We start from the raw sequence: 72,089 nt of genomic DNA on the forward strand, positions 1-72,089 counted from the left end.
CAAAAATGCACTATGTGCCAGACTGGGCTTCATCCACCTGCTGCTGTTTATTTTGTCCATTAGGACAACAAGTGGAAAGAATTTAAATGATGTGCAGAGTTTTGTATATAAAAAACTACACCACTTCACTCACCTTCTATTGTTATCATGACAGTTTCCTCAGTAAATATGTAAAGCTGCATGTATTTAAAGTACATTAAATATTCTTTAACAATTTTCATTTTCTTTCACAATATGCAGCTGAAAAAACTCTAACTTTGTTTAAACTTTCTGTTTCCTCTACTGGCGCCCTTCTTTGCTATTTGTTAAATTTTAATGAATAAGTGTGATATATGAAGCCACCAGAAAAAGATGAGAATGCAATAATATAGCAATATGATTGAGGCCTATCTAAATATTGAAAATATAGACTGTTTATCCCAGTTTTCAGGGTGTTTTTATTACTCAAAGCCTTATGATATTCTGAAAATATGAAACACCTTTAGATTGAGTCAGAAATATATAGTGTTTATAAAACACATACTGTATAGTTCTGTATCATGGATGTGATGAAAATGGATTTGAGTCGATGCATTTGAAAACTTGACTCACACACACACATTTTTGAGATTATTTTTTTGTCACATATTCAAAGTGCTAATAGATCTTATGATTTTAAACCATAAATCAACTTTTTATGACACAGTTAGTCATAAAACTGCAGAATTGACAACATACACTGGAATTGAAATAAACTTTGTTTAATGTAATTTAATTTTGTAATAATCAACACCAACCTTTGTTTTCTGGCCCTCCTCCCTCTCTGTCTGTTCCTGTGGGATTATTTGCTCAAAAACAAGGAGCCACACTCCTCCCCTCTATATCTAAGTATTAATCAAATTGGTGTGCAAATAAAACCATGTGACAACAATGAAATAACAAATTAATAATTACTCTATCAATAAATTATTACAGTATTAAAGGCCAACTACCTATACATACTTCACACACGAAACATTATGTTTATCTCTAATACTAGAGTGAATAAGAGAAGTAAGAAGAGTTTATTTGATTCAAGAATGTATCAGCACCTGTGGTGCTGTTGTCCATTAGGATGAGCACTGCATAAAATGATGCGCAGACAATTTTCTGTGTGTATCCAAATTGAACAGCAGCGTCATTGCAAGTTTATGTGTGCTGTTCTGTTATTAAAATCTCACCTGTGACTGCAGTTCAGGAATGATGTGTATAAAAATATTTGATAAGCATGGTAAACAAATGTGAAGTTATATTAATAACCTTTTTAAAAAGCTTCAAACAATAAGTTTTAATTAATCTGAAGAAGAGGTTTTCTCCTGGCAGCCCTTACAAATAAGCTATACTTAGTCAACCCTGTGCCCTTAACTGTAACTTTTAAACTAACATTTAACACTAACTGAGGCATCAAGTCTGAAATGTTGTTCTTGCTTGTTTTTTGCATTTCCTCTGAGCACTTCATACTTGGTGAATTTGGCAGGAAGTCCACTCCTGGGAAGATTGTGGCATTGTGTTAACACACCTGAATGCTTCAGACCAGCAAACTGCTAAAACTTCTGCTTTACTAAAGGTGGCCACATGTGCTGGTGATCAGTTAATGATGTGCATTTGATTGACTTTATCAGCAAATGTAACCTTTTAATTCCTGTAGAAGCAGTAAGTATATATTTAGTTTTTCTGCACATAGTCCTGTGGAAACTTTCTTCTTTTTAATTTCACTTTATTTTCTTTGCATGACTATATTCCACTTCTAAATTGTGGACACAGCATGCATAATACACAGCAATGCAACTTCCCATTAAAGAAATGTACAAGAATTTAATGCTACAGTATGGCTTCCTATGCATATACATATATTTGGGAAAAGAAGAAGTTTTAACTTTGCTTTTCAATCTGGAAATAGCTGTGATGGATCTCCCGTCAGCAGCATTACAGTAACTAAAGACACCTGGTTTAAGCTTAAGACCTTCAAGCCTGATAACTGAGAGACCCCGCAGAATGTCTGAGATTGCTGATGAGGTAAAATAGAAAGCAACTTTAAGAATATAAAAAAATACACGTAAAATATTAACATTATCAGTTCTTTTTTGTACTGAGAACCAGTCAAGGGACATCAGTGCTGGAGTAATATGTTTTTTTATTTGTTTTTTGTTTTTCTTTTTAACCTGTCCGTTTGGTTCTTTTGCCATTTGAATATTGTCTAAAGGCGAAGAAAGATGCCAACGGCTGGAGTAATATGTTAAGAAAAACTGTATGAGTAAAGCACTGACTGCTGTGCAGTGTTGGGTGTAATGCGTTACTAGGCATACCTTCTCTTATTGTTTTATGGTAGGATAAACGTATGTCTGTTTTAGGCTAAGTGGCTTTTGATGAACTGCTGGACTTCCAGACCAGCAGGTTTAGGGAAGTCTTTATGGGGTCACACTCTGACCCCCCCCCCCCACACACACACACACATACTTACAAAACACACAGGCAAGGTACTCTTTGTGTGTATGTAGACGTCATATGTTAATGAACCTATGTATATTCATGTAACCTCAATAAAAGAGCTACGGGGGAGCGGACGAGAGTGACTGGGGTCAAGCGAAGGAACGGCGTTTGTCCAGTTCTCTCCCGTGCACGAGAAACATAAAGAACTTTGCCTACTTCGTGTCTTGCTTTGCTGTGTAATTAAAATGTCTTCAACGTTCCAGCGAATAGGTTTAAGCCACAAACCTATCATTTAATTTCAATAATTCATCTTCTAAACGTAGATGTAAACTCTGCCGCTTTAACATCGCTGTAGTGCAGCTGCACGTCATTTCGCGCCAGTTTGCTGCATAGTCATATTCTAAAGCAGAAGATGTCGGACTCGGCGGAAGCGAGTGGCTGTTTTATGAAATGGAAATATTCCCGTCACTTCACTTTTCTAAAGCAAGCAGAGAAGAACATTACAGTAATATGTAAGCTATGTCCTGGGGACTTCTTATGGTTTTCTGTTAACAATGGCTTTCTTCTTGCCACTCTTCCATAAAGGCCAACTTTGTGCAGTGCACGACTAATAGTTGTCCTATGGACAGATTCCCCCACCTGAGCTGTAGATCTCTGCAGCTCGTCCAGAGTCACCATGGGCCTCTTGGCTGCTGTTAAGGGAAAATCCCAAATGGCAAACTGCAAATATAAACAGAAACACAATGAGACAGCGTAATGGATCACATGTACACGGGTGAAGTCTCAAATGACAGTCACACAGTGTACTTCTTTATTCGTGCATTTATAGTCACTGGTGCCCACACAACAGGGCGGCGTATTTTCGCTCTTCTCAGAAAAATGACTATACAACAGTATGTGGCTATCTTACTGGAACATTCCGTTCCGGAATGTTAGTGCGTAGGGAGTGAAGATTTAGTGGTTGAGGTGTATGTGTGTGTTGTGAGATTCAGAAGGACGCGGCCCCTCTTCTTGTTAGGGAGCGCAGATAAAAGTATCCAGCTGTCCTCTTCCTGCTTGTTCAGCTATTATCGCTGTGAGAAAGAATTTATAAAACAGTCTTGTAGTGGACAACAGTCTAAGTCATCAAAGGTCAACATACAGTATTCTATCATATGCAAACTTATATCATTAAAAGCTTATACTGACTACTAAGTACAATTTTCCATTGACAGCTGCATTTCTGATCAGCGCTCTCCTTGTTCGGCCTGTGAGTTTAGGTGGACGGCCTTGTCTTGGTAGGTTTACAGTTGTGCCATACTCCTTCCGTTTCTGAATGATGGCTTGAACAGTGCTCCGTGGGATGTTCAAGGCTTGGGAAATCTTTTTGTAGCCTAAGCCTGCTTTAAATTTCTCAATAACTTTATCCCTGACCTGTCTGCTGTGTTCTTTGGACTTCATGGTGTTGTTGCTCCCAATATTCTCTTAGACAACCTCTGAGGCCGTCAAGTATTTCAAGTATTTCAAGTATTGAAGTCTATTGCACCGTTGGTTTTTAACAAAAAGTATTGCACAGTGAAAAGGCAGTAGTAGTCTTTTTAGCAGTCACTTGTATTATTTACATAGTCCTGAGTTTGGGCCTGCTGGATCTGTCTCAAGGCGTTCAGGGCATCAGTCATGTTTGATGAGTGTACATTGTCTGATGTGTGTGTGTGTCATTTCTCACTCAATCAACAAGTGCACGTCTGTTCAGGTGTGTGTTTCTCTTCATTTTGAGTCAGTGTGTGTAGATGTGTATGTTTGTGTATGTTGGCGTGTTTATCACTTTCCTGTTCTGGTGTTTTGAGTAAACCACGGCCTGAAGCGTGCCCTGGGGTCCTGCCCTCCTCCTTTTCAGTCCGGTTGCGACCATTGCTGCTGCTGCTCATAGTTCAGTCTGTCCTCGTCCTGGCCCCAATTGGGGCAGTCCTTTCTCCAGTGTCCATGCTCACCGCAGGTGAAACCTGCATCTTCTTCTGTGTTTTGTCCATTCTGAGGTGCCTTTTGACCTCAATTGCTCCTCCTCTCTGGCACGCCCTTTCTTCTGCTGCCCGATCATCCGTGTTGGTCCATCACTGTCCTGCACAGTGTTAATGCAGAGTTATCAAGGTCAGCATTCTTTTGCTCGGCCTTACTTTTCATTCGGGCTTAATGGGCGTCTCGTCACAGCTCTGTCAGCTGAAGCTGTCTGGAAATCTCCCCCGTGTAGTGAAACGGGCCTTGGATTTAACGCTCTCCATCTCTGCTGCATGAGATCGCTTTCCTGTAGCACTGTTGACATTTTTAGATTGTTGTTATGGGTCCAGCTGCTGCAGTATTTGGTCAGGGTCAGGGTCAGAGATGGTAGAGGGGAGAGCAGGAGTCCAGGTCAGCCTCGGCTTTCCGGGCTGGCAAAGCAGCCTGTAATTAAACATAAAGAGAAAAAACAAAAACAAAACAAAAACAGACGAACGGGAAAATGATGTTGTTTTGGCTGTGTTATTCAGAGAGGGGAGAAACACCGGGCCAGGCCCTGTGTCAGCCTTCTCTCCCCCTTTTTTTGTGTTTTTCTCACCATATAATCAACTCATAACCCACCAAGTTGACAGGACAACACAGGTACATGGTAAAATTCGTAAGATCATGTTTAAAAGCACAAAAAAGGAATTTTCCTTCCTTCAGTAATCACTTGTATGATTCAATCAGCAGAAAACATCTCACAATTTGACTCTTAACCACTAAATTTGTTGTTTCATCACTAGTTGGTCATACCAGTCTTTCTTTTTGAAGTTGTTGTCCTGCAACCCAGAGAGTTTATTTGTTAGTAGTGGATAAACTTCAGCATTTGATAACAAAACTATTAAGTTTTCCCTGTTTTAACACTAATGAGGGATATAGGCGCATGTATAGTGTGTGCTGTAGTGTAAGCTGTTCTTCATTGCATGTATGTGTATTAGTAGCTTGCATGCAAGGCCTCTGGGACTGTCTCACCCAAAAGAGCATTTTCTCAACAGTTGCCTTTCTTTCGCGTGTGTTCAGAAAGGCAAATGTGCTTGTAGCAGTTGTGAGATTATTATGCTGTTATATATTACATTATACCTATAATCAAAATGAGTGAATCATGATACTGCTGTAGGCCACATCACACTTCTGAGTTAAAAGAATGTGAAAATCATTAGATTTATTAGATAGGTTTGTATTATCCTATACTGCTGATTTACTGTGAGTGAGTTACACTGTTTCATGACATTTCATACTGCCGAGTTATGAAGAGAATATTGTATTCAGAGAGTAGGGGTCTCTCTCTCTTTTTTTTCTTTGTGATAGTAAAAAGAACAGAGCACATGCCACGGGAGCGTCACCCCCACCTTTGGTGGAAGCAGAAAAACAGGGAGCCAAGGTCATAACTCAGGCTCACAAAGAGTCAGAAAGAATATGAATGCTTAGTTTGTGGGTGTGGCGCATTTTGTATAGCTTCTTTTCTTTGTTTAGTAGCTTTCTGCCTTCACCTGAGGGTGTGCCCTAAGCATGTGACTTCAGGTCTCCATAATTGGAGTTTATTTAAAGATAAATAAGATGATTTCATTTATTGCTCGCAGATCATGCACTAAATGGTATTTTGCAGTATTAGCTGTCTTCACCACTTAAACAAAACATCACTCTTTGTTTATTATTATTATTACTATTATTTAAATTCTCCTTTCTCAAAAACATAAAATGAAATTGTAGTTGTTCTTTGCTGAGAAACACAAAACCTCCCTTTTTCCCCTTTTTTTCAAAACAAGAGACTAAGTTTTAATTTTTCAGCCTTGTCACCTAAAACAAAACAGACAACCCAGCTCTCAGCTGGCTCTGGACTTATCATCATCAAGGTCGCATGGTGAGAGCTACTTCAGAAGTTACAGTACTCATCACTCAAGCAACATTTCAAAAAACAAAAGAAACAAAAACAAAACTTAGCACACTACACAGAGAACAACAACAAGACACAACTGAAGATGTTGTTCTTGTTTGTTCTCCTTGAATTTTAGAATAAAGTTATTACATCTGCATTAGTAAATCATATGCCTAATCATTATGTGTCACTGTGATCCAGAAGTATGATCACAGATTTATTCATTTTTCAACCCAACAAAACAAAAAACAAAACAAAACAAAAACAAGTTACTGATGGCTTAAACGCTTTACACACATAAGTCAGGATGCAAAAAGGCTGCTGCCAAAAACAAATCAGAAGCGTGAGGGAAAAAAAACTGAGCCCACAGACAGCTTCATGTTTGAGCTTTAATAGCTGTTTCCCTCCCTCTGATGTGTTCCTATGCAGCTCCTGCTCTAAAAAATGTGTAACCTGCTCATCAGCTTAGTAGTGACCATATATTTAATTCAGCTTCTCAATTGTGTAGCTTTAGCTGTTGTATACAGGGTTTTTAGTTGTTAGTATAGGTGTGCTCTATATTTCAGCAATGTCTCATCTAGGATGACAGGTTTTCAAGCAAGTCAAGTGCCTCTATGCACTTAATTAGTTTAGATATTTTCTTTATTTTCTTCATCTCATATGTCATTATACTGAATTTGAGCAAACCTTAAGCTTGATGCAGATTACTTCTAACAATTATCCACCTCACATCACAACTGACTGAGGTGCCTCTTCATATTAATATTATTTCATTATTAATGTTATTATCTTTTTATATAACAGCAATAGTATATTACAATATTTTATTTATATTTTATTTTGCATCCATCGAGGGATGGGGGTGATCTGCAGTTTCACCCCTTCCCAAGCTGGAGACATTTACCTTTTCACACACTTTCCTTGGCTGAACAATGACACAACCTTAATATACCTTATGCATCTCTCTATTTCATTTAATATGTGTTTGTGTGAGTTATGTATTTTCTTTCATTCTATTCATTCAGCTTGGTTGTCTTCCCAATTTTGTTTCATTGCTTTAATTTAAGTTAACCTTAATTTAATCATTTGTTTATTCCACTTCATTCCTCTTTCCATGCTTTAAAATATTACAACTCTTGTGTACGCTTTGATTTCTTTTTAGCTTCCTTTTCAGTATTTATTTCTGCTTGGAGGGTTTCTTATAATTTAGTTAATGCATTTTCCCTCCCACGTGGGACATTTAGGTTTTCTTTGGATTTCTCCGTCTATATGCACTAATTTGTCCGGCACCTGGACATTTCTTTTCTAGCCACTGCTCATCAGCAGTGAGTTTTGTTGTTTTATTACCCATTATTAGTTTATGCTTCTTTTAGCGCTTAGTAATACACACACACCTGCGGCGCTTTCACTGGCACGAGAACAGAGAGAGGTAGCTGACACGCCCTTCTACTTTCAAGCTATTCTTGAAAGCGGTGTCACCTTTACGTGATGAAACACGACCTTCCTCTCAGTTCACCAGTACTTCAGCGACCAACAGTAAACAAATTAGTGGAATAGTTCAGCCTCCTTATTGTGCTGTAAAAAATCAACTTATTCCACCAACATAAACAAAACAGTACAGTACATTTATGCGCGCACTACCTTTACCCCTACGGGGGAGCTGCCAGTCCGTAGACGAGCTCTATTTTAGTTTAAAATGCTACCAGCCCTTCGGGCGAGCCCAGTTTTCTACCCCTGCGGGGGAGCTGCCAGTCCTTAGACGAACTCTATTTTAGTTTAATATGCTACCAGCCCCTTCGGGCGAGCCCAGTTTTCTACCCCCTGCGGGGGAGCTGCCAGTCCTTAGACGAACTCTATTTTAGTTTAATATGCTACCAGCCCCTTCGGGCGAGCCCAGTTTTCTACCCCCTGCGGGGGAGCTGCCAGTCCTTAGACGAGCTCTATTTCAGTTAACGTTTTGCGCAATCATTACTGTCTCAGAGTTTTTCCGTCTTACCTTAATGCTGGTATCTTCAGATGCACCCAATCAGCCCCCGACGGTGCGGACCGCTTGTAAAACGTTGGCCAAGACCCGAATTCACGTCCTTGGACTTTATCACGCACCTAGTGCGTGAGCTGTCGACAGACTTCAACGTGGGCTTCTCGCACCGACGGGACCTGGTGAGGTGCCTCTTATGGGAGCTGCTTTAAATAGCCCGTCCCATCCGGCTCGAAGGACCAAGAAATGTTAAGGGAAAATCCCAAATGGCAAACTGCAAATATAAACAGAAACACAATGAGACAGCGTAATGGATCACATGTACACGGGTGAAGTCTCAAATGACAGTCACACAGTGTACTTCTTTATTCGTGCATTTATAGTCACTGGTGCCCACACAACAGGGCGGCGTATTTTCGCTCTTCTCAGAAAAATGACTATACAACAGTATGTGGCTATCTTACTGGAACATTCCGTTCCGGAATGTTAGTGCGTAGGGAGTGAAGATTTAGTGGTTGAGGTGTATGTGTGTGTTGTGAGATTCAGAAGGACGCGGCCCCTCTTCTTGTTAGGGAGCGCAGATAAAAGTATCCAGCTGTCCTCTTCCTGCTTGTTCAGCTATTATCGCTGTGAGAAAGAATTTATAAAACAGTCTTGTAGTGGACAACAGTCTAAGTCATCAAAAGGTCAACATACAGTATTCTATCATATGCAAACTTATATCATTAAAAGCTTATACTGACTACTAAGTACAATTTTCCATTGACAGCTGCATTTCTGATCAGTGCTCTCCTTGTTCGGCCTGTGAGTTTAGGTGGACGGCCTTGTCTTGGTAGGTTTACAGTTGTGCCATACTCCTTCCGTTTCTGAATGATGGCTTGAACAGTGCTCCGTGGGATGTTCAAGGCTTGGGAAATCTTTTTGTAGCCTAAGCCTGCTTTAAATTTCTCAATAACTTTATCCCTGACCTGTCTGCTGTGTTCTTTGGACTTCATGGTGTTGTTGCTCCCAATATTCTCTTAGACAACCTCTGAGGCCGTCACAGAGCAGCTGTATTTGTACTGACATTAGATTACACACAGGTGCACTCTATTTAGTCATTAGCACTCATCAGGCAATGTCTATGGGCAACTGACTGCACTCAGACCAAAGGGGGCTGAATAATTACGCACACCCCACTTTTCAGTTATTTATTTGTAAAAAATGTTTGGAATCATGTATGATTTTCGTTCCACTTCTCACATGTACACCACTTTGTATCGGTCTTTCACGTGGAATTTCAATAAAACTGATTCATGTTTGTGGCTGTAATGTGACAAAATGTGGAAAAGTTCAAGGGGGCCAAATACTTTTGCAAGCCACTGTATGATGTCATCGGCAATGAAATCGAGCAAGTACATTCGGCTTATGGACTGAACTCTAAAGTGACAGCCACCGTGACAGACAACGGGTCCAATTTTATCAAAGCTTTCAGAATGTTCCAAAAATTAGACTCTGATGAGGAATCGGAAGAAGATGAAGAGGTGACATTTACTGATGTTGAGCAGACCCTCTCCACAGAATCTGAAGGGCAGTTTTCTCTCCCTCCACACTTAAGGTGTGCATCACACACACTGAACTTAATTTTTCATGATGTTGAGAAATGGCTTCAAGCAAATGAGGCAAAATTCATCTACAGAAGTGCAACTTCAAAGTGTTCTGCAATGTGGACAAAAGCAAACCGTTCTTCTGTTGCTTCAGAGTTGGTAGATCATTTTTTCAAGAAAAAACTCATAGTCTACCTGTTTCAACACGATGGAATTCATTTCACGACGCTCTGTCCAGGATCACTGACATTCCCCTTGCTGAATTAAATACTGTCTGCACTCAGTTTGGAATCAAATGCTTTACTGATCGGGAGTATCTGTTCCTAAAGGAGTATTGTATCGTGTTGAAGCCACTCACTGTTGCACTAGACATATTGCAAGGAGAAGAGAACTGCTATTTTGGAATCCTTCTTCCAACTCTGGAGATTCTAATGTCCAGGACGCTGGCACTGCAGGACGAGCTTAAGCTGACAGCATCCCTCCCTGATACCATTGTTAAGGTAATCTATATATAGCCTTGCTCTAAAATAAATTTTTGTTTTATTTATCATGCTCTTATGTGAAGTGTCTGATGTATTTTTTTCTCATAGGCGATCAAGGTGCGCTTTTCCTCAATGATGGACAATAAAGAAGCTCTCCTGGCTGCAGTCACTTTGCCTAAATTTAAGTTACGCTGGATCAGAGAAGAAGAGAAAAAAGACATGGTTAGGGCAATGCTTACTACAGAGTGCCGTGGGTTGTCTCTTGAAGACCAACAACCTGCTCAAGATCACAAGAACCCTGCTGACTCCACTGATGACTTTTTTTCATTTGAGGAGGACGACTGTACCTACTCTGCTGAAACAGAGGTGATGGAATATTTGAAATCTGCTGGGTCTGAGCTGGGTGTTCTTAGCCAGTTTCCCAGGATTAAGGCCATTTCACTGAGGTACAACACAGCCACACCATCAAGCGCACCAGTCGAAAGGCTTTTTAGCCTCGGCAATCTTGTGCTTACACCCAGAAGGAACAGACTGTCAAGTGAACGCTTTGAGAGACTTACATTAATGAGATACAACAACTTTTTCAAAAACAACACAGCTAAGTAGTACAAAAAGGGTTTTGGAAAACATGAGTGCAGGAAATATGGTGCTCATTGGTTTGAGGAAGTTTCAGAGGAATTCTGTTTGTTAACCAAAGTTCAGAGTTAACTTCACTTTGTTGAAACACATGACATGATTACATACATTATGTATGAATATGTTACTCATTGCTTTGAAAATTTAAAAATTTTAATGTTTACAGCGTGATACATGTCATGTATAACATTTCTTAAGTTAAGCTTTTTTGTTATTCAGATATGTTGCAGAAAAATATTTTTGTTATTCAAGAATTGTGTTTCTTAGCTAAAGAAAGTTACATTTCTTACTAAAAAATTTAATTATTAAAGAATGTTTTTTTTATAGAATGTAATAAAGATGATTCAGGATGCAAAAAGGCTGAACTATTTCATGTTGACTCGTATGTTTTTTTAAAATTATTTATTATTTAAAGAGTTTAATTTCTTTTGTTTGTCCACTCAAGGTTTATGGGGATTTTAATAAGTATTTAGTTAAATTACTTATTGAGTAATTAAGTTACTTTTCAGACACAGTAATTAGATAAGTATTTTAAATACTATATTGATTAAGTAATTAGTAATTAATTACTTTTTTAAAGTAACTTACCCAACACTGCTGCTGTGCACTAGGATGAGATTCATTACAGTTACTGCATTGTTCATTGACTGGCTGATCTAAATGTGAAATCTGTGGCAAGATCTGAACACTGCTGTTCATCTAATCTGACTGACTGAGCTGGAGCTGTTTTGCAAAGAAGAATGGGCAAGGATTTCAGTCTGTAGATGTGCAAAGCTGGTAGAGACATACCCTAAAAGACTGGCAGCTGTAATTGCAGCAAAAGGTGGTTCTACAAAGTATTGACTCAGGGGGCTGAATAATTACGCACACCCCACTTTTCAGTTATTTATTTGTAAAAAATGTTTGGGATCATGTCTGATTTCCGTTCCACTTCTCACGTGTACACCACTTTGTATTGGTCTTTCACGTGGAATTCCAATAAAATTGATTCATGTTTGTGGCTGTAATGTGACAAAATGTGGAAAAGTTCAAGGGGGCCAAATACTTTTGCAAGCCACTGTATGTTTTCTTCTTTAAATATATTAGAGTAAGAGTAAGCTTTCTGAACTCATTCGTTATTTATAAAACTCAAACTGGTTTTCAAGTAACACCTGAGAAGACTGCGAGTGTAAACTTTGAACCAGTGTTTGTTCCCACAATGACATCTAACCCGATGTCCTACTTTGCACCAACAGCAACATGACCCCACCTTTCAGCACATTTACCTTTCAGAAAACTGTGATGGTGTGTCGGTTTTCCATAATCAGTCTTCCTCACGTGCAGTGTAGACACCATGGAGCCATCATGTTTCGTTTCGTGTAAGTGTGTTATCACAAAATGACATGAAAAGTACATTCTATTTTTCAGTCTCGAAATTTTATGGATGAAGAACATATTAGAAACTGATTGTAAAATGTAACCTTCAGATGAGTAACTACAAATGCAGAGAACTAACGCGTTACTGTAATCTGATTACTTTTTTCAAGTAACGAGTAATGTAAGGGATTACTATTGCAAAAACGGTAATTAGATTACCGTTACTTTCCCGTAGGAACGCTGCGTTACTGCGTTACTAAAACCGTGATTTTTTGCGAGAATGTCTCATGACAGTGACGTAAGCGAGTGCGACGTTCATGACAACAGCTGTCTGCAGATCAACAATGGATAATATATCGAGTGCGAGAGAGTATGAGCATGCAGCGTTTAAAGCGTGGAAGTACTGACCTTACTTTGAGTTTGATTCCATAAAAAGTGACAAAAACATTAGTGTCCACTGTTCACTGCTTGGGAAGAAAACTTCTTTTTAAACCCCTAAACTTCCAAGCAAGCACCGAGTGCGCTACGACTTAATGTGAAATTCACAGAGAAACTCGCGGATTCTTCCACTGACCGCTGCGGCACACCTGGACCAGGGTAAACCTCCGCCTAACCCACTCCTGCTTTATAGGTGAAAATAGAGCAACAGGACCGCTAGTATTTGATTTGATTTATTTTCTGCTGTGTTTTACTTGCATTTATTTGAAAGAGTGAGTGTAAACACAAAAAATTTTATTTTATGTGCTGGAATGTGCAGAAAATAGGTTTAAATGTTAAACAAATTTCTTCCAGTCAGAGAATGTTGCATATAATTAAATTTTTGCCTGATGCATAAAGTTAAAAGATTAAAACTAATAAAACAAGTTTTAAAAAGAGACTTTTCCATTTGATTACATTTTGTATGATGGATTATGCAGAAAAAGTAGAATTGGGCTGAAAGATCTATCGCTTTATCACCTATTCAGGTTGTAAATCGTGTTTTTAAAAAGTAACTAAGTAATTAATTACTTTTGAAAATAAGTAATCAGTAAAGTAACGGGATTGCTTTTTTGGGGAAGTAATCAGTAATTAGTTACTGATTACTTTTTTCAAGTAACTTGACCAACACTGTACAAATGTCATATTACACAGTGTCGAAAATGTAATTAACGAAAACATTTTGAATGAGTAGTTTGTAGGATAACTTTTAGATGAAATAACTTGAATGACCCTGTCTCATGACCCAGTGAAGGGCACGCTTTAGCAGTAGAAGACATGGCCTCACAATTGACTCAAGCATACTTTGATATACAGACAAGTTCATGGTCAGCTCGATGACTCCAAGTTGCCCGGGCCTAAAGACTGCAAAATAAACCCCAATCGTCGCCCCTGCACCAGCAAATAACTAAATGTGCTCAAGACTTTCTAAAGTTGTTGTTCAAACATTTGATCGGATAATAAGAGTGATGAGAGGAATGAAATTTAGCTCATTGTTTTTAGTTTTAAAGAATTAAAGGAACACAGTGCCAACAGTAAGTCATGAGGAACTGGATTGTAATCTAATACATCTGAACTCTGCTCTGTTAGTATAACCAGTCTGAACCATGAAGGCGTGTCAGCACCTGCAATCAATACATATATAAAGGATTGACACACAGAAAGTGAAGCTGCAGACTGAAGAACAACACTGATGAAGATTTGTACATTTTAAATTACTTTTAAATAGAGAAAAATATTCCTTAAATGGTAAATGGCCTGTATTTATATAGCGCTTTTAAAGGTTGTTGTTTGAAATTTTTACCCAGAGAGACTGAAATCATTGTCTTTGGAGAGTCAAAACTGAGAAAGAAAAGACTGAATAGTTTAAGGAGAGAGTGCTGTTAACTTTAGCATGATAATAAAATTAAAGAGATTCTTACCTGAGGTCATGCAACCTTCATAAATTTAAAGAAATGTAATGTTGTTTTTAGTTTTTAGGAGGCTTCATACCTTAGTTTGTTTAATATTTTGACACACTGGTCATCTGCAAAAAAAGAAAAAAAAACATGTCTTATATAAAATGGCCACTGACTCATGTTCTGTGTTATGAAAGTCCTGAGCTTTGTAGGTGCAATTAAGAGCTCAAAACATAAAATCTATTTGGAACGCAAGTAAAGTAAAGTAAGCTCTGTAAAGGGTCAAAAGTTCTGTGGTTTCATAAGAGGAAATAATTGAATCAAAGTCATCTGATGAATGTACTGAACTGAATGTATGATGAAGAGCGGAAGAGAAAACAAAATTCATAAACATTACATTTCAGTCTCTCTTTATGACCCTGTGCTCATCTTTACCTGAAAGTCTCATCTTTCCTAGGATGCTCATTTTTATGGTCTTTTGTCGCTTGCACAACATTTTTTTCTTTGAAAAATATTACTTGTAAATTCAGAGTGAGCAAATATAGTGATAATACTTGCTACTACTACATGCTGTTTTGTGAATTTTTTTTCATTCTAAGTTCAAAGATGTTTAAAAAAATCTCTTTTTTAAAATTTCAATTATAAACTTTGTATCAAAAGGAGCTGCAAGACACAACGAAACAATCAGGTGACTGCAGATTGTGACCAACATGGAAAGATATCGCACTCAACACCTCACAATGACCGGCCTTATGAGTATTTTGTTTCTGAGTTTCCTCTCTTTGTGCCTCTCCACTGTTGACTCTTTATATGTGTTGAAAGATTTTATTATGTTTATGTTTAGAAGTACATTATGTTTAAGGTTTTCTAGATGTGTTTGCTCTTTTTTACTAGAGAAGTTATGTTGTGCAAGCTTTGTGTGCTTTCCAGAGCTCTCTGACTTTCACACCCACATCCTGGGAGCATGGGAGAGGTCACACCTTGTCCTATTGTTTATTGCCATTTATGCTTAGAAATGTTTACTCATATATGCTTAGAAGTATATAATCATTTGTAGATTGAAAGAATGTCTTATCCTAGGAGGTCTGTAACAACTCTGTGTAGCATGAAGAGGGGAGTGCGTTCACTCCTCCTCAGAGTGTTCTGGTATAGATCACACGTCTCCTAGGAGAGGTCGTATCTTCTCTTGCTGATATATGGTATAGCAAACACACGTATATCTGTTTGAGTCTAAGAGCCTTTTGTTTAGATGTACCGTTAGACTCCTGGCACCAGCTTTGGGGAGTCTTCACGGGATCATATCTCACTCCACACACACACACACACACACACACAAGGTATACGTCATATGTTAATGAAACTATGCATATTCATGTAACCACAATAAAGGAGCAGTGTTACGGGAGGGCGGACGAGAGCAACTGAGGTCAAGCGAAGGAACGGCGCCTGTCCAGTTCTCTCCCGTGCACGTTAATTTGTAAAACCTGTCTGAGTGTCACTTATTCCAATCTGAGTTGCATTACAGGAAAACTCCTGACAATATGTCTCTTCTGTGCTGGTTATATAATGCCACCCCAGTCCACAAATATGCCTCCTAAATTTAGTTCAAATGTCAAACTGACAAATGAAAACAAAACATGCATAAATAATCCTGATAACTGAATAATTGTTACATAGACTTTAATGGATAGACATTCAAACATGCACACACAGAGCGTCAGGTTGGTATACAGAATACAGAGTCAGTAATACAGAGTTTTCATGCTGAATTGTATTTGTTTCAGTATTATTTCTATATTTAAGTATTTACTATTAAAGACAGAGCCAATATTTTTTTTATCTTGCTATCCAATTATATTCAATTCAATTCAGTTTTATTCATATAGTACCAAATCACCAAAACATTCACCTTTGCACTTTATACTATACAGTGAATAACCTACAACAATACAGACAAAGCCCAAACAATCAGACAACCCCCTATGAACCAGCACTAATGTGCTAAACAAACACTGTTGTTGCTAAAGCGATTAACAGTTTTTTATTAGTTTTTTAAAACTACTTGTAAAACAAATTTTGATATTTCTTCCACATTAATATTTTATCATTCTATTACAATTATAGTGATATACAGGAAATGTTTCGTATGTATTCTAATCAAACACAGGGAATAGGCCAGATGGCCAGATTTATGGTAAGTGTAAATAGAATGTATTTATGTATGTATGTATGCATTTATTTATTTATGAATAAATATAAATAAATAAAGATAAATGGCTGGTGATGGTCAGATGCAAGATTTTACACACTCATGCAACAGAGAGGATGAATGCTGTATCACAAGGTCACTGATCAACAGTGTTGGGCAAGTTACTTTGAAATAGTAATTCAATTATAGTTACTAGTTACTTCTTCAAAAAAGTAACTGAGTTAGTAACTGAGTTACAATATTCTAAAAGTAATTAATTACTTGGAAAAGTAACTATTGCGTTACTTTTAAAAAAACTTTTAACCCTCTGGCGTCCAGGGTATAATTGGCCATTTTTTTACTACTCTTGATTTTCCCTCCACATTTTCCCTTTAAAAACTATTTGCTTTGCCTTGTTTGGTATCATTCTTTTTAGCACAACCTCACGTGCCTGAATTTACAGTTATGTTCTCATTTTGTCATACTGTATAACCAGAATTGATCTAAAATCAGACAAACAACATAAAATCAGAGTAGAAAAAGTTTTATTTTTACTGTAACAACCATAAACATGTTTAATGAATCATATTTCATAACTTCAAATGCAAATATTAATTGTCAATTTTAAAATCCTATGCACAAGTTTTGCAAACAACAAAGTTATTTGCATCCATTTACCTTTTACCCTTTTTTAAATAACCATTTCAAACTATTTACATAACAATCAGCTGTTCTTCAATAAGATGCCACAAATTATTTGTGCCACTCCAAAAACATAATTTCTGTCCACTATAAAGGAGAACATCACAGCCTGATACCTGCAGGTCTGACAGCAGCAGGTGTATCACTGCTGTTTCTACCTGGAGACAGCAGTCGCCTCATTGTTCTGACACACAACACAAAACTATCCACAACACTACACACTAACTACACAAGACAGCACATTAACTACACACTCCAAACACGCTAAACGTCACAAATCTCACATCTCAAAACTCTCTCTCTCTCTCTCTCTTTCTCTCTCTCTCTTTCTCTCGCCGTCACTCCTAAAACTTTCCCTGTTTTGTTTTGTGTTTTGCCCATAAGCAGAGAGTGCTTGCTAGCGCTAACATGGCGAAACTATTGAGGAAAAAACGCCGCGTATATCTTGTTTATCATGACTCTGGTTTTACGTGGCCTATCGACACAGTTTAAAAACTGGCACCTTGTTGCTTTGTCTTTAAGTGGTCATGTGATTGACTTACCACGACTACTTTATTCTTCCTCAGTCAAACAGCAGCACTCGATTGTTTTGCCCCCTGAGCTCCAGGTGTTGTGCTAGACAGTGATCGTGATTACCGTCCGCGGGAGCGCGCAGCTGCTTAAAGCTGTAGCGTCCAGATTACTTACAGCTACTTCCGTGCAGCTGATATAAGATGCGGTGAGCTGAACACAGCTTCAACCGTCTGTTTGAAAAATAGTAACGGACCGCGTTTCCTTGTTAGTAACGCCGTTGTAACGATAGGAATAGTAATTAGTTAGATTACTCGTTACTGAACAAAGTAACGTTGTTAGTAACGCCGTTACTTGTAACGCTGTTATTCCCACCACTGCTGGTCAATTTATGTAATTAACTCACCTCATAAACAAGGCATTTTGTACAGAGTATAACAGCAGTGGCAGTCTGTGTTAAAACAACTAATCTCCAGGTTTCAACTATTCAAGAATCACGATGTTTTTACCTGAAAATTCAATTTTATTCTCAAAATGATCAATAATATTGTTTTTTCTTCTTCTTAATGTTAGCCTAATACTCCTTTCTACATCTTGTACTGGTCTTTATTTGTGTGATCCAGAAAATGTTTTCAAAATTGTGCTCTTTAACTTCATTCCATGTTTTACTTGCAACACACAAATTTACCCTTTCTGTATAGAAACAGCAGAGGCAACAAGAGGTTGCTGGGAATATTAAACCAGGAACCCCATGACATTAAAATACATCCATTAAGTCCTCCTGTAATATACACTACAGACCAATTCAGATCCCAAAAAGATTTCAATGCCACTATTCCCAGTATGGTCACAATGGTGTGAAATGCTCTCTTCTTTGATTGGTCAACCCTGTCTCTGTTCCTGCTCTCTTCTCTTGGACCTGGATGAATTAAGACACGGAGAACAGAAAGGCTGCAGAAGGAGGAGATGATTAGAGACAATGACACAAGACATATATTCACAATGGCGAGGATGATATCGTTTATCCTTATGAAACCTGTTATTGCAAAGCAAAGCAGCCAAACACAGCCTATGCTGATATTCCTGATTCTGACCCCTCTTTCTTTCCTTAAGCTTCGATAAGTGATGGGATGAACAGCAGCCATGTAGTGCTCCACACAAGTCAACATGTGAAAGAAAATCAGTCCAAAGCAGGAGAAAGAGTAAAAAATCATTGGCAAGGATAATATTTTTAAATTATTCATGACGATACCACAATAGGTGAAGATACACGATAAGACAGCAAACAGGTCCATGATGACGATGTTGTAGGTGAAGCAGTCAGAGTGACTCAGTACTTCAATGAAGGTGGAGCCTTTTTTCCTCCATTCTTGGAGACCATGTTGGAGGATGAGGATGCAGACAGGGAGGACGAGGAAGATGGTGGTGATGTTAAATGCACGATAGATGTAGGAGCTCGGTTTAGAGATGAGACAGAGTACGTATAAAGAGATGGAGGTGTTGATGGAGGAAAGGTGCAGATCCAAAGAGGACTGAGAGGAGAATGATGAGTTTGCTGACATCTGGAAAAAAAATTTATTGCACTCTTAGATTTCTGGGAAATTTAACTTTGACACAGTTAAAAAAAAGAAATCCAAACAGAGAGATTTAGTTATTGACTCTTTGTTTCATTCCATTTGATATGTAACTAGATTTTTTTGTTGGTTTTTTTCCTTCACAAAATGTATTTAATAAAGCAGAGTATCAATTGCCCAGCACAAACTGAGACAACGACAAACTGGCAAAAACAGTTTAGCAATGAAAAAACATGCATAACAAACACACACACAAGCACATTAATCTTCACTCATGTCATGCATTTCTTTACTGAGTACCACACACTATACTACATCGGGCTTGATCCACCTGCTGCAGTTTGTTGTGTCCGTTCATTAGGACAAAAAATGTGAAGTATTTAAATGATGTGCAGAGTTGTGTATACTCAAATGAACCAGACACAATAAAGGCATCATCTGTCACTGTCTCAGCTCTGTTGTGATCTTAGTTTTGCATCTTTCCTTAGTAGGAGGAAACATGTAATGCTTCATATCTTTATAGCATATTAAAATATCCCTCAAGAAGTTTTTCGTTTTCTTTCACAGTATGCTGAACTTAAAGAATATAAACACGAAAAGCTTTTGTGGTTCCTCTGGTGCCCTTCTTTGCTTCTTGTTAAATTTATTTAATTAATAACTCTCATATATTACCACACAAATCTCAGCAGAAAAACGAGAAGATACCTACAAATATTTCAAGTTGGTTTTTTTTCATGCATTGACTCAAAACCCTTATGATATAATATGTTCTGAAAATATAAAACAAGTTGTACACAGTTAGTCAGAAAACTGCAGAATAAAAAAATACAGAGCAATTAAAAATAAATATTTTTTTTTGTAATGTCATTTAATTTGATAAAAATCAAAGGAACACCAACCTTATGATGCTCTTCTCGCCTCCCCTGTGACTCCTGTTCATGTGATATTTGCTCAAAAGAAGTTAGAGCTGGACTCCATCCCAATCTGTCTCTCAAAGTATAATTCAAATAAAGTTTATATTTGCGTTCAAGTAAAACCATGTGACAATGATGAATTAACACATTATGAATCGCTTTATCAATAAACTCTTCTGCACAGCTGTTTTATATGTAAGCTGTGGAGTGTGGCCAGGCTGGCAGAGTATCATAGCCCAACCACCTATATGTACTCCACAACAGAACTTTATGTGTATCTGTAATCCTAGAGTGAGTAATATTCTACATTCATTTGATTTAATAATGTATCAGCACATGCAGAGCTGTTGTCCATTAAAATGAACGCTGCAAAAAATTCAAATGATGTGCTGACAATTATTTATGTGTATCCAAATCAAACAGCTTCATCAGCCATGTGGTTTGTGAGTGTTTAAGTGTGTAGTTTTGCTTTTCTAAATCACATCAAAATCTAAATAAATTCTAAATCGCACGCAAACAAAAACATGTTTGATATGATGGTAAACAAATGTAAGGTGAACCTTTTCAAGAAACTTAAAACTGGGCTTCATACAATAGGTTTACTTACGCAGGAGACGAGGTTTTCTCCTGGCAGCCCTTACAAATGAGCCATACTTAGTTCATGTTTTTCCCTTAATTGTAGCTTTATCATTTAACACTAATTGAGGCGTTAAGAGTCTGAGCTTTTTCTGCAGGTGCTCTCAGCATTTTATAGTTTGACCTAGGGGGTGAATTTGGTGGAAAGTCCACACCTGGGAAGACTGTGGCATTGTGCTAACATACCTAAGCCATCAAACTGCCCAAACCTGTGTTTTTATGAGAAGTGATGTCAATGCGGGAGAAATATTGTATGCTTAAGAACACTGATCGCTCCAAGTTGAATGCACTGAAATTAGACAGCTCATATTTGTAGTAATTACAAAACTCATTAAAGACTTTGCTATTTTTTTCCCTCTGTAACTAAATTACTACTTTGTTCATTCACTGGCTCACCCAAAATTGGAATCCTGACACCATACCAGACTATATATTACTAAATATAGTCTATATACATTGTGAATATTAGACATTAAATAATTTAATGTATGTATTGTGTATGTGGTATATGAAGTGAAAAAGGAGAATATTGTTTTAAAAGTTCAGTCTAACTATTTCTAAAATTTCTAATGATCAACCAGTATGGTGGGGGGGACTAAACTAAAAGTTTAGTTTCTTTTAGTTTATTTTAACTTTGAGAAATTCTGTGTCACCTCCTGTCAATTTTAGAATCACTTATACAAAAAACAGTAATTCTTTGAGATGAAAATATTGATATATTATCATCTCTGATAAGATTAACTGAACAGAAAGTCCGCAGTAGGAGGAGACGGTGAAAAACAATATCAAGAGACGTAATCACAGAAGATATCATCATCGCTATTGTGAATATAAATCCAGGTTGTCCTGCTGGGTCGAGGAGGTCATTTGGCAGGCTTATGTCACTTCGGATGTTGCCCTCCCTTCTGGAGTGCGGGCCAAATTGACCCAGAGTGTTTCCACCTCATGGGCCTAGTGGAGGGGCAATGTTATCATCTGCATTGACCTTCACTAAGGTTTACTGCCCTTCCATGGCAGCCAACCCAGTACCTGGGTGGCTCTCAGCGGGAGCCTTCGTCTCCACAGTTGGCCTAGCTTCTTGCAGGCCAACTATAGCGGTTTGCTTCATTTCAGTCCTTGCATCTATGTCTGGCAGGGCCTTGACTGAGCTGGTGTTTATATATGAAGATTTGTAAATAGTTAATTTGAAAAGACTGTGGTGGGCTGCACAGTCTCCTCATTGTGTGACCTTCGACTTCCCATGGAGTCGCTTACTCTAGTTCCGCACTATTCTCCTCAGTCGCCTAGAGGCCTAGCGATGGCCAAATGAAGCTTTCTGAAGCACCGAAGCTTGTACTGAAACGGTTCATTACTGGAAGCTTTTCAACACAGTTATCTTTGGTGACATCTAGTGGGCAAAAATATAACCATTGAATCAGGTACTGAGCCGTGACGTGCCAAATGAAGTGTTGTACATCATAGATCATGTGACTCTGTTCAGACGCACCAAGCCTCAGCACAGTATTTCTGAAGCAGTCTGTTGATTTTTTTGACACATGCACCAGAACTTCAGCTTCAAACGGGCCATCACTAGTGTTGTTTTCCTGTCGAGTACAGCACTTTATTGTAACATGATAATTTGCTGATCGTAGGTTAGATCATAGGTGCATGCAGGTCGTTTCTCATGTGATCCGCCATTCTTCTTTTTCCCTTAAAGGTGTGCATGTAGAAGCCCAGTCATACGAAATTGCTGTACCAAATTTGTTTTTATTTGAACAGTTTTCGGAGAATGAACCCACAAAGTAAGACTCACCTCTTCTCATCATTCGCATAACGCAACTCAGAGAACACGACAATCAGGGTATCAGGCCAGACCAGCGACTCCAGATTCTGGCCTGTCAAGGTGAAAAGCGTTTCTCAGGAAGATGCAAGATTTATATTTGCTTTGCCACTTGTTCTTCTGAGTCACGACCTTTTCCTGTTTGTAGCCAGGCTAATTACTTTGACTGTGGTGACTTTAGGCCTGGGATTGAAGGCCAGAAGTACGTCTTCAGCCACCAGTCTAATTCAAAGCAAAACTAAACCTTGTGTAGCTATTTTTAGTGGGAGTGTGGTGGTTTTGTTGAACGTATTCCTTTCTGGTACGGAGGCCATTTTGTTGCGCACTTATTAACATTAATAATCTTTTCACTTTTTTCACTTAATGAACATGTTTCCAGAAATTCAGACATCAGTTTAGACAGTTATCTTTATCTTATCTTTATTCACCACTTAAATGAATAGTACTAAGGAAACCAGCCTGAATTTCTGTTTTGGATTCCTGAAATAAACAACCAGCATTTCACACATAGATGTTAGAAATTTTAGGTATTTGAACAGCCACTCAGACATATTTAACCAATCATGTTACTATGCTCTTATTTTGATAGTTTAGTCAGCAGTATTCCTTAACACTTCTTACCCATTGTTTACTTTTTATTAGAGCTTGGATTCTATTATAAACCGGTCTCTTCTCTCTGGATTCTGCTTTGGAGCCACAAAAACTGGTATCATGGCACAGAACAATAAACCATCAGAGGCTTCCCTTCCTCGTACACTCAGGATTAATTTACAACCTGAAGAGAATAGGTTACCATATCCCAGCCTGTTGGGACCACTCCGTGAAGTCAAACAATGTGTGCTTCACATGAAGCAGTCATAGGATCTTCTTCTCAGGAAGGGACAGCAGCTCTTCTTTCAGGGCGCTCTCTGTCAGGTTGAAGGCTGTAGGGACAACCCCCATTAAGAAAGCCGCTGAGAGGCTGCTACACCCCACTTATAATCAAAGTATTATCTGGGGTGGGGGGGTAACAAAGCGAAAAAGGAAACAAACTGCCACAAGGTAGATGTCATTAAAACATGATTTATTTCACAGAACTAATCAAGCAAGAATGAACACAGGGAAGCTCTGTTCGTCAGGGTCTCCAAGGCCAAAACAACAAACAAAACCCCCTTTCTAACTAGAAACAAACCAAGATCTCTCTATCAGAAAACAAAAATACATTGGCTGTGCTCACTGACTAGCCACAAAACAGGAGAAAACAGTTGAAACAAAAATGGCAGAGAACCCCTACCTGCTTCTACTGTGAGTCACTATTATCTCTGTGAAGGCAATCAAGAGATTTAAAAGAACAAAGAAAAAACAAGGTTATACCAAATTTCACAAATTCACACACACAGCTATAGGCTGCTGCCCAAACCACTGCAGCTCACAGCTCAGGGAAAAAGGGGGAAAGAGTGGAAGCTCCTCATGTGTGGTTGAAGAGCTGCAATAAATCTCAGCTGCAGCTCGTGAGGCAGACCCAGGGCTGGACTGGGACAAAAAATCGGGCATTTTGACTACAGACCAGCCCACCAGGTACTAAAGCCATAAATCCTTTGAATGAAAACAAACGCTGTTGTGACAGTGATGTACAGTCTTGTTGGTATATGTATGATTTCTATACATTTTACATCAGATAAAAACTTTGGTTGTAAGATTCAGATAATTATTTATTAAAACTAGACATTTTAAATGAGAATAAGAAAGAAAAGTATTTCCTTGTCCCCCCCTTTCCCTGTTAATGCCCTACCTGGCCCCCTGGCATCACTTTGCTAGACCCGCCCCTGCACAGTTACCAGCTGTCAGCTACACAAAAAAGGATCCTGGTGTTATTTGTCTCTCAGAAACAGTTCATAACTTCCCTTCAACTCATTCATGTCACCTAAAAGGTAAACCTGTTTCTCCATCACCTGTTCAGCTCTGAAACAAACAAGAGAGACGGGACTTGCGACAGAAAAGCCGATCAGCTGATCATTGATCAGTTTCATGATTGAAGTAGCAACAGGAGAGGGAGGGGGAGAATGAGAGAAGAAGAGGCAGCTGTGCAGCGTAATGACAGAATAAATCCAGCTTTGTGTCTTTTTCCATTGTAGCTGAAGTCCTGGACAAATTGTGTTCCTTTTCAGCTCAATACGAAACACGTAATATTTTCTCTAAATGAGGGACGATTCCGTTTTTTACAGGACAGTTGGCAACTCTACTAACTAACCTTATGAATAAAATAAAGTTCACTATCAGTAACATCACAGCACCCGCCCAGCTGTATAGAAACTCCATCATGCTAGCTAGTGCGCAGTACGAGTTATTGTAACTGACTGTAAAAAGTCAGCACAACGAAAATAAACTCCACCTAAACTTGGTTTATATCTGACCCAGATAGACTGCAGGTCAAATTTAAATAAAAGTTGTTGTTTGTTTGTTTTTTTCTAAAAAAAAAACAGTACTTCTAAATCTACTTTTATTGCACCATGTTCATGCACTCTTGAGCCTCTGTAACATGAATCAAATAGCTGAATTGCCACCTCAGGATGCAGTCAAGTTCTATAGTGTCTTGCTAATGACCTACTAATTTTATTCAGGTGTGTTGCAGCAGGGACAGATGTTAAAGATTCAGGATAACGGCCCTCGTGGACTAGAGTTTGAAAAATCTGGTTTAAAAAGTGTAGTCTGTGATAAATATTACCCAGTTGGCAGTACAGAGCTAGGATGCTCTGCTCGCTATCACAGCTGAGGTTCGGTTCAGCAGAAACGGGCTATCAGAGTCTGAGCACCAAATACCTCTAAATTCTGTACATCAATAAAGCATGCCCATTTTTTGTAATGATAACTCCTTATTAAAATCGTCACATAATCAATTTGCATAAATTATACCTATCTAATTAACCTACTAATGCTTTGAGAGGCAAGACTGAGAAGAGAACAGGAACATCCAGACCTTCTTTTTGCTCATTACATGTTGTCCCTGCAAAGATGTGCTTATCTCTTTGTTCTGTGTTGATAATAATAATACAAAAAGAAAAGCAGCATCCCTTGGAAATTCAGTCCCATGGGAATACAGTAGAAAGCCAGATCTTATCTAAGTTATAATCCACAGGGAAACGGTGGAAATTATTGGAAGTTATTATCTGGCAGGAAAAAAAATGAATGAAAATCAAAAATGAGCAGAGACAAAGCCAGAAAATACAAAATCAATTAGTGGGCCACAAGGCATCAGTTGCTTTTCTGGAGCTGCTTGTCCCCCAGGGTCAGATCTTTAGATGTCATCTGCTCATCTCAAAAACTACAGGAAGAGACGACTCCAAATGTTCCCAGGCAATCTTCTTAAATTCATTGCGTGTTGTTCTTGCAACACACAAATTTACCCTTTCTGTATAGAAACAGCAGAGGCAACAAGAGGTTGCAGGGAAGATTAAATAGGAAATCCCATGACATTAACATACATCCATTAAGTCCTCCTGCAGTATACACTACAGACCAATTCAGATCCCAAGCAAACATCAACGCCATCATTCCCATTATGGTCACAATGGTGTAAAATGCCCTCTTCTTTGATTGGTCAACCCTATCTCTGTTCCTGCTCTCTTCTCTTGGGCCTGAATGAATTAAGACACGGAGAACAGAAAGGCTGCAGAAGGAGGAGACGGTTAAAAACAATGTCAAGAGGCAAAAATTCACGACGGAGATGATGATATCGTTTATCATTGTAAATCCTGACAGTGCAAAGCAAAGCAGCCAAACACAGCCTATGCTGATATTTCTGATTCTGACCCATCTTTCTTTCCTTAAGCTCAGATAAGTGATGGGATGAACAGCAGCCATGTAGTGCTCCACACAAGTCAGTATGTAAAAGAAAATCAGTCCAAACCAGCAGACAGAGTAAAGAAAGAACGCCCAAAATAACATGTTTAAATATTTCGTGACACTACCACAGCAAATGAAGATACTTGCTAAAACAGCAAACAGGTCTGAGATGAAAATGTTGTAGGTGAAGCAGTCAGAGTGACTCAGTACTTCCATAAAGGTGGAGCCTTTTTTCCTCCATTCTTGGAGACCATGTTGGAGGATGAGGATGCAGATGGGGATGACGAGGAAGATGATAATGATGCTCACTGCACGATAGATGTAGGAGCTTGGTTTAGAGATGATACAGTACACGTATAATGGAAGGGAGATGTTCATGGAGGAAAGGTGGAGATCCAAAGAGGACTGAGTGAAGAATGATGAGTTTGCAGACATCTGGGGGGAAATAAAGCTCTTTATTGTTATTATACATATACAACAAAATTGTGGGTGCTACACACCAACTGTGCAGTTGGAAAGACAAATAGTAAGACTGCAGGAATAAAAAGAAGGGAAAAAAGGCCAAATCAACAGAATAAACACAAATTAAATTTGTCTGTTTAGTCTCTATTTAGTTTCTATATTCAACTTTATTTCCCCATTTTTTCTTTCATTATAACATTTTGTAATTTTTCTAGCATGAGATTTTGAGAATATTGTATAATGCGGAAATTTTGTTGTTGCCTTAGACAATAACTTTGTTGCTATGGAACCCAAAAGCTGCAATATGTGGCCACATTAGAATTACTCAGAAGTAATTTGAAATCTTGTTATAATCAGCCATTAAGTCAAAAAGTTTGAGATAATACTATAACATTTTGGGATAACTTGACTGTTTGACTTACCTCTGTCTGTAGCTGTGGTGGAAGAAACAAGCATCCATAAACATCAGATAGTTATGCTAAAATGTTCTAAAGTAATTACATTAGACAAAAAAATCACTTCTGCTCTTTTTTCCTTTAAACTTTCCTTGTTTAATTTGTCATTTTATTTTTCAGTAATACTGGAAAATAGATACTTAAAGTTAAAGTATGTGTAGTAGGGCTGCCCACAAGGGACAATGGAGAAAAAAAACGAAGAATAACTGTTCCGGATCGCAAAAGTTCATCTTCTTTCTTTTTTTTCTCCAATGTCCCTTGAGGGTCTCTGTAGTTTAGTAAATTATGCAATACAGTACAAGATACTATTATTTTTCCACCAAGACTTTGTTTAACATTTGTCAGTGTGTCAATATGTGTCAAGCAAAATCTGAGAGAAACATCTGGGACAAAAGATTATTAAAGGTTATACCATATCAGATTGAACAGTAGTGCTGCTGTATGGTGGATATATCTCACAATTGACTTTCTGGAAATCTGACTACTTTCCACTGACCTTCACTCTGTTTCTGAACCTCCTATATGTTTCTCTTCACGGGAACACCGTGTCTATATGCAATTATTTGTTCAGAAGATGTTTCAGCCCAATTCAAATATGGTAGAAAAACTGAAAACATTGCAAACTTGGAAAAACAGTTTAGCAGTGACACTGATTTTGAGAAAAAGCATGCATAACATAGACACACAAATCAACCATTTCTTCTTTGACTACCACACACTGCACAAACATGCACTATGTGCCAGACTGGGCTTCATCCACCTGCTGCTGTTTATTTTGTCCATTAGGACAACAAGTGGAAAGAATTTAAATGATGTGCAGAGTTTTGTATATCAAAAAAAAACAGAGGCATTAACTACACCATCTGTCACTGTCTCACCTCTACTGTGATTTTAGTTTTTCATGACATGTTTCCTCAGTAAATATGTAAAGCTGCGTGTATTTAAAGTACATTAAAATATTCTTTAAGAATTTTTCATTTTCTTTACAATATGCTGCTGAAAAAAACTCTAACTTTGTTTAAACGTTGTTTTTCTTCTACTGGCGCCCTTCTTTGCTATTTGTTAAATTTTAATGAATAAGTGTGATATATGAAGCCACCAGAAAAAGATGAGAATGCAATAATATAGCAATATGATTGAGGCCTATCTAAATATTTAAAATATAGACTGTTTATCCCCAGTTTTCAGGGTGTTTTTATTACTCAAAAGCCTTATGATATTCTGAAAATATGAAACACCTTTAGATTGAGTCAGAAATATATAGTGTCTATAAAACACATACTGTATAGTTCTGTATCATGGATGTGATGAAAATGGATTTTGAGTCGATGCATTTTGAAAACTTGACTCACACACACACATTTTTTGAGATTATTTTTTTTGTCACATATTCAAAGTGCTAATAGATCTTATGATTTTAAAACCATAAATCAACTTTTTATGACACAGTTAGTCATAAAACTGCAGAATTGACAACATACACTGGAATTGAAAATAAACTTTGTTTAATGTCATTTAATTTTGTAATAATCAACACCAACCTTTGTTTTCTGGCCCTCCTCCCTCTCTGTCTGTTCCTGTGGACTCCTGTTCCTGTGGGATTATTTGCTCAAAAACAAGGAGCCACACTCCTCCCCTCTATATCTAAGTATTAATCAAATTGGTGTGCAAATAAAACCATGTGACAACAATGAAATAACAAATTAATAATTACTCTATCAATAAATTATTACAGTATTATAGGCCAACTACCTATACATACTTCACACACGAAACATTATGTTTATCTCTAATACCAGAGTGAGTAAGAGAAGTAAGAAGAGTTTATTTGATTCAAGAATGTATCAGCACCTGTGGTGCTGTTGTCCATTAGAATAGAATAGAATAGAATAGAATAGAATAGAATAGAATTCAACTTTATTGTCATTGCACATGTCACAGGTACAGGGCAACGAAATGCAGTTTGCATCCATCCAGAAAGTGCTTTAGTCGTGATATAGATATATTACAATATAAATTAGCAATAATAGAGATGTGTAAGTATATTACAGAAATGGGTCTATTATGGTATGTTATAATGTACACGGTGTGAAGTATGTTATGAATATTCTATAACTATAAGTATGTACAGGCTGTAGTGAGTACAAGCTATGTACAGGATATAAATATGAAATAAAAACTATACAGAAATCTGAGATATACAGTTATACAGAATGTGAACTATGTAAGTTATAAACAGTTGTGGTTTAAAAATTATCGTATGTACAGAATGATTATCTACACAGAACTATACAGTAGTGGTAAAGTGCTAGTGGTTGTGGGTGTGTGTATGTTCAGTCCATGAGTTTAAAGTGGGTCAGATGTCAGGAGGCAGAGTTCAGGAGTCTGACAGCTGTGGGGAAGAAGCTGTTCTGGTACCTGGTGGTCTTAGTCCGGAGGCTCCTGTAGCGCCTCCCAGAGGGCAGGAGGGTGAAGAGTCCATGTGATGGGTGACTGGGGTCTCTGATGATTTTCCCAGCCCTTTTCAGACACCGCTTCCTGTAGATGTCCTTTATGGCAGGAAGTGGTGCTCCGGCGATGCACTGGGCAGTTTTCACGACCCTCTGCAACGCCTTCCGGTCCGAGGCGGAGCAGTTCCCGTACCAGACTGTTATACAGTTGGTCAGGATGCTCTCGATGGTGCAGCGATAGAAGTTCACCAGGATGTCTGAGGACAGGTGGTTCTTCCTCAGAGTCCTCAAGAAGAAGAGGCGCTGGTGAGCCTTCTTGACCAGCTTGGAGCAGTTGGTCGTCCAGATGAGATCCTCGGAGATGTGGACTCCAAGGAACTTGAAGGATTAGGATGAGCACTGCATAAAATGAGGCGCAGACAATTTTCTGTGTGTATCCAAATTGAACAGCAGCATCACTGCAAGTTTATGTGTGCTGTTCTGTTATTAAAATCTCACCTGTGACTGCAGTTCAGGAATGATGTGTATAAAAATATTTGATAAGCATGGTAAACAAATGTGAAGTTATATTAATAACCTTTTTAAAAAGCTTCAAACAATAAGTTTTAATTAATCTGGAGAAGAGGTTTTCTCCTGGCAGCCCTTACAAATAAGCTATACTTAGTCAACCCTGTGCCCAGGCATCAAGTCTGAAATGTTGTTCTTGGATGTTTTTTGCATTTCCTCTGAGCACTTCATACTTGGGTGAATTTGGCAGGAATTCCACTCCTGGGAAGATTGTGGCATTGTGTTAACACACCTGAATGCTTCAGACCAGCAAACTGTTAGTCTATACTAAGTATATACTTTTTTTCTGCACGTAGTCCATTGGAAACTTTTAAAAATTTTGCTTTTTTTTGCATGACTATATTGCACTTCTAAATTTTGAAGCTGATCTATTACAATAAGTGATTATTTCAGCATTTGAGTAGACGTTTTGTAGAACTGAATGCTAATGGGGACTCTTTGTGTTGAAATAGACAGATATGTCTCTTACTTATGTGATGATTTGAGAGTTGAATGAATCAACAAAGGATGCAATGGCGGCAACATGCATAATACACAGTAATGCATCATTGCATTAAAGAAATGTAGAAGAATTTAATGCATATATGTGAACCAGCACTGGTTCATATGCATACACATATATTTGGTAAAGCAGGAAAGTTTTAACTTTGCTTTCCCACCTGGAAATAGCTGTGATGGGTCTCCTGTCAGCAGCATTACAGTAACTAAACACACCCTCAGATATTTCTGGTTAAACCTTAAAAACCTTTAAACCCAATAACTGAGAGCACATAGAGAAAATATGACGTTTGCTGATCAGGTAAATTATTAAGCGACTTTTAGAATATTAAAAAATACAAATAAAAAGATTATCATTATCATGTCTGTGAAGGTTCTCAGTCATCCAGGTCATCGTAGTCAAAGGAGTTTGCAAAGAAAAGCGTCTGGACTTCTTTAAGTTGCTTGAAGACGTTTCACCTCTCATCCGAGAAGCTTCTTCAGTTCTAAGGTCAAATGGCCGAGAGTCCCAGATTTAAACCCAGTGGGAGTATCCCCCCAAGGAGGGACAGAGGACCCCCTGGTGATCCTCTAATCACATGCGCCAAGGTGTGAAAGCGGGTGTGGTACCTAATCAGCCAGGGTTTCGGGTGAGCCCATTGTGAAACCTGGCCCCACCTTGTTATGTGAATTCCTGAGGTCAGATGGCCCAGGATGTGAGTGGGCGTTAAGGCGTCTGGGGAGGGAACTCAAAACTGGATTATAGATGGCAGACAGTTGGTGTCGTAAACCACCGCCTCTGTTCAAAGATGGTCGCTCACAGTGGACATAGATGGCCTCTTTCACTCCTCTTTCAAACCATCTGTCCTCTCTGTCCAATATGTGAACATTGGCATCCTCGAAAGAGTGACCTTTATCCTTAAGATGCAGGTGGACTGCTGAGTCTTGTCCTGTGGAGGTGGCTCTTCTATGTTGTGCCATGCGCTTGTGAAGTGGCTGTTTGGTCTCTCCAATGTAGAGGTCTGGGCATTCCTCGCTGCACTGTACAGCATACCAACTGTCTGCCATCTATAATCCAGTTTTGAGTTCCCTCCCCAGACGCCTTAACGCCCACTCACATCCTGGGCCATCTGACCTCAGGAATTCACATGACAAGGTGGGGCCAGGTTTCACAATGGGCTCACCCGAAACCCTGGCTGATTAGGTCCCACACCCGCTTTCACACCTTGGCGCATGTGATTAGAGGATCACCAGGGGGTCCTTTGTCCCTCCTTGGGGGGATACTCCCACTGGGTTTAAATCTGGGACTCTCGGCCATTTGACCTTAGAACTGAAGAAGCTTCTCGGATGAGAGGTGAAACGTCTTCAAGCAACTTAAAGAAGTCCAGACGCTTTTCTTTGCAAACTCCTTTGATTATCATTATCAGTTTTTTTATGTACTGAGAACCAGAGAAGGTCTGTCAATGCTGGAATAATATGTTAAGAAAAACTGTATGTGTAAAAGCACTGAATGCTGTGCATTGTTCATTGACTGGCTCATCCAAAACTGGATCCTGGCACCACAACCCACTCTTCTGTTATTGTAACAGGAAAGTTCAGTTTAACTGCTTCTAAAATTTGTAATTATCAACCACTTTAGGAGGTTTTTGATTGATGAATCAGAATGAGACCTTATCTGTTGGCTTCTGTCTCAGCAACAACAAAATAAAGAATTTACAAAATTATAAAACGGCCAATTACCTGCCTCTTTATTACATGAAAGGTCGTCTCAGGCATTGTATTAAACAAGTTGAGCAGACACATGAGTCACTACATGAGCAAAGCCCCCAAATGCATTGGAAATAACAACAGAGAACCAAGGAAACCTGCTCCTGGTTGATAGAGCAGCACACCATAGCCCAACCTGAGCACCGCCTGTACTGTCCATCAATCCATCTTCTTCCGCTTATCTGGGGCTGGGTCGTGGGGGCAGCAGCCCAAGTAGAGAAGCCCAGACCTCCCTCTCCCCAGCCACCTCCTCTAGCTTGTCCGGAGTAACACCAAGGCATTCCCATGCCAGCCGAGAGATATAATCACCATCCACACTGACCACAAGAAAACCTATGCCTCATTGCCTCACATGGATACTAGATTGCTTCGCACTGTATAAGGATAATGGTGCAACTGTGATATTTATCCAGAAAATGTGACTGTGGAAGAAAACACTGGAGTCCAAGTAAGTTACAGTCAAGTCTGGACTATATCGAGGTAAAGCACTGGCCCTGCTGCTGTTTGCATAGGCCTCAACCCTCTAAGCCCTGTTTTAGGAACAGGCTGAAAACCATTAAAACAGTTACACTGAAAATTTGGAGGGTTGTCGGTTGATTTACAGTCAGTCAAGGTGTTTAATTTTTAGACTTCTGTGTTGAATGATGCAGAGTGTTTTGCATGATGCAGGATTTTGTCCTGGACTTTTTGGGCTTTCCAGGTTTGAAGTCTAGTTCTCATATGTGATCTGACAAAAAACAGAGTAATAAAACACCTGAGATGCAGAATAGATTTTCGAATAACCTCCTGAAACATCACAGTTTGAAAAAAAAATGGCAGTTTAAAAATAAGAAGCACACAGTTGTTTCAAGAGACAGGAAAAACAAAATCTGATGTACTGTGACAACATTACTGTGATAAGACCAGCAGAACTGCAGCATATTGCAGTTTCAGCAGTTTCATTCTGAAACCTGCATAACAAAAAAAGTCACCTTTGTGTTTTTGTCATCTGCATTTTCACTTGTCTTCAGTCCAGTGTTCCTCCTTGTCTTACAAATGTAGAGGAGCAGAAAGAAAAGCTGCAGCATTTATGCGTGCTGCCATCTTGATTCACATTTAAATGGTCTCTGATTGTGTTTTTAAACTGGCAAAGAGTTTCCAGAGAAGATACTTTAGAGTGCACTGTAAACAGGTCAAGGTGGTTGGAGTGTAAAAACAGAAAGCAGTTCTTCTAACCCCTAAAAAAAAGACTTGAGCCAGTAGTGACTATTCACTGGAATTAAATAAGGCTGGGGCATGCCTACAAAATGAAATCACCATGACTCAAACCAGATAGAAAAGATAGCTTAAACCATTTTCCCCTTGCAAAACAATCAGAAATGGACATAATAGGTTTACATTGAGAACTTAAAGGCACAGTAGTTTTGAATGTATTGAGATGCTAATCAAACAACGAAAATAAATAGAAAAAAACCCCCTGTACTTTCCTGTTTCGTATGTTTTTGTGTGTACTCTAAAATTTTCATAGTTGTTAAAACTTTTAGTTTTTTTCACAGAGTCAAACAAGACTCAAATGTTCCCATTTTCCAGTCCAGTCCATTGTGGAGTGGAGAAGTCAATAATGAACATGAGGTCAGACACACTGAAAGAAATGTCAGTAAAGGTGAAACAACAATCAGATATGAAGACATGTTTAAAACATCAACTGCAAGAGACAAACCAATCAGAACAGTGCTGACAAAGGGAGTGGCTGGGATCGGGAAAACATTCCTGACACATAAGTTCACTCTGGACTGGGCTGAAGGCAAAGCTAACCAGGACATAAAGTTGATATTTCCATTCACATTCAGAGAGCTGAATGTGCTGAAAAATAAAAGGTTCAGCTTGGTTGGATTTGTTCATCACTTCTTTACTGAAACCAAAGAAGCAGGAATCTGTAACTTTGTAAACTTCAAAAGCTGTGTTCATCTTTGATGAGCATCGATTTCCTCTGAACTTCCGCAACACTGAGATGCTGATTAATGTTACAGACTCATGAATTTAATCACTGGGAATCTGCTTCCTTCTGCTCACTTGTGGATAACCACAAGACTCCAAATATTTAGACGCTGTCACAGAGGTCAGAGGGTTCAGTAACCCACAGAAGGAAGAGTACTTCAGAAAGAAATTCAGAGATGAGAAGCAGGCCGGCATCATAATCTCCCACATAAAGACGTCAGAAAGCCTCCACATCATGTGCCAGATCCCAGTCTTCTGCTGGATCACTGCTACAGCTCTGGAAAACCTGTTAAAAAGCAGTGAGGAAAGGGGATTTCCCAAGACCCTGACTGAGATGTACATCCATTTCCTGGTTGTTCAGACCAAAGTAAAGAATATTAAGTATGATGGAGGGGAAAGGACAGATCCTCACTGGACTCCAAAGAGTACGAAGATGATTAAAGCACTGGGGAAACTGGCGTTTGAGCAGCTGCAGAAGGGCAACCTGATCTTCTATGAATCAGACCTGACAGAGTGTGGCATTAATGTCAGAGAGGCCTCAGTGTACTCAGGAGTGTTCACACAGATCATTAAAGAAGAAAGAGGACTGTACCAAGAGACTGTGTTCTGCTTCATCCAACCGAGTGTTCAGGAGTTTCTGGCTGCTCTTCATGTCCATCTGACATTCACCAACTCTGGTATCAACCTGCTGGAAGAAGAAGAAATGGCCTCACTTCAGATCGAAGAGTCTTTGGCAATACACTTCTACCAGGGTGCTGTGGACAAGGCCTTACAGAGTCCAATGACCAGCTTTCTGTGTGGAGTTTGTATGCTCATGTCCATGTGTGCTGTGTCCAGGCACTCCTGCTTCCTCGCAGTCCAACAGCATCATAGGTTAACTGGTGATATTAACTTGGCTGTAGGTGTTCATCTGTCTCTCTGTGAAAAATTGGCACCCTTAACCCATTACAGCCCAACTCTCAAAATATTTATCCGTTATTGTTACATCATATAGTCATTACTCAACTGATAATTTTGACTTTATATTTAAAATCAGTCCTTGTTTTCAAGTTTCTGCACTGGATGAATGTGAAAACTATTGAATACAAATAAGTATCAAGTCTTTTTCTGCATTTTTCAGTCATCCATGAAATTTTGAAATTTAAGCCGATTAAAATGGTTTAAAAAGAACAGAAGCCTTATGAGCATTTTGTTTTCGTGTTTTCTCTCTTTGTGCCTCTCTTCTGTTGACTCATCATGTATCTAAATGTTCTGTGCTGGTTATATAACACAGCAATCCCACTCCACCTCTATATGCCTCCCTAAATTTGCATTTGCAAATGTGTGAATGTCAAACTGACAAATGAAAATAAATACATGCATAAATAAGCTTGATAACGTATTAACTGTTACATACACTTTAATGAATATAAATACAAACAAACCTTTATTTGTCACATACACAATCAGAGTACAACATGTGAAACGCTTGTGTGCGAGCTCCGGACAGGCTGCAGACGTAGCCGCGCCATTCCGAGACTTGTGTTTTTTTAAGCATGGGGAGGTCTAGCCAGGACCCTTACTGGATGCCGGGTGGGAATCAAACTTGAAATCCCGCTCCAAGGGTGTGTAGTCTTACCACTACACTATCCAGCTGGTACAAACATGCACACACGGAGCATCAATTTGGCATACAGAGTACAGAGTAATTAATACAGAATTTCCATGCTGAATTGTACTTGTTTCAGTATTATTTCTATACTTAAGTATTTACTATTGAACACACAAGCGGTAACTTTTATTATGCTGTTCAATTATATTCAGTTTTATTCATATAGTACCAAATCACAACAACAGTCACTTCATGAGACTTTATACTATACAGTAAATAACCTACAATACAGAAAAAGCCCAAACAATCAGACAACCCCCTATGACCAAGCACTAATATGCTAAACAACCACTGTTGTTGAGAAAGCGATTAACAGTTTTTTATTGTTTTTTTAAAAACTACTTGTAAAGCAAACTCTGATATTTCTTCCACATTAATATTTTATCATTCTATTACAATTATAGTGATATATAGTGTATCCTAAACAAACACAGGGAGTAGGCCAGAAGGACAGATTTATGATAAATCTAAATAGAATGTATTTATGTATGTTTGTATGTATGTATGTATTTATTTATTCATAAAGATAAATAAAAGAAGATTCTCTTATTCTCAAAATGATCAACAATATTTTTTTTTTCTTAATGTTAGCCTAATACTCCTTTGTACATCTTGTACTGGTCTTTATTTGTGTGATCCAGAAAATGTTTTCAAAATTGTGCTCTTTAACTTCATTCCATGTTTTTCTTGAAGCACACAAATTTACCCTTTCTGTATAGAAACAGCAGAGGCAACAAGAGGTTGCTGGGAATATTAAACCAGGAACCCCATGACATTAAAATACATCCATTAAGTCCTCCTGTAATATACACTACAGACCAATTCAGATCCCAAAGAGATTTCAATGCCAGTATTCCCAGTATGGTCACAATGGTGTAAAATGCTCTCTTCTTTGATTGGTCAACCCTGTCTCTGTTCCTGCTCTCTTCTCTTGGACCTGGATGAATTAAGACACAGAGAACAGAAAGGCTGCAGAAGGAGGAGACGGTTAAAGACAATGTCACGAGACATATATTCACAATGGCGAGGATGATATCGTCTATCATTATGAAACCTGTTAATGCAAAGCAAAGCAGCCAAACACAGCCTATGCTGATATTCCTGATTCTGACCCCTCTTTCTTTCCTTAAGCTCCGATAAGTGATGGGATGAACAGCAGCCATGTAGTGCTCCACACAAGTCAGCATGTGAAAGAAAATTTGTCCAAAGCAGGAGAAAGAGTAAAAAATCATTGACAAGGATAACATGTTTAAATTATTCATGACGATACCACAATAGGTGAAGACACACGCTAAGACAGCAAACAGGTCCATGATGATGATGTTGTAGGTGAAGCAGTCAGAGTGACTCAGTACTTCCATGAAGGTGGAGCCTTTTTTCCTCCACTCTTGGAGACCATGTTGGAGGATGAGGATGCAGATTGGGAGGACGAGGAAGATGGTGGTGATGTTAAATGCACGATAGATGTAGGAGCTCGGTTTAGAGATGAGACAGACTACATATAAAGAGATGGAGGTGTTGATGGGGGAAAGGTGCAGATCCAAAGAGGACTGAGAGGAGAATGATGAGTTTGGTGACATCTGGAAAAAACAAAATAATTGCACTCTTAGAATTTTGGGAAATTTGACTACTCTGACACATTTAACAAAAAAAAGAAATCCAAACAAAGAGAATTAGTTATCGACTTTTTATTTCATTCAATTCAATATATGGGTAGATTTTATTTTTCCTTCACAAAATGTATTTAATGAAGTAGAGTATCAATGGCCCAGCACAAACTGAGACAGTGACAAACTGGCAAAAACAGTTGAGGAATGGAAAACATGCATCACACACACACACACACACACACACACAATACAAAAAATGCAAGATGTGTCTCATTGGGCTTGATCCACCTGCTGCAGTTTATTTTGTCCGTTCATTAGGACAAACAATGTAAAGTATTTAAATAATGTGCAGCTTATTTATGTTCCTTTGTTTCAGAACAATAAATAAATAAATTAAACAAATAACATAATATTCCTTTTTATGAAGCTTAGTTAGTTTTTCCATGTCATTAGTCCCTCTTAATTAACAAGCTAATCCTCATTGACCCCACAAGCAGCTACAAAAAGAAAGTTATAGCTTGCCTTCAAGAGCTTGAAAAGGACAAAATCATTGACCGCCTCACATATCACCGCCTTTACCCAGGGGATGCCATACCCTGCATTTATGGACTTCTTAAGATCCACAAAGAAGGGGTCCCACTCAGACCCATAGTCAGTAGCATAAACTCAGCCACTTACAACATTTCGAAACACCTTGCTACCATCCTTGCACATCTTGTGGGGAACACCCCACACCACATCAAGAACTCCACCGACTTCACCGACAAGGTCCAGAAACTTACCCTGGATCCAGATGAAACCATGGTGTCCTTTGATGTAGTCTCTCTCTTCACGGAGGCAGTGGAGACTGTCAGAAAACGACTACAAGAAGACAGCTCCTTGGAAGACAGGACCAACCTCACACCCGATCAGATCTGCACACTGTTAGACCTCTGCCTCACCACTACATATTTCAAATACAAAGAGGGCTTCTACAGACAAAAACATGGCTGCGCCATGGGCTCCCCCGTGTCACCTATCGTAGCCAACCTTTACATGGAAGAAGTGGAAAGAAAGGCTCTTGGCTCTTTTAAAGAGAGAGTACCCAGCCACTGGTACAGATATGTAGACGACACCTGGGTCAAAATCAAGACACAAGAAGTGGAATCCTTCACTGCGCACATTAACGCCGTGGATAAAAACATCAAGTTCACCAGGGAAGACACAAAGGATAACTGTTTGCCTTTCCTGGACTGCGCGGTGCACATTGAAGAGAATGGCAACCTCAACATCGAAGTTTACCGGAAGCTCATACACACGGACCAGTACCTCCTCTTTGACTCCCATCACCCTCTGGACAGTGTTGGGAAGGTTACTTTTAAAATGTATTCCATTACAGAATACTGAATACATGCCCCAAAATGTATTCTGTAACGTATTCCGTTATGTTACTCAATGAGAGTAACGTATTCTGAATACTTTGGATTACTTAATATATTATCATGCTGTTTACAACTACATGAATGTACTATTGCTGTGTGATTTATTACTGATACTGAAGGTCCGCGGCTCCGAACAGTAGTAAAGGGACCTCTGACTAATATGTCGGGTTCGTGTCGGGCTCGTAGCCGAAAACTAGCTTTACTTTGTTGTCTGGGTCAACTTTGCTTGCCAGAGACAGAGAGAGGCGTTGAAAGGCTGCTCCAACGGAACTTATTTTTTCCGGAGGAAAACACGAACACAGTGTACAGTTGAGTCTTAATAGCTTACTTACAAATGGGCTCGTCAGGCACTCTTCTTGGCTGCAGTGGTTATTATTATATTTACATGCTTCCAGCTCCCGTTTTTGCTCCGTGACAGCTCGGACTTTTCTTTTTTCTCCCTCCCTCGCTCACAGACACATAACGGGTATGGTAGTCCATTCTCCCTGCAGCACAGACTACACTACCCATGAGGCTACATTCTTTAGGGCTATACCTGTAGCATTCTGCCTTTTAGCTTAGCACAACAACAACAACAAAAAGGCGCTCTCTCTCACCCAGGAAACACACAGAGAGAGCCCGCGTCACCTTTTAACCATGGCAACCGTAACGCTGCCGCCTGGAACAACAGAACAACAGGACAAACAAAATCCAAACAGTCCTGACCCGCGACAATATGAAACAAGAAAATAGAGGTATAATCCCTTTATTTCAGCAAAGTAACTGTATTCTTTTTTTTTTTTTCTATAGGAAAGGGAGAAAGAAAGAGAGGAAGGAAAAGAAAAACAGAAGGGAAAAGGGACAGTGAGAAAGGGCACTTACAAAGACAAAGAGAAAGAAAAAAAAATCTCCTGGATCACCTGTTGAGAGAAAAAGGAGAAGACAAGCAAAAAAACAAACAAAAAAACAAAAAAAAAACAAAGCAACATACTAAACACAACACCATCACGTTAATCTAGCTAAGTGTGAACAGCAGTAAATACTAAATATTGAAAGTTGTTGTGCAGCACGCAGGACAGACAGCGCACAATGTGAGTAGTAACAGTAACTGTATTCTGAATATCACCTTTTTAAACGGTAACTGTAACGGAATACAGTTATTTTGTATTTTAAATACGCAAAGGTGGGACATGTATTCCGTTACTCCCCAACACTGCTTCTGGAAGTCAAACTTGGAGTAATTAGGACCCTACACCACCGGGCAGAACATGTTCCCTTTAAGCCTGAAGGGAAAAAAGAAGGAACACACACGTAAAGGAAGCACTCAAAACATGCGGTTATCCTAATTGGGCGTTTATAAAGTCAGCAAAGAGCCACAGAAAAGAAGATCAGACACCAGCGAGGGAGGATAAGAAAGACAGACGTAACAATGTTGTCATCCCCTATGTAGCCGGTGTATCAGAGAAACTCAGGAGAGTTTTCTCCAAGCACGACATCCCAGTGTACTTCAGACCCAGCAGCACACTCAGACACAAACTGGTTCACCCAAAAGACAAAACTCCAAAACACAGACTGAACAACGTGGTGTATGCTGTACAGTGCAGCGAGGAATGCCCGGACCTCTACATTGGAGAGACCAAACAGCCACTTCACAAGCGCATGGCACAACATAGAAGAGCCACCTCCACAGGACAAGACTCAGCAGTCCACCTGCATCTTAAGGATAAAGGTCACTCTTTCGAGGATGCCAACGTTCACATTTTGGACAGAGAGGACAGATGGTTTGAAAGAGGAGTGAAAGAGGCCATCTATGTCCACTGTGAGCGACCATCTTTGAACAGAGGCGGTGGCTTAAGACAGCAACTGTCTGCCATCTATAATCCAGTTCTGAGATCCCTTCGCAGACGCCTTAACGCCCACTCACATCCTGGGCCATTTGACCTCAGGAAATCACATGATAGGGTGGGGCCAGGTTTCACAATGAGCTCACCCGAAACGCTGGCTTATTGTGACCCACACCCGTTTTCACACCTTTGCTCACGTGATTAGGTAGAGGATCATCAGGGGGTCCTTTGTCCCTCTTTGGGGGGATACTCCCACTGGGTTTAAATCTGGGACTCGCTGCCATTTGACCTTAGAACTGAAGAAGCTTCTCGGATGAGAGGTGAAACGTCTTCAAGCAACTTAAAGAAGTCCAGACGCTTTTCTTTCCAAGCTCCTTAGACTATGATGACCTGGATGACTGAGAACCTTCACAGACATCTATTAGAGTAGGTCTTCACTACGTTGGCACAAGTCTCCTGAGGGATTTTGGCCCATTCCTCCATTGCAAATTGTTCTAGCTGGTCCAAATTGTGTGGTTTCTGAGCATGGACATCCACTTTGAGCACTCGCCACAGGTTCTCAATGGGATTGAGGTCTGGGCTCTGTGCGGGCAACACCAAGACCTTGGTTTTGATATCCTTGAAAAACTGTTGAACTAATTTTGATGTACATTTGGGTAATTGTCTTGTTGGAAGACCCAGCGATGACCTAAGCCTAGACTACGAGCAGATTTCTGCACATTCTTCCTCAGAATGTCAACATAATTTTCTTTTTTCATAAAGCCATGCACTCGAACAAGGTTCCCTGTGCCTGAGGCTGCAAAACAGCCCCACAGCTTGATGCTCCCACCACCATGTGGCAACTGTGTTCCTAGGGTTGAAGACCTGTCCCATTCTTCGCCAAACATAAGCAACATCCATGTGCTCAAACAGTTCCAGTTTAGTCTCATCAGACCAAAGCACAGACTTCCAAAACTCATCTTTACATTTCAAATGTTCACGGGCAAACCTCAGTCGGGCTGTGATGTGTCGCTCTTTGAGTAAAGGGGTTGCCGTGAAGCCCACCATAGTGAAGAGCCCTCACAACTGTGTTCCTTGAAACATCAACTCCAGAAGAGGCCAGGTCAGCAACAATTATCTTGGCAGATGTCCGGGGTTCCTTGCTGACATCTCTGACTATTTTCCTCTCTAGAGTTCTTGAAATATTGCGCTTATGGCCACAGCCAGGTTTGTCTCCTTGTTCTTGGGAATGATGCAAGCAGTTGTAGACACTGAGAATCACTTGGAAACGGCAGTGTAGCCTTTACTTTGAGCCTCTACTATCTTCTTTCTGAGCTCCAGACTGATTTCCTTTGTCTTTAGTATGGTGAGTAACAGTACTCCCTCTCATGTGTTAAAGAGCCCTGTTCCTTGGAGACTTTTTATGCTGATTGGGTGTTGTTTGGAAGCCAATTGATTGTACAGGTGTGGGTTCAAAGCTGATTGGTTAATTAGTGTAGGTGTGTTTTGAAAGCAAACATTCATATGGGACTAATATTTTTGACCACCTCATATTTCACTGTATTTGATATAAGGCAAAACTAAAAATGTATTTTATATGACAAAATGCACCAAAACCTAGTAAATAGCACTGGTGAATGTTTGATTATATCAAGTTTCATCAATGTCGCAAAGTTTGGGAAGAAGTTTAGAAATTTTTTTATTTTTTTTATTGTTTATTTTATTTTATTTTCACTTGCTACACACGGGACAGACATGACTGGGAGAAAGAAAGAGGGGAAAAAACAGCGGGTAACAGGAATGGTGATAAAGGGCACAATACAAAAACCAACAAAACAAACAAACAAAAAATACATATATCAATCACCTGGATCACCTGTTGAGAACGATAAAAGAGAAAACAAGCAGAAAAAAAGAGCAATATAATAAACAACATCATTACGATGATCTATGGGAATATAACAGTAAATACTAAATATTAAACATTATTGTGCAGCACGTAAGATCAACAGCGCACAGTGTGCTTTGAGGTAGGAGCCAAAAAGGGTGTAGTTTGTGTCTGTGAGCACCCGTGTGTACACCTGTGAGCATGAACGCGCTTGTTTTTAACAGGTTCCTTCATGTAATGATCTGCTAGAGGGTGTGGGGGGCAGCAGCCCCGTCCTCCAGGGCATGAAGCAGGTATGGAGGAGATCAAGACTCCAGACATCCAGAGGCCCCAATGTCATTTAATTTTATAAAAATCAAAGTAACACCAACCTTATGATTCTCTTCTCTTCTCTTCTCTTCTCTGTTGACTCCTGTTCATGTAATTATTTGCTCAAAACATATTAGAGCTGCACTCCAACTTACTCTATCTCTCCAAGTATAATTCAAATAAAGTTTATTTGCATTCAAATAAAACCATGTGACAATGATGAATTAACAGATTATGAATCGCTTTATAAATAAACTATTCTCCACAGCTGTTTTATATGTAAGCTGTGGAGTGTGGCCAAGCTGGCCAGAGTGCCATAGCCCCAAAACCTATATGTACTCCATAGACAGAACTTTATGTTAATCTGTAATACTAGACTGAGTAATGTTCTACATTTATTTGATTCAAGAATGTATCTGCACATGCAGTGCTGCTGTCCATTAGGATGAACACTGCAAAAAATTCAAATGATGTGCTGACAATTTTTTATGTGTATCCAAATCAAACAGCTTCATCAGCCGTGTGGTTTGTGAGTGTTTATGTGTGTAGTTTTGCTTTTCTAAATCACACCTGTGACTACAAACAAAAACACATTTGATCAGCATGGCAAACAAATGTAAGGCTACATTAATAACCTATTATTTTCTTGTAAAAGGACAAAAGCAAGAATCAGGGAGAGAAAGTGATAACAAGCAGGGATGAAAAATTTCTCACTGCATCAGAAACAGGTAAACACTGATATGGATCAGCCTTCTCCACGAGCACAGAGGACAGACCCACACCACCAATATCATTAATATCCCACAGCTTCACCTCCACTCACCTCTTACCCTAACACACACACACACACACACACACACACACACACACACACACACACACACGCAGAGGTGGGAAGTAATGAAGTATTAATACTTTTTAGTCACTAGATAATCACTAGAACTTTCAGATACTGTTTAGTATAAAGTAAGTACAGTACAAGCAGTGCTGTCAGTGTAGAGAATGGAAATCAGCCACCATAGCTCATGAAACATCTGGTGACATCTGGTTGAATTCAGGTGTATAAACCCACAAAGAGCAGCCTGTCAGCTGACCACAGCCTGTACATTAAGAAAATTTATTGGAGCTCTCAATAGAAATTATTGAGTTGTGGGTTTTTTTTTCCCACACCAAGCCATTAAAACTGATTTTAGGTTTCCCCACCTGCTGAATCCACTTTAACCCTGACTGTACATATTTTAGCCAAAGTCACACCCTACAGTGTAGCTAATAGAAAATAGAACTTTTCAAAAATTTCCTTCTTTTTCTCATCTTTTTCACTTTTACTTCAACAAGGAATTCAAATGAGTACTTCAGCTTTTAGTGGAGTAAAACCTGAAGAACAGATTCGATCATTATCTGTACTTCTATTTGAGTGGATCTTCACACAGGCTTTCAATAGTCACAAGTAAAAACATTGCTTTAATCTTAAAGTATGTCCTCTACCATTAAATGCAAATGGAGCATTGCTTCATATTTTACTGGATTTCATTAATCTCCAGATACAGATTTCTTTTTTTAATCTCTTATTAGATGTAAGTCCACTGTATAACCACTGTTTATCCATTTCTAATACTGAGAGTGTTGAAGTCAGTGAGTCATCTAGAAATGTGCATTTGAACATATGTGGACAGACTTAAAACATTGCTGCTCGATGTTGTTTGTTTCATTTCCTTAAGCATAAAATCCATGTTTGTCTGTCAGATAACAGAAAGAAGAGGACAATGCTCATCTTTCAGTAAGGCAACATACACTCATTGGCTAACTACATGCAATTATGCTTCATGCCCAGAGGCGCTCCACCCAGCAGGCTGGTGTCTTTCTGCTTTGGTTTTTGGTTGGTTTGTAGTTTTTTTCTAATTGCAGTCACATGCTGGTTACAGTTTAGCACATAGTACTTTTTGGTTCTCCTTTTCCTAAATCTATACTTAATAAATGAACTTGGTACAATTATATGTGTGACTCTCTCTTCTTTGTTATGTCTTGTACAAGTCAGGCATCACAGGCCGGGCTTCTGCAGCTGCTGCTGTGGCTGATGAATATGTTTTGATGCATTCTAAGGAGCAAGCACTTGGTAAGATTCAGAGGAGGGCATGAGAGGGAGAATTTTAGGTTCAGGCCTAATAGACCTCCATGGGGTCTCTCATGTGTTTTCTCAAAGTGCTGTGAGTCATGTTCCTGATACGAATGAAAAGGTTGATCCTGCTAAAATCTGTCACACTTGTAAGAACGAGGGACACTGGAAAGGGGAATGTAGCAATAAAAGACCTGACGACCACAGTTTTGGAGGTTAGTGAGAGCTTTAAAAAAACAACAACAACAAAAAAAAGACAAATCATTCTGCGCAGCACACATCGCTCTATCGTCAGGTCCCGGCATCCTGGTGAAATAGGGAGGGCATGACCAGGTGATGGAGAACAGCTGTGTGGGTCAGCCTCCCCTGACGCCACACCTTGAGCCCACCGCTCCTTCATTCACCTGTAGCTGAGCCACAAACCACACCCTGCCACGGTGCAATAAGCAAGTCTACTTGCAAATTCATAGACCGCTGTGTTCATGTGAAGTCAACAGGGTTTGTGTCGGCAGTACATACTTCTGCCTTGACTGATACAATTAATCATCTTCCAGGCACTAAGTGCTTGTACTGTTGAGATGTATATTGTTTCAGAAGGGTTTGTATCTTTGGATGGCCCTGCTTGGAATAAGGATGGAGTCATTTAATGCAGCAAAAATCAGAGAACAACTGACACAATGGGAGGTGCTGTTTTATTCTCTCCTTGAAAGCACAGATGGCCTCTATTGAGACAAGTTGATGAATTTACAGCACAATAATAGAACAGTTAATATTAATTTATACACACATGTACATATGTGTAAAAAAAAATGTGCAATTGAAAACAATAACTTCTGTAGAGCCCAGCACAAATTAATCTGAATCCCAGTTGCCTGGTGACATCCTTTTCACTCAGTCACATATTGTTAATACACATCCAGAAATTACGTGCAAAACTAAATCACATCACATGTCTATGCTGGTCTGGACATTCTTCACTTTGTTAGGTTGAATCAGATCCACAAAGGACAGAACAAACAAGGCAGTCTGATGGTTTCAGAGCTGCTCTGTCCCATAAATGATCTCTGATCAGCTGCTGCCATCATGTGGCCACAGTTGATTACTGTCTCTAAAAATCTGTCTCATTTTTCTGTTTTCCAGTCACGCTGAGAAGACAGCAGCATATCCTTGGCTCTTTAGACATGTTTATTATGTTCTGATGTTCCTGTCATCCTAAATGGAAACAAACTACAGATAAGTGTGTTTAGCCCAATTAGTTTTTCTCAGTACAGCAGCTGGATTTTTTAGAAACAAGGATCTTTTCATCATGATTGTTAATGTTTGTTTTCAAAAAGTTTAATGAATCTTAAACATAATTCTAAAGTTAAAACACAGAATTAATCATGTTAACAATGCATTGCTTTTTGATATATTGTAATCCAGTATTCACAAATGTTAAAGGATGCACAAATATAGTATTTCAAAAATATAAACGCAAACAAATGATTTTCAAAAATCCTGTTGTCTATTGAAATGTTATGACAAACCAACACTATATAAAACAATAACAGTACTGAAATTATGACATGAGAACATTAAAATAAAGCTACATTAGAACATTACACAGAAACAATAATCAAAGTTTATATTGGACACAGTTTATATAACATAATGCATCATTGTAATAAACATTATTTCTTCTCCAGTGTAATTTCAACACATTTCATTTCCATTTTTATACTTTACTTCCATTATCAAGGTTATAAATGTAATTTTGTCCCACACACACTCTCTTCCCACTGGCTGTCTTTTTATATACAGCACAAATTATTTACAACTCTTGTGATTTTAGAAATACTGTTTTCGTGCTCTGATTTACAATCAGTTCCACCATAAATAACTATTACAGTAAATTACTGTTTTCAAAGAAATACTTGTTCTCATTTTTGGCAATGGAAGTCTCCTTTCTGCTACAAATCTAATTTGATGATAATGTTAACTGAAGTGAGAAAACAGCATTTGAAATAATCAACTCAGTGATCTCATTTGCAAACACTGATTAAAATGAACAGAGGGTAATATCCATCAGCCACACAGTCCATGCTACTGCACATCTGATTCACAGATCAGTTCACTGCAGTGCACAATGTGCTGCTTTATACTGACCTCCTTGTAATTTTTTAAAACCTCTCTTACTGAAGTTGGACCAGAGCAGACAACAGTAAAGCTGTAGCTTCAAAACTTAAAAAAAAATATATACATATATATTTATATATATAATCATTTCAACACCTGGATAATTGAGCATGCATCATAATATTTGTTTTTAGTATCATTTAAGACGAGTTTATTTCTGTTATCGAGTTTTCTACAACCTCCAACTCCTCATTAAACTTATTAACTGAGGCTATAGCTGCATATGTAAGTCATCAGCAAAATGAGCATTTGGAGCCCTTTTAATACGAAATTTCTAATAAAAAGTGCTCTAAATAGCTACCTTTAGATGCTCCTCACATTACGTTTTCAAAAAACTGCCAATAAAATAAACAGTGTGCTGCTGGTTGGTCAGATAGCTTTCTAACGTCTGACATCATCACAGATTAAAAACTTGATAGCTTTGGGGTCATTCAATAAGAAACAGTGAAATGATTTTCCAGGTGAAAAAGTGGAGAGCAGAAACAAAGAAAGAGTGAGAACAGTGTGAGTAATAAAGAGCTTTGGAACAATAAGGCAGCAGGAGGACAGCTGCAGTTTAACAGGTTTGTAACAACATTAGAAATGAAATTATAATGAATTAATTTACACTGACACTGACACCTTTAAAGGCAGAACCTTCAATTTACCAACCACAGTATTAATGAATGGAAACATCCTGTCAGTGAAAGTGTCTGTGAAGGTGTGTATGTGTGTGTTAGTATCAGGATCAGAGAACGACAGCTTTCCTCTGTTACAGTCCAGATTCACTCTGATCCTCTGAAACTTCTTCTGTACTGAGAAAGCAGTGCCTGGAGCTGATGGTGAATATGTGAAATATTTACCTTTATAGAACCTTAATCTCCATAATTCAGACATTTCATCTCCCTTACATCCCTCAGACTCTGCAAACACACCCAGGTTCCACCATGTACTGTACCCAACCTCAACATCCCAGCTGTGAGTCCCTGAGTCAAAGCCTTCAGAGCCCAGGACAGAGTAGAACCGATCAAACCTCTCTGGATTATCAGGAAGCTGTTGTTCATCTCCTCGTCTCACACTGGTCAGATCCTCAGACAAGATGAGTTCTGGATGAGCAGTGTTTGGGTCCAGAATGAGAGGAGTGTAGGAGACCATGTCCTTCATGTTGTTCCAGATGTTGAAGGTCAGATTGCCCAGGTGTTTGGCCTGGTTTATCAGAGCTCGTGAGGGCAGCTGTGGATCATCCAGCAGGGGGCAGCACTGGACTCTTTCCACTGCAGCCTTGTAGTTGTGCAGGAATGAGACGTCTTCAGCTCTCAGCTCCTCCTCTGTGGCTCTGACTGTGTCTGAAAGAGCAGCTATCTCTCTGCTCAGAGCCTCCATCTTCTCCTTCATCATCCCACTCTTCTGCTCCTCTTCCTCCCTCAGTGCAGCCAGCCTGTCCTCCTCTTCCTCTGCTAGAAACTGGTGAAGCTTCTTAAACTGCCTCTTAATCTGACTCTCTGTGCGTCGGGCCTGGACATTAATGTGTTTTGCTATTTGATCAAACTTCACTTGAAGTTCTGCACAAACCTTCAACTTCTTCTTTAAGGACTCCAGAGTTTCCTGAAGTTCCTTCCTGTGTTGTTGTGCAGCTTCATCGATGGGTCTGAAACTGTGGTTTGTGCGTTTTTCTGAGTCTCTGCAGATGAGACACACTGGCTGCTGATGGTCCAGACAGAAGAGTTTGAGTTTGTGAGAGTGCAGACTGCAGAGAGCCTCTGAAGCTGTCTGATCTCTCTCCTGTAAGAACGACTCACACAGGTTCTTTAAAGCCAGGTTTACAAATGGTTCATTCCCTGAGGATCTTTTACAAACTGGACACTCGTGTGTTGTTCTCTCACTCCACCAACTCTTCAGACAGTCTTTACAGAAGCTGTGGCTACATGACAGAATAACAGGATCTCTGAAGACCTCCTGACACACCGGACAGCAGAGATCGTCCTCTGATCTGGAAGCCATTGAGTCTGTGAGTGAAGCTGAAAACAGCAGACAGGAGTTTTTCTCAAACTCACATTCAGTGTGTGGAGCGTCAGCAGCTTTAAGCAGCAGTGTGGGAGTTTTCCAGTTTTCTCTCCTGTAGCTGGACTCACTCTGTGGAAGCTGCTAGTTGGATCTGAACGCAGTTTGATCGTCTGTGCGTCTCTCTTTACTGAGGAAAAATAACATCCTGTTTCCTGGTTTGCGTCACGTGAGTCATGTGAGGGGCGGAGTCTCAATAAAGGCTGTCGCTTCACTCATAAACAAGGGTGGTTTTCATTTCAGAGATCAGAGCCTGCCAGCATTTTTTTTCTTTGGCTCCACTTCACCTGCAAAGATTACAACGTGAAAACTTTTATAAATCCTAGAAAATAAAGTCAGTTATGCTGCAGAAACTTCACGTTCAAAAGGGACATTTTTCTGGTGGTTTAGCAGATTCGTTAACAGTGGGATTGGAATGGAGGAAAAGACACACAGGTGATGTGTTTAGTGGTTAGAACACCAGTCCTTGGCTCATTAATCATAAATACTGTGGACTCTCCTCATTTCTCAGGCTCTCTTTCAGCTTTTAGGAGACCTGATGAACTTCAGTTTGCGCTCATATAGTGGGAGTTATTTAACTATTAAACTATAACACTGATGTTTGAAATTTGAGTTTAACTAAATGTTTTTTTCTATGGAAAATTTCACACTTCCTTTGAATATTTCACAGTAAAAGCCTTGGAACAGCATTCCAATTCCATATTTTAATAGAGCTCTGGCTCTTTTAAAATCTTGATTCCTGTAAATACAATCTATGAACTGGTCTCTACTCTCTGGATTCATTATGGCACAGAACAATAAACCATCAGAGGCTTCCCCCCCTCATACACCCACAATTTATTTACAACCCGAAGTGAACAGCTGACCAGATCCCACTCTGTTGGCACCACACCATGAAGTCCTTCATCAAACTATGTGTGCTTCCTGGGAAGCAGACATAGGATCTTCTTTTTAGCAAAGGACAGCAGCTCTTCTTTCTGGGTGTCCTCTGTCAGGTTGAAGGCTGTAGCGACAACTTCCTTTAAGAAAGCTGCTGAGAAGCAAAGTTGAGCTCTTTCCTGTGACATGAGGTCCCGAGTCCACTTGCCTTTAAAGGGGTGCTGATTGTATTTCAGCAAAAATGAATGTCAGAAAACATTAAATTTTCATCAGCCAGTCATGCAAGAGTGACCAGAAAAACAAAGAAAATATCTGAGCCCTACTTACCCTTTTTTTTTTTACGGCACCTGTGAAGTAACCAGGTGTGTAAGGTGAAACCACACCCACTCTAGCAATTACCAGAAATTGATATCACGATGGTGACAAATGCGAATCAAAACAGTAACCAGAAAAATACATTTTGGGCCCTACGAAGGCTTAAGGACGTCATCAGTTGTGGTCTAGGAAACACAATACTCACTGTGTCTGTGATCACATGAGCAGATCTTTACACAGACTTTCATGAGACTTCACTGAAAACATCACTTTATAGAGTTATAGTGCAGTCAGCAGCCTTTAATCTTAAAGTATGTCTGAATGAGGTATAAAAACAGGTGTCTGCTTTATTTTTACTGGAATTCATCATTCTCCACATACAGATCTCTTCACTTTAGTTCTTATTAGACTTCAGTCCACTGTATACCACACTGATTGGACCCTTAGACAGGCTGGTTCTGGCCCGTGTTTGACACTCATGCTGTACGCTCTTGTTTCTCTTTGTGAGTGTGTGTATTCAGATTTTATTAAGTTAAATTAGTCCTAAAAGGGTGACTTATGGGTATGATATCATCCACAAGAGTAAACTTGCAAAGTTCAGCTTCATAAATCATAGTCTCTTTCAAAAACCTTCCATTGTTACAAATGTGTAAAAATATTTGTAACGTCTACAGGGGCGTTGTAGGCGGCACCAAGGGACCTGGGCCCACCCACTTCAAGAACAGACCAATCGTAACTACCCTACAGGTTTTCTCAGGTTTCAATTATCAAAATAAATATTTCAGTTAAAAAAATGTCAGAGAGGTTGGAGTTAGTGCTGAGGTCTTGATCTGATCAAATAAATACAGGGCTAGAATTACGGATACTTGTAACATATACAGGCTGCTAACGTAGAGGAGAGCAGAGTGTCATGATTTATGAATCATTATCACTGTGTTAAATTTGAATTTCAGTGACCACTAAATGACTGTGATTTTGTTTATTTCCCCTGTTCATTATTATCTTATCACAACAAAACAGCTCTGACGGCTTTTCATGTTTTTTAAATCTGTTTTTTCCTGCACTGTAAATGTCTTTAAAGCACTTTGGGTTATTATGTAGAACAGAACAACTCATCACACCTCAAATAAAATATAGGATTTACCAATTGTAGATATTGTTGATCTGTGGAACCAGCTCCCCAATAAAGGAAGTCTGGACTGACTCTCTGTTTAAAAAGTTTAGTCTGTGATGAATATTACCCAGCAGGCAGTGCAGAGCTAGGATGGATCCACTGGATTAGGAGATTCGACCAGTTCTAACTGCCTCTATTCTCTGGATGCCTACCCTGCCTACTTTGATATAAACTCAGCCCTGAGTAGCTTCGCAAGCCCATCAGTTGTGGCAGCTCCCCTCTAGATCAGTGCTCTTAGAATATGACTGGGCTTAATATACGGGTTTGGAAAAGCAAACCACAAGGGTCTGTTACTTTTAGAAGGCTGGAGTAACCTGTACGACTCACATATGAGATGTTAACTAGTTCTCAGAATTTTACCTTTACTGTTTCACAGAGGATTGAAAAAGTCCACAATTTAGATTTTTTTATGCAGGATATTTTATTAAAGCAATTTAGCAGGAGCAAAGCAAAAGAACTCAAAGCAAAAATCAAATGAAGCTCATGTGTAAGTTCAATAAGGAAGATCGATGGTTTTACATCTGTCTGCTCCGAGGTGTTGTAGGCTACATCTAGACTTCACATCACTTCCACTTCCCCACACTGTCAAGCTGTTTGTGACATCACTGGTCTAGTCCAATCATCTTTCTCCCGGCCTTCTTCAGGCCATTTAGCATTCACGTTGCATATTTTACAATCTCACTGCATATCTGTCATTCACCCTGGCAGATGTCTTTGTTCAACCCACCTCCTCCCCATCGCCACCTTGTCCTCGTCAGTCAGGCTCCATTCAAGTCACTATCTTCATCTCCACCAAGAGCATCTAGACTCCGGGAGGTCCATCTCTACTCCCTACTCTACTCACAGCTGGGCTTTGGTTTGCGCCAAAACAGGCCATGAGAGGCCAAAGTGCCAAAAACCTCTGTCTAAATTCTGTACATCAATAAAGGATGTCTATTTCTTTCTAATGATCTCTCCTTGTTAAAATAATAATCTTCATAATTAAAGGACATGAATTATATCTAAATAACCTACTCTGAGCTAATGCTGATTATGTGCTGTTCTTTGAGAGGTGAAATTGAGTAGAGAACGGGAACATCCAGAGCTAAAGATATGCTTATATCTGTGTTCTGTGTTGATAATAATAATCCAACAAGAAAAGCAGCATTCCTTGGAAATTCAGTCCAACAGGAATACAGTGGAAAGCCAGATCATATGAAAGTTATAAACCAGACGGAAAAAGTAGAAATTATTAGAACGTTTTAATCTGGCAGGAAAACAAATGAAATTTAAAAAAATGAAAACGCTAAAATGAGCACACACAGCCAGAAAATTCAAAATCAAATAGTGGGCAGACAGTTTTCAGGCATCGGTTGCTCAGGGCCGCTAGATCTCCAGATGATGCCATCTGCTCAATGCAAGAACTACAGGAAGAGACAAGTGCAAATGATCCTAGGCGCTCTTCTTTATACTCATTGCGTGTTGTTCTTGCAACACACAAATTTACCCTTTCTGTATAGAAACAGCAGAGGTAACAAGAGGTTGCTGGGAAGATTAAATAGGGCATCCCATGACATTAAAATGCATCCATTAAGTCCTCCTGTAATATACACTACAGACCAATTCAGATCCCAAACAAACTTCAATGCCAGTATTCCCAGTATGGTCACAATGGTGTGAAATGCTCTCTTCTTTGATTGGTCAACCCTGTCTCTGTTCCTGCTCTCTTCTCTTGGGCCTGAATGAATTAAGACACGGAGAACAGAAAGGCTGCAGAAGGAGGAGACGATTAAAGACAATGTCAGGAGGCAAAAATTCACAGTGGAGACAATGATATCATTTATCTTTATAAAACTTGCTATTGCAAAGCAAAGCAGCCAAACACAGCCTATGCTGATATTCCTGATTCTGACCCATCTTTCTTTCCTTAAGCTCCGATAAGTGATGGGATGAACAGCAGCCATGTAGTGCTCCACACAAGTCAGCATGTAAAAGAAAATCAGTCCAAACCAGCAGACAGAGTAAAGAAAGAACGCCCAGAATAACATGTTTAAATTATTCATGAACATACTACAATCGCCAAAGATACACCCAAAGACAGCAAACAGGTCCAAGATGACAATGTTGTAGGTGAAGCAGTCAGAGTGACTCAGTACTTCCATGAAGGTGGAGCCTTTTTTCCTCCATTCTTGGAGACCATGTTGGAGGATGAGGATGCAGATGGGGAGGACGAGGAAGATGATAATGATGCTCAGCGCACAAAAGATGTAGGAGCTCGGTGTAGAGATGAGACAGTACATGTATAATGGAAGGGAGGTGTTCATGGAGGACAGGTGCAGATCAAAAGCGGAGAAAAATGAGTTTGCTGACATCTTGGGGAAAAAAAAGAATAGAATAGAATAGAAAAGCTCTTTATTGTTACTATACATGTATAACAACATTGGGTGTGCTGCACACCAACTGTGGAGACATAAAATATAAATAGTAAGACAGCAGGAATAAAAAGAAGTGGAAAAAAAGCCAAATCACTGGAATAAACAGGAATTATATCTGTCTGTTTAGTCTCTGTATAGTTAGTAAATTCAACTTTTTTCCCCTTTTTGTGTTGTCTTATACAGTAACTGTGTTGCTATGGAACCCAAAAGCTGCAATATGTGGCCAAATTAAAATTACTCAGAAGTAATTTGAAATTTTGTTATAATCAGCCATTAAGTCGAAAAATTTGAGATAATAATAAAACAGTTGGCGATAACTTGACTTACTTCTGTCTGTAGCTGTGGTGGAGGAAACAAGCATCCATAAACATCAGATAGAAATGCTAAAATGTTCTAAAGTTATTACATTAAATTATGTGTTTGAAATAATTTTAAAAAAAAAATAAACTTCTGCTGTTTCTTCCCTTAAATGTATTTGTTTTATTTTTCAGTAATACTGGAAAATAGATTTTTAAATTTAAGGTATGTTCGATAAATTATGCAATACAGTACATGATACTATCATTTTACCACCAAGACTTTGTTTAACATTTGTCAATGTGTGAACATGTGTGATGCAAAATGTGAGAGAAACATCTGAGACAAAAGATCATTAAAGGTTAAACCACAGTGGAAATAATAATGAACAGTAGTGCTGCTGTATGCTGGATATATCTCACACTTGACTGTCTGGGAAATTTCCACTGACTCTCACTCTGTTTGTTTCTCAACTGTGTTTCTCTTCACAGGAACACCGTGTCTACATGCAATTATTTGTTCAAAAGATATTTCAGCCTCACTCCACCTCCTGCCTCAAAACAATCAATTCAAATATGGTAAAAAAAACTGAAACAATTGCAAACTTGAAAAAACAGTTCAGCAGTGACACTTACTTTGACAAAGACATGCATAAAGTAGACATACACAGACTAATCAACCACTATGATTACTCTACACTAATGCAGACCTTCACGTCACTGATGTCCTGCATTTCTTCTATGACTACCACACACTGCACAAATATGCACTATGTGCCAGACTGGGCTTCATCCACCCGCTGCTGTTTATTTTGTCCATTAGGACAACAAGTGGAAAGAATTTAAATGATGTGCAGAGTTTTGTATATCAAATAAACCAGAGGCATTAACTACACCATCTGTCACTGTCTCACCCCTAATGTGATTTTACTTTTGCATTAAGTCTTTCCTTAGTAGCAGGAAATATGTAAAGCTGCAGGTATTAAATTACATTAAAATTAAAATATCCCTCAAGAATTATTTTCATATGTTTCATTTTCTTTCACAATAAGCTGCTGAAAAAACTCTAACTTGGAACTTAAACACATATAACCTCTGTGTTTCCTCTATTGCTGCCCTTCTTTGTTACTTGTTAATTTTAATTAATAAATGTGATATATGAAGCCACCACAAAAAGATGATAATGTATTAATATCGCAATATGATTAAGGTACCTCTAAATCAAGGGTGGCCAACTCTAAAACCTGCAGGTGTCCTGCAGGTTTTAGATCTCACCCTGGGTCAACACACCTGAATCAAATGATTAGTTCATTACCAGGCCTCTGGAGAACTGCAGGACATGTTGAGGAGGTAATTTAGCCATTTAAATCAGCTGCGATGGATCACGGACACATCTAAAACCTGCAGGACACTGGCTCTCGAGGCCTGGAGTTTGCCACCCCTGCTCTAAATATTTATAGACTGTCTATCTTCATTATTCAGGGGTTTTTTTTCATGCATTGACTCAAAAGCTCTATGATATTCTAAATATATAAAATAACTTGAACAGATATAGTCAAGAAACTATAGTGTTTATAGAGCACAAGTCCTAACAAATCCTATGATTTCAAAATGATAAATCAACTTTTTATGACACAGTTAGTTATAAAACTGCAGAATTGGCAAAATACAGTGGAACTGAAAAAAAACTTTGTTTTTTAATGTAATTTAATATGAAAATAATCAACACCAACCTTTGTTTTCTGGCCGTCCTCCCTCTCTGTCTGTTCTCTGTGGGATTATTTCCTCAAAACGATGGAGCCACACTCCTCCCCTCTCTGTCTAAGTATTATTCAAATAGCGTTCAAATAAAACCAATGATGAAATAACAAATTCATAACTACTCGCTCAACAAACTATTGCATTATCATAGCCCAACTACTTATACGTACTCCACATTAAAAACTTTATGTTTATCTGTTAGTGAGTAATAATCAACATTTATTTGATTCAATAATGTATCAGAACATTCGGCCAATCATCCCAAGTTCCCGGTCCGATCTCGATTAGCTTGGCTCTGGTGAACACCAGATCGCTAGCTAAGAAGATCTTAATCCTCCGTGATTTCTTCACCTCGACTTGGATTTTTCTCTCTTCACTGAAACTTGGCTTAATCCTGGTGAGTTAAGCCCTTTCTCTGAACTCGTCCCCTCTCACTCCCAGTTTTTTAAACTCCCCGTGGGAAACTGGTCACCGCGAAGGTCTTGCAACTGTTTTAAATGCCAACAGCTCACCGCTGTTATTTATGGCAGCTTTGAAGTACAGTTGTTTGTGTTGGATCTGGATTCGCCTGTGCTGTGTGCAATTGTTGATCGTCTTTACAAGTTTAACAAGGATTTCATTCAAGAATTTTCTGTCTTTTTATCTGGGATCTTGGTAAGATTTGACAGCTTTCTAATCCTTGGGAATTTTAACATTCATGTTTTGCTCCCCCCAAAAACCTCTGCAGATATGTGATATTAAAATTTGCAAGCTCAACTTCTCTGATCACATGCCTGTTATTATAATCCAAATATTGCTGCCATGTCCACCAGTTAATCCTCTTTTACCTGTGCATGAATTCCACATCATCACCCCTTCTACTGCTGGACATTTCTCTGCTGTTTATCAGAATTTTGGTGGCCCTCCCTTGGACAATTACTCCTTTAATCTGAGTGCTGATCATCTGCTCACTTTGTTCATTGCTACTTTGCTAAAGCAAAGTGCGTTAGACCTAAAACAGATCCCTGGTTAAACAATGTCACTCGGACCCTCAGAATGACCTGCAGAAATGCAGGAAGAAAATGTATGGGCAGAAATCTGTGCCATCAGAAACTGAATTTGAATAAGTTAAATTTGAATTTGAATTACTCGGATTGAATCTGAATTGTAACTTGAATGAAAGCTTTTGAAAACTGAATTTGAATTAGTTTAATTTGAAATTGAATTTATGGTTTGAAAATGAATTGATTTGCTTTGAAACTGCATTTTATCCTTTAAAAATTCAGCTCTCGAATAATTTCAGATTCACTTCTCACCATTCAGTTTCAGTTCTACAATTCAATTTCAGTTCCAAAATTCAGTTTTTTGGGACTTACATCCGGTTCCGGTTCAAGCGCAGATTAATAGAACTACAGACTGATAGCGTTACTGACGGGAATCTATAGCGTCTTGAGCTGAATTAAGACTTCAGAAGTCATTCGTCATGTCGAATGACCAGCGGATAAACTCTCAGGTTGGTAATAAATGTATTACATGTATAAGAACAAGCGTCATGTTAACAAATGATAGCCGTACAGTAACCTTTATGCTTATTGTAGCTGCTAGCTAAAAACGCTAATTTAGCGTAGTTTGCCCTGATTTCAGCTTTGACAAACAAATATGATCGACTGTTTCTAGTAGAATTCCAAAGTTGTCATCTTGTACCCTGTCAGAGCCCTGTATGCTTGCAGAGACCCCTACAGTAGGGAAACATGCAAAACGCTGTCCAAACCTTTGTATTTTAGCTTTATTTATGTCTTACACAGCATCCCAACTCTTTAGCTAACTTAATAACTTTAGCTAAAGTGAATAGTTAGTCTTATTCATTAGTGCAGCGTTACTGGATCACCTCTGTTTGAAGTAATATAATATAATATACAACTATCACTGAAACAGCAAACTTTGTAAATAAACAACACTTCTCATTCTCTAAACGTTTGGCCACAGCTGTAGATTACACTATCAGTGCTTGTTCACTCTTGACAATAATTACATTTCTAAATTCTCTTTGTGTATTTACAGGTAAACAATATCTAATATTTTATCTAAATGACTGCTTTGTCTTTGAAAAGGTGAAGAGCCTGAGGCCGGTGACACTCCAGTTCTACTCTAAGTACATCCTTACGGTGGCTCACAGGACAAGGCCACATTCCTGTCCTGCCAGAAGAGAAGAGAAACTTCAGAGTCTTCATGAAGTTCAACCAAAACCTGTCATATTCCATATGACAGGGGTCTCAAACTCCATTCCTCGAAGGCCGGTGTCATGCAACTTTTCCATGCCCTCGAGGACTGGAGTTTGAGACCCCTGCTGTATGGTGTTCATGCAGTTTTCTACCCCACAGTTACAGCATGTCTGACTGCCTGTTCAGCATATGCAAAAATATATGATGAGCTTAAGCATGTGATGACTAAGGCCTTCCATTATGGTGTTTGTCATCACATGTCACAGACATCTGGATGATCATTTGGAATAAACAAAAAAACAAAAAACTTGTTACTTCATCTTTTATCTTTATTATTATTTTTCTTATTTTACATTTTTCATTGTTAGGCATTGGGTTTATTTGTAGTAGTCCTTTCCAGCTTCTTTCCCTCTTCCATGTTACTGTGTCAGCTTGTCAGCATCTATTTGGGGTTGGGAGTGGAACAGGAAGTAAGGAACAGAAAGTGCCATTTAAACCAGGAGAGGTTCTTATATTTCAGAAGAAGGGATTAATTCAAAAGAAATGACCTCAATGCCATAATTTATTTAGGAACCCTAGAGAGCACTTTGCAAAATAACACATTCTTATAATTTCACCCTCAGATGAGCCAAGCTACGACTGTCAGGGAAGGTGATGTAGGTACAGAGCATGTGAGAGTGGTTAAGTTAATGTCTCTTGTCTAGATGAAGGCACAGGAGGGATCAATGGCAAGGCGTAGAGATTCAGTATCTTCAGTCTTCAGTGGACACTCCATTTCTGGCACAAAACACCTGTAAAAGATGGTCGATTTAGGAGGTGACCCGACAACTTCAGCCTGTCAAACATAGCAATGGAGCAGTATGTTTAAAAAAAAAAAAAATCTAATTAAGCATGCACTCAGTACCCTAAGAATTAGAATAGAATAGAATAGAATTCAACTTTATTGTCATTGCACATGTCACAGGTACAGGGCAACGAAATGCAGTTTGCATCCATCCAGAAAGTGCTTTAGCCGCGATATAGATATATTACAATATATATTAGCAATAATATAGATGTGTAAGTATATTACAGAAATGGGTCTATTATGGTATGTTATAATGTACACGGTGTGAAGTATGTTATGAATATTCTATAACTATAAGTATGTACAGGCTGTAGTGAGTGCAAGCTATGTACAGGCTATGAACAGGATATAAATATGAAATAAAAACTATACAGAAATCTGAGATATACAGTTATACAGAAATGTGAACTATGCAAGTTATAAACAGTTGTAGGATTGAAAAATTATCATATGTACAGAATGATATTCACACAGAACTATACAGTAGTGCAGTTAGGATAATTGTGATAGTGATAAAGTGCTAGTGGTTGTGGGTGTGTGTATGTTCAGTCCATGAGTTTAACGTGGGTCAGATGTCAGGAGGCAGAGGCAATTATTATGATAGTTAAACACAGTGATAGTTGTATATCATATTATATTACTTCAAACAGAGGTGATCCAGTAAAGCTGCACTAATGAATAAGACTAACTATTCACTTTAGCGAACTTAATAACTTTAGCTAAAGAGTTGGGATGCTGTGTAAGACATAAATAAAGCTAAAATACAAAGGTTTGGACAGCGTTTTGCATGTTTCCCTACTGTAGGGGTCTCTGCAAGCATACAGGGCTCTGACAGGGTACAAGATGACAACTTTGGAATTCTACTAGAAACAGTCGATCATATTTGTTTGTCAAAGCTGAAATCAGGGCAAACTACGCTAAATTAGCGTTTTTAGCTAGCAGCTACAATAAGCATAAAGGTTACTGTACGGCTATCATTTGTTAACATGACGCTTGTTCTTATACATGTAATACATTTATTACCAACCTGAGAGTTTATCCGCTGGTCATTCGACATGACGAATGACTTCTGAAGTCTTAATTCAGCTCAAGACGCTATAGATTCCCGTCAGTAACGCTATCAGTCTGTAGTTCTATTAATCTGCGCTTGAACCGGAACCGGATGTAAGTCCCAAAAAACTGAATTTTGGAACTGAAATTGAATTGTAGAACTGAAACTGAATGGTGAGAAGTGAATCTGAAATTATTCGAGAGCTGAATTTTTAAAGGATAAAATGCAGTTTCAAAGCAAATCAATTCATTTTCAAACCATAAATTCAATTTCAAATTAAACTAATTCAAATTCAGTTTTCAAAAGCTTTCATTCAAGTTACAATTCAGATTCAATCCGAGTAATTCAAATTCAAATTTAACTTATTCAAATTCAGTTTCTGATGGCACAGATTTCTGCCCATAAAAATGGAAAAAAGATAAACTCCAGATCTCCTTTGATATGTTAAGGGACGCCCTGTTTCTTCGTCAGGATGCCGTTAGAAAAGCAAAAACTAAGTAATTTTTAGATATCATCTCTAATAACAGTTACAGGCCCTGTGTCTTATTCAACACCATTCATTCTGTTATCAACCCTCCACCCACAACACACTTACCAATGTCTCCATCCACCTGTCGATAAAGTTGCTACTATCAGGTCTCATAACACTCCTCCAGCTTATGATCCTTCTGTTCCCTGTATTCCTCCGTTACTTTTGATCACTTTGATCCTGTTTCTCTGTCCACTCTGACTGAAGTAGTCTCCCATCTTAAGCCCTCCATGTGTTACCTCGACATTATCAAAGAAACTCTTTGACGCTATTGGACCTAGTGTTTTATCCATTATTAACGCCGCTCTTCCAACAGGAACCATTCCAGCTGATCTTGAGCATACCATACTGCAGCCATTTCTCAAAAAACTAATCTTGATGCAACAGTTCTCTCAAATTTTAGACCAATCTCTAAACTCCCCTTCCTGTCCAAAGCCCAGGAAAAAGTTGTTTTCCTTCAGCTCCAAGCTTTTCTGATAATTAATGACATCTCAGACAATCTCATTTCAGTCTGGTTTCAAAGCGCAACATAGCACAGAAATGGTGCTTTTAAATGTTTTTACTGATCTTTTATTAATTGCTGACTCTGGTAACTCAGCCATTTTAGTGCTTTTAGATCTAAGTGCGGCATTTGATACAGTGGCTCATGGGATTCTGTTATCAAGATTGGAGAGCTGTGTGGGTATTAAAGGAACTGCACTTGAATGATTCAGATCCTATTTAAATGATAGAAGATTTTCTGTCAAGTTCGGTGACTCTTCATCCTCTTCCACCCCCTTACATGTGAGATCCCTCAAGGCTCTATCCTTGAGTACTTTTTTCCCTTTAAATGCTGCCATTAGGCTCTATTTTCATAAAATATGAAATCTCATTTCACTGTTATGCCGATGATTCTCAAATCTACTTTGCTCTCAAAAAAGATACTCTTTAAAAGTTTTGCTGGACTGCCTCGATGACATTAAATCATGGTTTGCATTAAATTTTCTGAATGTAAATGATCAAAAAAACGAGATTTTACTATTTGGAAAAAAAAAAAAAAGAGTGACCTTGGCCCTCTGGGAAAGTCCAGAACTCCCTTGGCAAAAAAATCTGGCAGTGTTCTTTGATGGCAGTATTTCATTTAAGAAACAAATAAATTCTGCTGTAAAAGCCAGCTTCTTCCAGCTCAGGGTCCTTGTAAACATTAAGAACATTTTATCATCTGCTGAATTTGGGAAAGTGATTCATGCATTCATTTCATCCAGGCTTGACTGCTGTAATACTCTTTATTTTGGTATCAGCCAGGCTCTGCTCTCTCGTCTTCAGCTTGTTCAGAATGCTGCAGCACAACTCTTGACAGACACACATAAACATGACCATATTTCCCCAGTCTTTTGTTGTTACACTGGCTTCTAGTACATTCTAGAATTCATTTTAAGATTTTGTTGCTTGTTTTGAAGCAATAAAACAAGCAAGAGTATCACTTCCTGTTCCAACACACAGTGGTGTTTTTAGCTACGTTCACACTGCAGGTCTTAATGCTCAATTCTGATTTTTTGATCAAATCCCATTTTTTTGTCTGGTTGTTCATACTACAAATAAAATGTGACAGCAAACGCGCTCTAGTGTGAACGTTCACGGCCCTCGAAGCGGCCCGCATGCGCAAAAGAAGATGTCACACACAACGCGCTCTGTTTAGACCCAGAGCAAACTGTATTGTTTGACTGATGGCCTTCATATAAAGACTTGTTTCGGACTTTACGTTTCCCAATTTTGCTTTAAGTTATAAAGTTATTTTGTTATTTATATATGGCCTAATAATTATCCGTATTGCTGTTTTAGAGGAGCGGTGCTTCAAAGGATAGTTGCAGATTTCTGTCAGAATCTGCAGATTATACAGTACAAATAAAATGTTCACGTTGTCTTCCCAACAGTTTCACTAACATCTACACTGGATGGCCAGGAAACGTTCACGATGTCTTCTCCGGCGCTGATAACTGGCGTCTGTCTTGTGTCAGTGACGTAAAAGATGGATTTAATGCGACATGACCGTTCAAACAGCAGTCGCTTTCTAAAACATCAGATATGTATCGGATTCAGTACCACATACGAAAGTGACCCAGATCGGATTTGAAAATATCGGATTTGTGCCGTTCACACTGTCATACCATGATCGGATATGGGTCGCATAGGGTCAGAAAAGTCACATTTGATGTGCTTTCGCCTGCAGTGTGAACGCAGCCTTAGAGTAGCTTATCTGCATAGCAATTTAATTGAAAACTTTTAGATACCATCTTTTTTTATAGTATACTCTTCACGTGCTTCATCTGAAGCACACTCTCTGTGTACTCACTACCTAGTTTATTGCCAAAGTAGTCACTCACTGTGGGGGTGTCCAAATTCATGGGCTGCATCCTCCTGAGGATGCCACAGCGACGCGACGAAGGCTGTCTAAATTCGTAGACTCCTCCGAATGCAGCCGACAAATGCGTCCTCCTTCTCCCCAAATTTGAAGGATCGGTCGGGTGTGTCCTTCGTGGCCCACCATATACCAGAATTCCTAGCGCGGCCCAGCAAATTCCAGTTTCCAGCAAAGGCGGCTGCTACTAAGTTTTAATGTTACTCTTATTACTCTTTCTGGGTCACAATATAAACTTTTAACATATTTTCAGGTGAGAATGTGGGTGTGTAAACTTGAAATATCTGCTCGGTTTATCAAGACATCACATATTTGCAAAAGTGCTCTGACGTTTTTGGAGACGTGTGTTACCCACCAGCTCGAAGTTTCTGGGATGAAGAGGACAGGAAGAGAATCCACAGCTGCCCTCAGTGCAGGAAGACTTTCACACCGAGGCCTGTCCTGGAGAAAAACACCATGTTAGCAGCTTTAGTGGAGCAGCTGAAGAAGACTGGACTCCAAGCTGCTCCAGCTGATCACTGCTATGCTGGACCTGAAGATGTGGCCTGTGATGTCTGCACTGGGAGGAAGCTGAAAGCCATCAAGTCCTGTTTATTCTGTCTGACCTCTTACTGTGAGAAACACCTCCAACCTCACTATGATGTAGCTCCATTAAAGAAACACAAGCTGGTGGCCCCCTCCAAGAAGCTCCAGGAGAACATCTGCTCTCATCATGAAGAGGTGATGAAGATTTTCTGTCGTACTGATCAGCAGAGTATCTGTTATCTCTGCACAGTGGATGAACATAAAGGCCATGAAACAGTCCCAGCTGCAGCAGAAAGGACTGAGAAGCAGAAGGAGCTCGAGGTGAGACGACTAAACATCCAGCAGAGAATCCAGGAGCGAGAGAAAGATGTGAAGCTGCTTCAACAGGAGGTGGAGGCCATCAATGGCTCTGCTGATAAAGCAGTGGAGGACAGTGAGAAGATGTTCACTGAGCTGATCCGTCTCATCCAGAAAAGAAGCTCTGATGTGAAGCAGCAGGTCAGATCCCAGCAGGAAACTGAAGTGAGTCGAGTCAAAGAGCTTCAGGAGAAGCTGGAGCAGGAGATCGCTGAGCTGAAGAGGAAAGACGGCGAGCTGGAGCAGCTCTCACACACAGAGGATCACAACCAGTTTCTACACAACTACCCCTCACTGTCAGCACTCAGTGAGTCTACACACTCATCCAGCATCAATATTCGTCCTCTGAGCTACTTTGAGGATGTGACAGCAGCTGTGTCAGAGACCAGAGATAAACTACAGGACATTCTGAGAGAGGAATGGACAAACATCTCACTGACAGTCACTGAAGAGGATGTTTTACTGTCACCACCAGAGCCAAAGACCAGAGCTGGATTCTTAAAATATTCACATGAAATCACACTGGATCCAAACACAGCAAACACACATCTGTTATTATCTGAGGGGAACAGAAAAGTAACATTAATGAAACAACAACAGTCTTATTCTGATCATCCAGACAGATTCACTGTAATGTGTCAGGTTCTGAGTAGAGAGAGTCTGACTGGACGTTGTTACTGGGAGGTGGAGTGGAGAGGGGGAGGAGTTGGTGTAGCAGTCGCATACAAGAATATCAGCAGAGCAGGGAGGAAAAATGAATGTTTGTTTGGATACAATGACAAATCTTGGGCATTATATTCTTACACAAACAGTTATACATAATTTACACAACAAAGTCCAAACTGTCCTCTCAGGTCCTCGGTCCTCCAGAGTAGGAGTGTACCTGGATCACAGAGCAGGTATTCTGTCTTTCTACAGCGTCTCTGAAACCATGACTCTCCTCCACAGAGTCCAGACCACATTCACTCAGCCGCTCTATGCTGGACTTCGGCTTTTAGATTATGGAGCCACTGCAGAGTTGATTAAAGAGATGTAAGATAAGTGTTTATTAGTCCCATTTTTGGGAAATTTGTTGTGTCACAGCAGAAAGTGGACAGTACAAAGTTACAGCAGCAAAAATGACATATATAAATTAGATATAGGATAGCTGCTGGGATAGGCTCCCAGATTTTTTTCCCCAGATTTGAAGGATGGCTCGGGTGTAGCCTTCGTGGCCCAGCCTGTCCCAGAATTCATAGCGCAGCCCAGCCAATTCCTGTTTCCAGTGGCGGTGCTTCGCTGCTCAGGTTAAACATGATATATAAGTCACTTAGGTAACTTCAGAAAACTGATTAAACAGAAGTGTGAGATGCTAGCGAGTTTAGTCCAATGTCCCGTAATATTTTTGGGAGCAAGGAGCAGATGGCTGAGTTGATTAAATTCCGTGAGACAACTGGTGACACAAATGTGAAGGCCAGACTGTCCCATTTCATAGCTGCTCACATCTGTTCTACCCAGCCTTCGAAGGACCCGCCCTACGTGGACCAGGTAGGGCGGGTCCTTTGAAGCATGCTACCCCTGAATTTGGACACAGCGAGAGTCTCCTGAATGCTGTGGGAGCTGCCGCCCCCACACCACAAAAGATGGCTGAGGCCACCACAGAGTCATAGAAGGTCTTTAGAGTTGGGCCTTTCACTCCAAAACACCTGAGGCTCTGCAGCAGGTACAGCCTGCTCTGCCCTTTTCTGTAGAGGGTGTTCAGATGAACACCAAGGTACCTGTAGCTATCCACAGCCTCAATGTCTGTAACTTTCATGTTTAGTGGCTGCAGTGGAGGATGTTTGTGTCTGCAGAAATCTACCACCAGCTCCTTGGTTCTTCCAGTGTTGATCTGGAGGTAGTTCTGCTGGCACCAGTCCACATCAGTCTAGTTAGTGGTTTTATTCTGTAGTTGCTGGAGTCGAGCTGCAGTGATTCATCAGTTAGTCAATGATTAGAGAATTGATTGTTTTATATCAGAATCAAAATTAAAATACTTCATTTATCCTTAAGGACATTATGTGGGTTACAGTGGCTCCAAGAAGAAATTTTAAAAACAAGAGCAATAACAGATTAAGGCTACGTCCACACGTACACAGGTATTTAAAAAAAAAAATCCCATCCACACTTGCAGTTTAAAAAAAAAAAAACTATCTCTGTTCACATGTGTAACACCCGTCCCACTTCTATTGAGAGGGGCCCTGGGTTCCTTTCGTTACTTTCTTATTGATACTCCCTTTTTAATGCTTATGGTATAAAATATGCAATAAAACTACACTGTATAGAAATAAATCACACACAAACAGGTCAATTATAACGTTAACTCCACTTTAGTAAATGATTATTTAACGAGGAAAGAAAATAAGTAAAATCAATAAAGTTTGTTAAAGAATGTAAGGTATCTACTTCAACAGAAACAAAATAATCAAATAATATTGTGGGCCCACACACACTCTCACCGACACACACAGACCTCAAGTGCTACAGGCTTTCTGCTAGCAAACCTCTCGTTGCAGGCCTGAGTCGTGGCTCGGGTGCGTTGGGACCTAAAACAATATGGTCGCTTCACTTGTTGCCAAGCAGTAAAATAAAAAGCACGTGCAAACAGTACTCGCACCTCCAGGCAGTTCAAGGGGATAGCAGGGGAAACTGGGTCAATGCTACCAGCAGGCCGCGGCAGCAGCACTCAGTCGTCCTCTCCACGTGCTCCCATGTGAACATATAACTTCAGCACACCAGCAGAAGGGACCTCTCTGACACGCCAGCAAGACGTCCGTCTCCTCCTACTGAATCACACAACCCCGCTAAATGCCAATTTACATGAGATAACATTCAAATCTTAGCATTAGCTTAATTAATAAAACAGAGCAGAACAAGAGTTTAGCGAATATGCTAGGCTATGCTAGCGGCTAATCGCGGTTAGCAGTTAGTCCATTTTACACAATAACATATGGTACAAGTGTCAGACAAAATTCACATTTACCTCACAGTAGGGTACAACAGCTTTTCACTCCAGTCAACTATCCGTCAATCCGAAAATATGTCTGTCGCCCTTCTATAAACTCTGCGTTCACTCGACACTGTTCAGCTCTCGTCTCCCTCGCTTCCTGCAGAGTGCACACGGCTCCCCACTTGCTCCCACCCCCTCTACCTGAGACTACTTCAGGGTTCACTGGAGCTGTAGTACATATCAATACCATATCAAAAATAATGACATAAACCTCAAAACACAAATACAAAGGTTGTGCATTTAACTGACACACATCACATACCTTACAGGCAATTATATACATTCTTGAACACATTAAACATTTGCAATTAACCATGAACACCAATGAACTATTTAAATAACTGACCTTTTTATATAGCCAGGGCTACACATGTAAACATCAAACTCTGTCAAGAACATGCCAAATCCTAGCCATGTAGAAATTCTGGCCAGTCAGAAGTCAAGAAGCCTGAACTCAGGAATGAACAAAATACATAAAGCATACATAATTGTAATTTAAAAAACAAATTTATTCAAAACCGACGTAGGTATTTAGGTTGTGGGAGCATCTGTGTTGAATGGAGAAGTTCACTCTGACACCTCCGTCTTTCTAAATGAAGGGACAGTGACTGCGTGTGTACATGCAAGCATGTAAAACTGCAGACAGTATTTTGTTTATATCTGTGTGATATGTAGAATTTCATCTCATGTAAACAATAATGTGGCGTACAGCGTGACATCAGAAAACGTGCAAACCTCTGACGTTGAGTGACTAAATCTGTTTTCGAAAAACTCCAACCTGGCAGGAGTTTCTGAAAATGTCAGTTTTCAGTGATAGAAAACACAGTTTACGTGTGGATGAAAGCTGGGAACACATAGAAAATTCTATGATAGGGTTATCTAGGCACAACCCTATTGCTGGAACATTAAGACAATTCTACTACACTGGCAAAACAAGACGCAAGTCGGCAAGTATCTTTGTGTTGCTTGTGCACGAGGAAGACCCGACTGAAGTCGAGTGTTGTTCCGCCCACTTGACCTCCATCAGACTCTCAGCCAGGTTCCCTGTAGCACTCCTTTTATTGTGGTTACATGAATATGCATAGGGTCATTAACATATGACATCTTACATAGGTATACATGTGAACAAAGAGTACTAGTCTGTGCGTAGTGTAGGTACGTGTGTGTGTGTGTGTGTGTGTGTGTGTAGGTGTGTGTGTATGTGTGTGTGTGTGTATGTGTGTGTGTATGTGTGTGTGTCTATGTATAGGTACGTGTGTGTGTGTGTGTGTGTGTATGTGTGTGTGTCTATGTATAGGTACGTGTGTGTGTGTGTGTGTGTGTGTGTGTATGTGTGTGTGTCTATGTATAGGTACGTGTGTGTGTGTGTGTGTGTGTGTGTGTGTGTGTATTGGGTCAAAGGGTGACCCTGTGAAGACTCCCCACACCTGCCGGCGCCAGGGAGTCCAGCATTTCACTTAAACAAAGGGCTCTTACACTCAAACAGATATACTTGTGTTTGCTATACCATATATCAGAAAGAGAAGATACAACCTCTCTCATGACCTTAGGAGGTGTGTGATCTATGCCAGAACACCTAGAAAGAGGAGTGAACGTACTCACCTTTTCACAGTACACAGGGTTGTTGCAGACCTCCTAGGATGAGACATTCCCTCAGTTGTTCAGGAATGAGACGTCTTCAGCTCTCAGCTCCTCCTCTGTGGCTCTGACTGTGTCTGAAAGAGCTGCTATGTCTCTGCTTAGAGCCTCTGCCTGCTCCTTCATCATCCCACTCTTCTGCTCATCTTCCTCCCTCACTGCAGCCAGCCTGTCCTCCTCTTCCTCTGCTAAAAACTGGCGAAACCTCTTAAACTGCTTCTTAATCTGACTCTCTGTGCGTCGGGCCTGGACGTTTATGTGTTTTGCTATTTTAGCAAACTTTACTTGAGGTTCTGCACAAACCTTCAACTTCTTCTTTAAGGACTCCAGAGTTTCCTGAAGTTCCTTCCTTTGTTGTCTTGCAGCTTCATCGATGGGTCTGAATCTGTGGTTGGTGTGTTTTTCTGAGTCTCTGCAGACGACACACACTGGCTGCTGATGGTCCAGACAGAAGAGTTTGAGTTTGTGAGAGTGCAGACTGCAGAGAGCCTCTGAAGCTCTCTGATCTCTCTCCTGTAAAAAATAAACACGGGTGCTTTCATGTGTTTAGTGGGGAGAACACCAGTCGTCGGCTCATTAATCATAAATCCTGTGGACTCTCCTCATTTTTCAGGCCGTCATTCAGCTTTTAGGAGACCTGATGAAATTCAGTTTGTGCTCATTTAGTGAGAAATATTTAATTATCTAACTATGATGCTGTGAATCACTGTTGTTTGAAATTTAAGATCAGCTAAATGTTTTTTTCTGTGGAAAAGTTCACACTTCATTTGAATATTTCACATTAAAAGCCTGGGAATAGCATCCCAAGTTGAAATACTTTCAATGTTGAAAAAGGAACTGTTGGGTTTATGTATTATTATTGTCATTTATGCTTAGTATATAACTGTTTGTAGATTGATAGAGGTTTGATCCTTAGCAGTCTGTAAAGACTCTGTGTGCCTTCCAGTGTTCTGACATGTACACACACAGCCTAAGGTCACGAGAGAGGTCCTAACTTCTCTTTCTGATTCATACTATAGAGATTGACAGACCACGTGACTTTCGCGCATTGCATGCCGGGAGGTGGTGGAAAAACATTCAAAGTACCGCATTAAATGCAAGCATTTGCAGCACCGCAAAACGTTTATTCTCCGGTTCCAGTACCTTCTTGCTTTTTCTTTCCTCACCAAAAAAAGAACGTACAAAACGAAGGAGAACAATGCCGGTCCGTACAGAGACAGACTTGACGAAAAGGCAAAGAAAAGGTACGAGGAAAATATTAAAGGAGTGAAAGGGTCAGACCCTTATCAGCACACAGAGTGGACAAAAGACGTCAGCGTACTGCCCAACTTTCACCATGCTCAGATTTATAATTATACGGTTCTTGGAGTGAGTGCATACACTCATGACGTTTTTAGTAACTTCAGGTCATTGCAACAAGCCCAGCTACAGTTTACCGACGGATGGGTACAGGACCTTGAAATGCACCGTGTAGAACACAAGACCATCGTACGAACAAAGGTAAGTTTACCAGTCTCACAAATCGTCTTCATAAACGTGGCAATTATTATATATAATATATTATATTATATGCCCAGTCTGGATCGCATTCCAGCATTTCGTAGGCTGGTTTGCCAACAAAATACAGCAAACATTACACACAGCAGCATAGCGCGATGATTTCTGTTCAGCGCCAATTAAGACGTATTAACTACCACAAAACACTTACCTTTGTGGAAATGCTTGGAGCAGACTAACATGTGAGGTGGAGTGTTTTCGAACGTTATATTAGGTCTTCTGATAGCGGCAATCCAGGCCATCCGTCGCCTCTTCGTGACTTCGGAGACATGGCTTGGACAATTTCTCTTCCACGCCGGAATCCGATAAAAACCAATCGCATTTCCCGTCGACTTCACGCGGCTGTCGTTCGCCCGGCTTGTGCAGTTAATAATACAACAGCTTCTTGCCATTTTTTTGTTTCTTTTTATCGCTGTGTAACTGATTTCTATTGAAAGCCTGTGCCCGCTAGTACCTCTTGCCACTACTTACCAGAATCCTTTGCGGTTTTACCCCTGAATGACGTCACATTTTCAATCTCTATAGGAGGACACCTACTCTGTATCTGTTTGAGCATAAGAGCCCTTTGTTTAAGTGAACTGCTGGACTCCCTGGCGCCAGCAGGTCTGGGGAGTCTTCACAGGGTCACATTTTAGCACCACACACACACACACATACCTATACTATGGACAGACTAGTACTCTTTGTTCACATGTACACCTATGTAAGATGTCATATGTTAATGAACCTATGCATATGCATGTAACCACAATAAACGGGAACTACAGGGAACCTGGCTGAGAGACCGACGGAGGTCAAGTAGGCGGAACAACACTCGACTCCAGTCGGGTTTCCCTCGTGCACGAGGAACACAAAGATCTCTGGTGACTTGCGTCTTGCTTTTTGCTAGTGTAGCAGAATTGTCTTGCAGTTCCAGCAAATAGGTTTATGCTACAAACCTATCAGGAACATCTTCCAAATTAAAAGTCTAATAGACACCAGTTTAAAAGGTTATCCACTGATGCCAGTAATAAAGGAATCATCTTTTAAAATTAGGTTGTTTCAGCTCAACAGTCCATTAAATATTTACTGCACGAATAGTGAAAAAAATGAAATGGTCATAAACCGCTGTAACACTTTTTTCAGACATCAGTTTAAACTGGTATCTTTATCTTATTTTTATTCACAACTCAAATAAACAACACGGAGGAAACCAGACAGAATTTGTCTTTTGGATTCCTGAAATAAACAACCAGCATTCCACACACAGATATTAGGAGTTGCAGGTATTTGAACAGCCACTCAAACATGTTTAACCAATGATGTCAGCATGCTCTTATTTTGATAGTTTAGTCAGCAGAACCTCAGCCCTGTTCCTTAACACTTCTTACCTGTTTTTTGCTTTTTAATAGAGCTCGAGCGCTATTAAAATCTTGATTCCTGTAAATAAAATCTATAAACTGGTCTGTTCTCCCTGGATTCTGCTTTGGAGTCACAAACACTGGCATCATGGCACAGAACAATAAACTATCAGAGGCTCTCCACCTGCTCCTCCCAGG

At 39.5% G+C, this 72,089-nt stretch overlaps 3 protein-coding genes across 3 annotated transcripts; 1 reads left to right on the forward strand and 2 right to left on the reverse strand.

Annotated features, from left to right (window-relative positions):
• Positions 1–36,894: 36,894 nt before the first annotated feature.
• LOC109199361 (uncharacterized) lies at positions 36,895–38,654 on the reverse strand. The gene is made up of 2 exons (XM_019354682.1): positions 38,616–38,654; positions 36,895–37,803 (listed from the first exon to the last, which is right to left on the reverse strand). The coding sequence occupies exons 1-2, from the start codon at positions 38,634–38,636 to the stop codon at positions 36,895–36,897; spliced, it is 930 nt and encodes a 309-aa protein (XP_019210227.1). The 5' UTR covers positions 38,637–38,654.
• Positions 38,655–46,041: 7,387 nt separating this feature from the next.
• On the reverse strand, positions 46,042–49,738 carry LOC100700926 (nuclear factor 7, ovary-like). The gene has a single exon (XM_019354690.2). The coding sequence runs from the start codon at positions 49,519–49,521 to the stop codon at positions 48,145–48,147; it is 1,377 nt and encodes a 458-aa protein (XP_019210235.1). The 5' UTR covers positions 49,522–49,738; the 3' UTR covers positions 46,042–48,144.
• A 14,143-nt stretch (positions 49,739–63,881) lies between these two features.
• On the forward strand, positions 63,882–65,306 carry LOC109199362 (tripartite motif-containing protein 16-like; the record flags this gene model as incomplete). Its single annotated transcript, XM_025902570.1, has 1 exon — positions 63,882–65,306. A coding segment is annotated over one exon (1,269 nt), but the record flags the coding sequence as incomplete, so codon positions are not given.
• Positions 65,307–72,089: the final 6,783 nt, after the last annotated feature.

The sequence above is a fragment of the Oreochromis niloticus genome, linkage group LG3 (assembly GCF_001858045.2).
Source record: "Oreochromis niloticus isolate F11D_XX linkage group LG3, O_niloticus_UMD_NMBU, whole genome shotgun sequence".
Taxonomy (NCBI): Eukaryota; Metazoa; Chordata; class Actinopteri; order Cichliformes; family Cichlidae; genus Oreochromis; species Oreochromis niloticus.

Bases quoted from the DNA above. Each gene is read 5' to 3' on its own strand.
- LOC109199361 (XM_019354682.1), bottom strand. From the start codon at position 38,636: ATGGTTTCATCTGGATCCAGG. The intron at 37,804-38,615 runs GTAAGTTTCTGG...TGTTTTTTCCAG, and splicing joins TGGTTTCATCTGGATCCAGG to ATGTCACCAAACTCATCATT.
- LOC100700926 (XM_019354690.2), bottom strand. From the start codon at position 49,521: ATGGCTTCCAGATCAGAGGACGATCTCTGCTGTCCGGTGTGTCAGGAG.